Below are 53,797 nucleotides of genomic sequence, written 5' to 3' on the forward strand. Positions count from 1 at the left end.
TGATTTGCGGTGGCGAGATTAAAGCGAGTTGTGTAAGCGCTTCAGTGACGAGGGAGCAATAGGATTCCCTTTAAGCGCTGACGTTCTTCCAGAAATTTAACACTGACGTCATGGCACGGGAAGATGGTTCCATGAGGCTCGCTGTAAGACTGACTTTCAGGCATTCTGGCCACGGTGTGTCCTTACCAACCCGCTGGCAGTATCGGTTCTCCGGCTGTGCCTCGGTCGGTCCCGCCCCTCCTCCCGGGCGGGTTTTGTTGTTCCCAGAACTGGGATGTGTTGTGAGGTCACTGAGCTTAAGAGTTGATTTCTCAGGGTTTATCTTAGTTTAAAAACTTCCACTTACAGCTTGAACACTAATAGCAAGCAATTACAAGATTGGGCAAAGGTTAAAGGAAAGTATTTATTTGCCTACGCAAACTATGCAAATTGGACTGCCTCTTCCCCCTCCCGTCCCCTTCCCTTCTCCCCGTGAAAAAAATGCGCTATGATGTCCTCGGTTTTCTCGTAAGATTCTTTAGCAATCGGGACAGCAGCAGTGGGAGACCTCTCTACAGTGTGAATCAAGAGAGCAGGGAGAGAGCCCTTCTGCAGTTTATGGTTTCCAGTCCACCTTTTCCTACGTGCTTCAGATAAACTTTGTTCTTTCATTGGCTTGTGAGAAATGACTCAGAAGGTCATCTGTCTCCTGAAGAGGCTTATTCCATCCATCCTTTATCTCTGATCAGTCTGTGGGTTCACGGACCATTCTGTGAAAACCTGGGACTGTCAATAGGAGAAGGGTTCATAAAACCAACCACAGCCTTTCTTTTTTGCACAGAAAGCTTTGTAAAGTTGTGTTTGTGTTTTTAAAGGAGATGTACAAGCTCCTGTCCCTTGAATAAAAAACTGCATCAATACTTCCCCTTCCTAGAATTTAAGTGTTTTTCATGCTGTTTTTCAGCCACCTTTACAGATTTGTCAGCTCGCTCTTTGTTCCGTATATGCTGCTTCATCCTGTTCTTCCCAGAATGGGTGCTGTGAGTTTTACCTTATGCTACCAGCAGGAAGAACTTCTCAGCTTTGAACACTTTGGGTCCATTCAGCTACCTCTCTTTTCACTGACCACATGGCACTGCTGAGGGGTACAAGGATCTGTAGCCCGGGTTAGATCAGCAAGTGTGGGGAGATAGCGCTGGCCAATCTCTCATCATTGGCACTTGTGGACATAGAGGGGGAAGTGAACTGGTAATGCAGGCTGGGCTGGCTTTCACTTGTTCTCTGTTTGCTTAATTCCTTTGTCTTTCCTATCAATTCAGGGATGGTTCCCCCCCTCCCCCCCCTTTAGATTTTCCATCATCCTTACATCCCTTCCCTTTGATGGGAGCTGTTCGTGTTGATCGATGCCTTTGGAGAACTTTGGAAAGAATATCATTCTGACATAAAACTGGAGAATTACAGGAAGTGTATCCAACCCTGCATGCAACCAAATTTGAGTTTGTGCACTGACATATACAACTTTGAGATGTCCCCAGCATTTAAAAGGAATCATAAACAGAGACCCAGAATAATCAGATCTGATAATGATATTTCTGCAGTGGTTCCCAATCTAGGAAGTTCAATTGCAAATCCTTGAAAAATTATACAAATATGGCTTATTCTACACCTTATTAGTTGAAAACTGAAGTTGTTCCATTGACCAAAATGCATTTAATATAAATATACAGAATTTAAACTGTGGTCGTCTTTGGAAGGAATGGAGGCGAATTGTATTCAAACAGTTGAGAACACGAATACTTTTACTAATGGTGAAATAAAGTAAACTAAAATAGGCATGTTTAAATGAACAAGTTGATAAACAGGTTTTGTAATGTTATTGTATTTTTACTTATATATTCACTTAGTATACCATAAAAATACAGACTCGAATTTTACTGAGTTGTAATAGAAATTGGAAGTACAACTAAAAAGGAATAAAAATGAAAATGAAAATATAGTCTGTACTTTATTGTTTGAAAGTTTATCACAAGAAAACAAGAACAAAAATAAAAGGTTTCTAGAATGCAGAAGATAGATATTCTGAGTGAACTGCCAACCCCACTGCTCTGACTTGTGTAACTTGAGCAGGTGTTTTGCCCCTGGCAGAAAGGCAGAGTTTATCCTTGTTCCCATGGAATTAAACTGTTGAAGTGTTACAGGGAGTGATTGCATTTTGAAAGTTACATTATTCAGAATTAAAGATTTCCACTTCAAAATCGTTCAGGAGGTAGTACAGGTACTGATACACGTTTTACCACGTCTTGGTTTTACTTACCATCAGATATTAAGCTAAGGTAGTGGCCAAAGCAAAATGCCATGCAGTAATCCAGTCAGTGCCCAGTAACCACGCACTGTTACAGAGCAGTGTAACTATCAGAGTTTTAGGAGTCACACCTGGGGTGTGTGTTAAGGGGAGGACATGAGTGGACCTCAAAAGTATCAAAGAATGTTAGAAAATGATAAACATCAATCATCATGCAAGAGTATATAAGTCCATGCAAAAAGTTTAGACAGAAGAAAAATGCTCTCATAAACATAATACTACTGAATAAATATAATTTATCAACTGAATACCAAACAGAATCTGTTAATACATTAAGATATTAATTCAGTTAGAGATTTAATATCATAGGCATCTTTTTTAGACAAATATGTTTATCTTAAGATTAATTATCAATGTGTCTGATATTTAATCTCTTCAACTTTGATCTATTATTAAAGTAGATATGTGAGTATTCAGACATTACCATAGCATACACATTGCAAAATAAAAGTAAAACTAGTCTTAACAACATTTTCAAAACCTCTGATGTTAGAGGACTTTGCAGGGCTTCAGGGAAATTGTACAGAATTGCAGTTTATCACAATCTCAGACCTAAAATCAGCTAAGATGTTGATTTTGTTGAGGAAAGGTTGTAAATTTTGCCAGTTCAAAGACACTACAATCAGAACATGACTTGATTGAATAAGTGTTTAAGCCTTGGGGAAACCAAATGGCTTTTCAGATATGTTCTGAGTAGTCTTCATCACTAGATTGCTGGGCACAGAGATGAGCTAAGCAGAGGAAAGGAGGGATGGAATAAAATGTGATTCTGCAAATGTTTATGTGCCAGTGTAACTTAAAACGAAGGGGTGCTCTAATGGAATATGTGAATATTTATAGAATGAGCCTTCAAGCCTAGCTGAGGATTTAAGTAGGATGCATGAAAGAAGAAATTGATGGGTAAAGATGAAATGGATGGTCCATTAAGCACTTCTGCAGGTTAGGAGATTGCTTCTGGAGGGAATAAAAAGATCAGAGTAAAGAAGAAATCGAGAAACAAGGGGAGACGTACAGAGACTGGCATACTACAGAGGTGTATATAGCATTGGTTGTAAAGGTCTGAAGGACAAATATGTTTTCATTACCTTACTAATATTGTATAAAAAAATCCCAGCATAGGGGACCAATTCAGATACTGGGAATTATGGAGACATATGTGTGTCATTTAAAATGAACCCAAACAAGAAAATTAAAAAAAACCACCTTTCATCCTTACTGTGCCTAAAAAAGAAAAGAGCAGAATGTTACACAGTTTTATTGTTTTTGGGTTTTTTATGTTCCAATTACAGTACAAAAGAGTCTTGCTTTATTTAAACAGAAATGAGGTCAAAATATTCTGCGAAGGTTCAGAGTTTGTTTGCAGTATTTAACCTCGTTACCAAAAATACTTGCTGGAAAGATGGGATTTTGATTCTTAAAACAAATTAAATTTGTTCTTAAGTCACTGTTCATTGAAAATTTAAAGAAAAAGCACGTGTTCATAGAAACATGCCTTTACTACATGCCTTTACTACATTATTCTGCAACAAATAGTAGTTGTATGTGCTTTTTCACCAATTGTTTCACAGTGTTGACCTATTACAAAACAAATTACAGGTTTTTCTTAATTGCTACCAATTTGCAGCATTTACCCATCTGTCATAATTCTGGTAGGCCCATCATGATTGGAATTACACCTAAAAGAATGGCCTCTGAAGCTGTTGCACTCCAAGGAGAACTGAGTGTCAAACTTTAAAGAAAAGCAAAGGAAATGGAGAAACTTGACAGAGATGTGTCTTGAATACTAATTCTAGAATACAGTTCCATAAGAATATTAGTTTCAGGTTTCACCCATTTTAGATGATAGTCTTGCTTGCTTATCTGTTGGGCTTGAGGAAAAACATGGAATATCTACTCCCAAACAGCTATTCAACATTATTTCCTATGTTGGGATCACTTTATAACTTTAAAAGTCTGTCCATGAAAAAGAGTTCACCTAAACTCCAGTTAAAAAAGGGATCAATCTGTGAAGGAGAAGAGCACACAAGGAAAGCTAATGCTGCACAATTTTGCTGGTTTGTTGTGTTTGGGGTTTTTTTTTAATTTAAATTACCTGTGAAGTCCCTCTGTATATGATATCTTATTTTACAGCAGAATGCAAAAATACAGAATAGTTTAAGTCTAACAGAAATTGTTTTATGCTTACTATAACCTGAAGTAAATGCACATGATAGCACTAGACCTGTCAAGTTTAAACCCCAAAACTTGTAAGGCAGCCTTGAACGCTAGGGAAAGAAGTGCACTTAACCTGAGTAAGTCAAAGTGAGATGACAGTTTGGAGGGGACAAAGTAGTCTGTAGCTCATTATTTAATGGCTGTTAAAGCCCAAAGCATTTCCATTCACAGAATCATAGAATGGGTTGGATTGGAAGGAACATTAAAGATCATCTAGTTCCTGCCCCCATGGGCAGGGACACCTTTCACTAGACCAGGATGCTCAGGGCCCCTTCCAACCTGGATTGCCTATGCATATTTGGTATTTGGCTCTTCTGAGCAATTGGAATGTCTTGCACAGGATGAACTATTGAGGATGTCACTGTAACTGTCTGCCTGGACTGTACAGATGGCTGAAGCAGCTCTTGAATTGCTCCTGAATTGCTTCATCATGCAGCATAGCAGTCAGTTAAGCCAGCACTGGTTTTGTTCTGCCTCAAGGACAAGGGAGAGCAGCTTCATGATTGCATAGCCCCTCCATGCAGTAGATAAACTAATTTTAACTGGTGTCCCAGTACTACAAATCTCCTCTGCCCCTTGTCAGCCAGTGCACCTGTGAACTATCCATGACAAAACAGCAGTTCTGCCTTACATAGATCACTTTATGTTAGGAGCCTGAACTAAGAACATTTCCTTTCTTTCTAATAAAAATAAATAATCAGTTTATACTTGTCAGAGTATGAAGATAATGGCCAGCACCTCACTGATGGTGGGCACAGGAAACGCAGCACAGCCTGCAGTTCTCAAAAGTCATTTCCAAGACAGATGATTTTCAAGCACCACTTTTAGCTCCAGATCTCAAGAACTGAACTACACTTCAAAGGGACTGTGATGCACAGCCAGAGGAGACAGAGTGAAACAGCTTAATATAGTTTCTTTTTCCAGACTTGTTATTATTCCCGTATAGAAGATATTGCCTGTCCACAACTGTAATTCATATGGGTGTAAGCTGTGAAGATTTTAAAAACTACTTTGTATAATTTCTGAAGATAAACTGTTTATATACTTTTTGATCCTTAAGGTTTGATACTGTATCAGAAAACATCATTTCCCGATGGAACAGCTGGAGGATTTTACTGGTCTTTCTGTGACAACACTGAATTCTTTTGGCAATTTCTCTCTGAACATCTACAATATTTGTATGGCAGGAGACCACAGATGATTGAAAAATGTTCCTGTAGCAGATATGATTCAATAAAAATAAGGTTTGACATGGATCATGTTTGACTACTGGATAGATAAATATGACTAGTAGATTTATTCATATCTTCACCGTGGAAAGCATTCATTCTTAATTGCCTTGTTTTTCACAGCATTGGAGGTATGAGAAGATAAATATTTTTTTCCTTATGACTCATGGGAACTAAGATAAGTGTCCTGATATTGATTCAAATTTTAAAAATCTTTGCACCAATGGTTTAACAATCTTCATCTTTTATTTTCTGTACAGCAGATACAAACCAAAGATAGCAACTGATTGATCTCACATGATTCAGCAGATTGGTGCAGCTGTCCTTGAGTTTGGTCATTTTTTCTCTTAAGGCGTTCATTTCTTTATAAAGTCCTTGAAATTCTGCTTCCTCCATTGCCTCATCTCCCTTGTTCTGGATGCAGCTTTCTACCACAGATGCTTCATGTCTCAACCATGTCTTTCTTTCCTGTTAATATGCCATTTAGATGAGGAATCAGCTGAATTTAGTCATTGTTCTCTTAGTTACAGATCAGATGATTGTGCTCACAGCAGGACCATAGCTGCATGTGAGCTGACTACCTGCACAACTGCAGTTTTGTTTCAAGCTTTATTACAAGAGAGAAATAAATTACTTTCTGTGGTGCTGAGTCCCCAAGTCCTCTGGTATGTCTGTACTTAGTTCTCGTGCATCTTTGGGTCAGATTGATACAACAGCAAAATTCCTCACTGCATACCAGGTAAGGTCTTAATCTGAAGTCAAGAGCTAATAGTGTGCAGCTGATGTGATCAATCGATAGGGATGGCCACCATCAAAATAAGAGTGTGGTGGAATTGAAAAAGATTGTAGACACTTGTTTGAACTATCCTGATTTGTGAAAACAATGAGTAGCCTTTCTGCTCAAAATTTTACCAATGATTTAGTCAGTTCCTATTTTGTTGAACTTGTTTGCCAAGAACAATATCAGATGATACAGTGTCATGTTTTTTGTATCTTTTCCAAACAATGCTGAATCATTATAGCAGATAGGATGTTTACAGAATTCAACATGTCATTTAAATTTCACATTCTCTTATAAATCTGCTGCTGCCCTTGCTCTTTCTTATAGTGTCACCTCTGCCAGGTATACTGGTCAAAATTTACCAGGAAAAAAATTTGTTGCTTGTACAACATCATCACATTTCAGTTTCCAAGAACATTTTGGTAACTAAGAATTTTACACAATAGAAAGCAACAGGGAATATGGCTTTTGGGTAATAGTGGTCAAAGCTATGATGTTCTAGCATTTATATGGATTACATTCATAATGCAGGTTTCAGAACTTCATACAAAATCTTAGATGATGCTAACAACACTATTAATGTTGCTGTAACTCTGAAATTTAGAACAAGGTCACTGGCAGCCTCTAATGAGACCATCTCCTTAATACAAGGCTAATTATTTCTCTATGGAACAGTCTGTGATAATAATCATGATGCTTTTCCATGGAAAGGAAAGGGAGCATGCAGGAGTTGAATTAATATTTAGAAGCCCAGAAATGTCACAAAAACAAAATCAGCTAATTCAGATATGTTTGTTTATTTCCTGTCCACTAGATAACAGCAAACATTTTTGCATGCTATTTTATGTCATTCATTATTTAAATGGCTTGATGTCACTGTTATTGGCATAACTGTACAAATAGAAACTCAAGAGAAAGTCCTTGTTTTTTTTCTTGATATTAAGAAATAAAGATTGGGCAAAATGTGGAGAAACAATTGAACACTAAATAATACTTCCTCAAAAAATTTTCCTTTGACAAAATTGCTGAGGTTTGATACTGTTTCTGCAATCCATGATTCAAAATTATTTTCAGTTTAAAGCAAGAATAAGAATGGACTATGATGACTGGTAAAATTGGTAGCTCCACTGTATTTTAAATTTCTGTAGTTCTGTCTAAACCTCATGTGACTGGGAACCATTGCTAAAAGTCTCTGCCTTTCATCAAGCTTATGTGCCAAGTAATTGTTACATGAAGTAGATACATCTTTACTAAGGGAAAACAGCCAAAAGTACAAATAAAACCTGAGTGAGTGAGAAAATGGATGGGGGGTTTGTTTGGGTTTTTTCAGGATTCTCTGTGTTAGTCCTCTGATATATCCATCTGATAGCAGGTTTCTTGTTTTTAAATCTTAGTCAATAATTTAGGTCTGTTGAATGAAGAGAATAGTTACACTAGTTGCCTGCAAATTAAGTTTTCATATTCTTCATTAAAAATACAAATGAAGATAGAGATAGGAAGAAATTAATAAAATACTTAATTTTGTGGACCCATTATTCTTAACTGTAATTTACAGAGCTAAAATTAAGACAGCAAAATAGCATACTCGATAATTTAAAGCAAAACTCCAGAAATTTATTTTTTAACTTTTTACTTCAAAAAAATCTTATTTCAAGTGAGCTGAGGTTGTGACTGCTCCTGTGTTAACTTGCATTTTCAATTGTTTGCATTAAACAAAAAAAATTTTGACTATAATATAAAAAATATTTTTCTTTTGGGATACTCAGGGAATTTTTATCTGCACTCATGAGGCTTCTCCAAAAGCAAAACATTTAATAAACATATTAAGTAGTGACAGCTTTAGAAAAACAATTCTGACATTATGCAGTGAAATATCTCAGTCAAGAAGTAAGATACATACACATTTCTGTTAACCATCAACTTCACTTTCAAAACTAATAAGCTGTTCCAGGAAGTGTGTTAATTAGACAAGCCTCTAGGAATGAAACAAAAGTCTGTTTTTAACTATATTGGGATATCATACTTCAAATAAATATATTGGATTTCTGTACACAAGACATAATAATTCTATGCTATGTGTGACAATGTACATGGCCCTAACTTGCCAGATGAATCCATCCTCTGAAATGCACATATGCCTCATTATTTACTTACTAAATCAACTGCTGTATGTATTAACTGATGAATCTGCAAGTCATTGGGCTGTGCATCCCAGAGGTTATTCAAAGGTAATGGTATGCTGCAAAATAATGCTGAGTGGCTTTTTTTCCCTTCAAAATCTACTCAGATCTATATTTTCTAATATTATTGATAAAATTTGAGTTTTCTCCTTTTATCCCCACAGTTTAATACAGTTCAGGTGTGATAGTTTATGGGTGTTAGATATGTGACAGAGGTAGATTCTCTTCCTGTGTACACATCACTAAGACTGTCTATTAAATTACTTGTCACTGCTATGAAAATTTACTGAGGGAAACAGCATTGAGCTGGTATTTCTTAGGCATATTTGCAAAATTATTTTCAAATCTAAACAATGGCCTACCTTTGCTAAATTAATGACATGTGGAAGAAAGAACTGTGTATTCCAGAGCTAGTTTGTAATATAATTGTTGTAATATAAATTAAAATAAGTTCATGTACAAGACCACGTTACGAGTCATCAGCTTTATTGGCTTCCAGATGACAATATTTTTGGAAAAGAAGGGAACAGAGAGTGAGTCACAGGCTTAATGAAGCAGTCTGATTGGTCATATTCGTCTTTGAGATACTTGAAATGAAAAGACTCTTTGGTCAAATAAGTTAAATTCAAGGGAGATCCTCTCTGAAATCACTATCCCAACCACTAGTTGTTATGAGTAGTTGCCATCCTGAGGGACCTTGACAGGCCTGAAAGATGAGCCTGTGAGAACCTACTGAAGTTCAACAAGGCCAAGTGCAAAGTAGTGACCCTGGTTCAGGGCAACCCCAAGCACAAGTACAGGCTGGATTGAGAGCAGCCCAGAGGGGAAGGACTTGGGGGTGTTTGTGAACAAAATGCTCAATACGATGTGACAATGTGCACTTGCAGCCCAGAAGGAAACTGCATCATGAGCTACATAAAAAGAGGTGTGACCAGCAGATCAAGGGGGGTGATTCTCCCGCTCTACTCCACTCTTGTGAGACCCCACCTGAAGAACTGTGTTTAACTCTGAGGTCCCCAGCACAAGACAGATGTGGACCTGTCGGAACAAGTCTAGAGGAGAGCCACTAAGTTGGTCAGAGGGCTGGATCACGTCTTCTTTGAAGACAGTTTGCGAGAGTTGGGGTTGCTCAGCCTGGAGAAGAAAAGACTCCAGAGAGACCTTATAACACCTTCCAGTACCTAAAGGGGGCTACAGAAAAGCTGGAGAGGGACTTTTCACAAGGGCATGTAGTGATGGGACAGGGAGGAATGGCTTTAAACTGAAGGATGATAGGTTTAGATTAGATATTATGCAGAAATTCTTTGCTGTGAGGGTGATGAAGCACTGGAACGGGTTGCCCAGAGAGTTTGTGGACTCCCTGTCCCTGGAGATGTTCAAGACCAGGCTGGATGGGGCTCTGAGTAATCTGGTATAGTGGAAGGTTCCCTGTCCATGGCCAGGGAGTTGGTCCCTCCCAGCACAAACCATTCTATGATTCTGTGATTCTATGATAAATGTCTTTGGCACTAATTTTGAAAGTTTTTGATCTTCTCCTAAAAGTGGCAAAGAGTAACAGCAAGTGGCCAGTACACCATTAGTGTTGTGGGTCCGGTGGAAAACAAGTACGTCAGAGGAGTGATGGAGAGGGAAGTTCACTCTTGTGAAGATACAATGAACAGGAGTCTGCACTTCTGCGATTGGAAACATGAGGATATGCCCCACGCACAACTTGCTGTGACAGATCTCCATCAGTAGCCTTCACTGAAGACAGCCCTCCAGCCACATGAGCATGACTGTAATAATGTTTCAGTTCCCTCATGAGCTATAGCAACTCACTCACACACACACACACATGCTCTTCCTTTACCTTTTCTTCATCCCCATGCCCAAAAGCTCAGCAGCTGGCCACTATGGCCTTGTACACTCAGAAGCCTTCCTCCCCCCCATGACTGTCCTGCGCAGAGGAAGGCTGTGCTGAGACCCCAGGGCAGCTGCTGTGCGAGTTTACTCCCAAGGTGGCAGCAATACAGTCACGTTGGTGTGTCATTCACCTCCCCTAGACAGTTCCTCTGAGTTGAGTTCTTCATAATTACGTCTCCATAATTATTTCCTTCCCCGGTGTGGCAGCATGGAGGCACATGCTGCCCCAAATGCCCTGGGAGGAGTTATGTGTTACCTACTGCCACTGTATGCCTGGCACTTGGGAAAAGCCCAGAATGACAGGGAGAGGGAGGGCAGGAAAAGGACCCAAAGGTGTGCTCCTTCAACACCTCCTGCTTGACAGTTGAGCCCTGGTTTTACCATGGTCAAGTGTCACAGGGGACCAAGTTACAGAGTGAATCAAACTCTATATTTAGGAAGAACAACTGGAAGCTATGACAGGAATTCCCTTTTACACTTTGCTTCTCTGCTGAGTCCCACTCCAGGCTGGAGCAGCTCTGAGTGCCGTCCAGGCTGAAAGCATCGAAGCTATTTCAGACACATTAAAAGGGTCACAGTCAATACCTCAGCTGGTGGAAGAAGGTACCTCTTTCAGCATCAAAAGAAGGTGTGCATACTCACTTGACGGTTTGGAACTTTTCTTATATAAGTAAATAAGTAAGCTAATATTGAAGGGGTCAATTAAAAACTTGGAAGACCCTTATGAAAACTCTTTTGTAACTGCTGTGAGTTGACTACAATAATTGTATGTTTCTGCTTATTTTAATGTCTCGTGCAGCGTATCAGCATATTCAGAGCAGATTACTATTGCTTCTTAGTCTGTGGGGATCTTTAAAGATTTAAAATAGAAAGTCACTTAAATACCTAGTGACTCATAAGAAGTGTAACTGTGTATAAGATTGAATACTGTATTACATAGGTAGATGGTTATTGTTTTCTCTGTGTTTGTTAGTGAAATATTACATGGGGGTTTGGATGGTAAGAGTAGTTTCTTTCACTGTAAGCTTAACAGGTAACTATAGCAGAGATTATTAGGTATGTATTACAGAAAATGTGACCACATCTGCCTAGAGCATGTAGTAAGTTTTTGTGTAACAGGCTGAAAGCTGTGAAGTGGGGGTTTCTCTTATTTCACTGTACTCACTGGATCTCACAGTAGTGTAGTTCCTGTCAAAGCCTTTTAATAAGATAATACACTGCAGTTCTGTGTCCAAAATACTCGTAGTGCTTGATGCCATGCGTGCGATGGGGGGAGAGGACAGCTTCCAGCTGGGGCAGGGGGAGGGCTCTTTCTGTTGTCTGTGTGTTACTGTACATCTCTTGTGTGGATTACAAAAGATGGCATTATGATATCTCATCGTATTTAAAGCAAATTGAACAAGTCAGCTTATTATCTTGCTGCAGCCCTGTCAGAAATTATTTTTAGCAGAGAGACAGAAGATAGGTCCTTTGTTTTACAAAGTCTCGCTTCAAAACACTGATTTATTTCACTGTAATAGTCCTGTATTTCACAAGTAGTTCTGCTCAAGTACTTTCACTGTGAAGCAAGGGAATTTGCAAGGGAAGCCTAGCGTTACCCAGCTCCAGACTGAACCAATGTTGCCATTGCTTTCTAAGTTTGGCTCAGCATGCAGCCCATAAAAGGTAAAAGGTAAGGTGTGGGGAGGCCAAAAAGACACCAGGGAATAGAGGCTCCATGTGTCTGCATTTCTCTGCCTGCTTACATGTGAAATCCGGCCTTGGAACTGAGGGTGAAGTGGGATTTTTTTTCAAGTTTGCAGAGCTGATCAGAATGCCAGGAATAACTTAATACAATCAGTGCAGCACTCTTGACTCTCTCTCTGAGACATATGGCAAAAGAACAAAGGAATTTATAAAAATTAAATAATCATTTCTGTAACAGCTGCTGTTAAAAAACATAAGGTTTATTTTCCTGTGACTGATGGTCAGTATCACTCTGTAAGGAAACTCAGGGAAGGTAGAGAAGGGGAAAGAGCCAGAGAAGTTGATCTATTTTTACTCAGTAGTTTGCTGTTGTCCTGATTTCTCTGGTGGTAATGAGGACAGCAGGATCTGGTAGGAAAATCACCTCCTCCAAAAGCAGTCCTACACAATTGTATCATGCATCCCTCTTTAGGAACCGGTGTCTGATTGCAGTAATTTTGAACACTGACTGCTTGTGAACCCAGAGCACCTTGTTGAGGAACACTGACACTGTGCTTGTTTTAAAGCTGAGATTCAGTGTAAATCCTTCCTGTTGATCTCTAGGTGGCCCAAGAGCTGTGTATCAATGTTTTTTGCAATGCACAGACATTCAAGATGAAGAAATATATCTTAACTTGAATTCCTTTGTGACAGTGGTTGGGAATTAGATCCACTTTGGTTTAAAATGTTTTATGTCATTTTTCTGTGCTTTTGTTTCCATTTGCTGTTTTGATTAGAAAGAGGAGAGGATGATAAGAAAAATTAATTAAGCTTTCCGTGTTATGAGTCCTATCTTCCCAATAAACTGGGGGATTGCTCAGTGTTTCTTTTGGAAGACAGTCGCTGGTTAACAGAACAGTTATTTCTATGCATAGTAAAGATTTTTAAAAAGGAAGGAGAGAGAGTGTAGTAAATTCTTTTGTGTTTTTGAAATCTACTCGAATTTTGTCATGAACTTTAGTGGCCAAGATTGCATCCATAAAGTGAATTCTGAAGTTTTAAAAACTATCTCTGATTTTAAGATTGTGTACGTAAAACCACAATCTAAAACTCACTGGAAGAGTGTCTAAAATAAAAACAGTGCTGTTTTTATTTTGCACAATGGGATTTTTTCTGATTTATTAGTTCAGTCGAAGCAACTTCAACCCAAAGCCATTTATGAAGATGACATCCTCTAACTGAACACCCTATTGGCTTGGACGGCACCTTTTGCATCTGAGAATGTGACCAGAGGGAGACCTCTAATGGCAGGTCGTTTTTACATTTAATTCTGCTCGGCATCATAAACAGATTTAAAGCTGATGTGAGAATATGCAAGAGCAAGTCTTCCATGCTACCCCAGTGATACAATTAAAGGCTAAGATTCCAAGTTGAAGCCAACCTATCTATAATTTTTTTTGATACTGTCTCACATGACATTTATACTCTTTGGAGTAGCCAAGTCTTTGACACTTTTAATTTCTCAGTATGTTTCTACTATCTCTCCTACATCATTTATCACTATTCTCATTACTTCTCTTCCTGTCTCAGGTTAAATATAGTATGAAAAAATGATGTAATTTGGTTGTGATCAATGAGTTTTCTGATTAATTTCTCAGCTTTTAGTATTACTATCTTACTTTGTATTATAATGCTTAAATAACCAGACTTTGATGAAGGTCTAGTCCAGTTAAAATCTTAGTTCTCAGTGAAAGAATAAAAGGCTGAGATGATGTTTCAAATATTCTGCTAATAAAAGTTATTGTTTTTTACTTCAGTGTATCTCCTTTTGTTATTGTATAGTAATAGTGTAACAGTCCATATTTCTCCACCTGCATAAAAGTGTATGGAAAAATCTGTTATTTTTTATCTTATTGCTAAAGACAATTTGTGAATCTGTAGGATCTAAAACTTTGAAGACAGGCCACTTTGTGCAATAGCAATTGTCAAAGAAAACTTTTCAGTTTGACCATCTTGATAATTTTCAGTCTACAGGCATTAAAGGATTTGAGAGTCAGAAAATGGTTATGTCTGCATTTGTAAATGTTTTCTAGCAAGTTATGCTTTATTTGAAAGAAGGCTTAAGCTGAAAGTTTTAGTAATTCCCACATACATACTGTGACAGAGATGATCATACATTGTTTATCCTCAAATGCTTCCTGTAGTTCTTACTCATTTTACAATGCTGTTAAGGTTTGAGAGATTCCTTATCTCTACTCATTATTGTTTTTAATGTGAAAGAGATACCTTCATTTGTGGCTATGAAAGATTAATTGGAGAAGCTCGGGTGTTCTGTCTCCTTCTGATATTCAGAAGGAATAACTAAGCAACTTGGAAAGTGAGATGGAAACAGGAGATGGGCAGATGAAATGGATGCCTGTCAAGAGGCAGCATGGGTTAAGTTCTAGCTTATCTCCCTTAGCTATCAGAATGTCAGAGCCTGTAACACTTTCCCATTTTGCTTGCAGGGATAAGCCTCTGTCTTAAAAATGTCAAAACAGCCAGCGTCACATGTCAAAGCCATTCAGGTAAGAGACAGTATTTATGTTTCTAATATAATAAAATAATAACTCAACCTCCATTGCTTTGCAAACTGCATTTTTACTCAGACAAAGCACCATAGATGTGCTAACTGGGGATTATTCTGTTAAAGTAAAAAGCTTAGTAGATATGAATACAGTGGAAAAGTGTGACCTGAAGAGTATCTTTTGATCTGAGTTCATAAAAAACTGGATCAGGTAGGTTCATTGATCACTTATGTGCATAGTCTTTCCAATGTTAGGTTATGCCTGTTGGGGGATCAGCTAAGCAAAACACAGTGATACATGTGTGTAATTGATCAGCACTATAAGTAAAAATAATTCTTGCAGCTATTAGATTTTCCACAAAGTTAATACAATGCTGGAAAAATTATAGGCTAAAAAGATGGCATAGGTACTGTACAGTTTTTCATGTCTGCATTCCTTTAGGAAAAAAACCCCACAACTTCCAATATTTGTTTAAGAAGCATTTTTTTTAAAAGCTAGAGTAAAATGAGAGAAAAGTTTATCTTTTAATTTAAAAGATTCTTGTCTACCACATGCCGTTTCAAATGGTATATGCTTATAAGGATGGAATGCTTATAAGGTTGTTCCATACTTGTAAAAGAAACAGCTGGAGAATTATCCCATCATCACAAAGTAGCATCGTGAAAAATGTATTTAGCTCAAACTGTCAATGATTCTTGTCAAAAGGCCAAAATATTTCCTGAACTGAAGAACCTTACAGAATTTTCATGTATTTTGTAAAATGCATTTCCAATGAAATTTTACAAGTTCAGGTTCCCTTACATAAGAAACACAAAATGGAATTTCTAAAGTCTGATCTGTCCTCTATTTCCTTGAGATAATATTAATTCAATGGATTGGAGTATCAATATTAATTATCCAGTGGCTAAGCTGCATGCTGAAGTTGCAAGATACCGTAAAAATGCAGATTCTCTTTATCATCATCAACTGTACTGAAACAGACATGCAAATTACTGTACTCTAATTCAGTTGAAGTTAGCAGAATTTTGCCATTTTGTCAGAATTTTGATTTCACTCAGTTCAAATTTTCATCCCTCTTTTACCCTGACTATAGAAATGTTTGTATGATTAATGAAAAAATACAGATATTTTATAGCTCAAAAGTATTTACATTTTATGTTTAAATTCCATGGGCACATACAAACATTTTTAAGGAATGAATTTGGTTTACTTTTTTCTTAAAGAAGTAGTGATAGATTGCTTTTTCTTTTTATGATGACTTGTAAACAATGCTTCTAACTTGTTAATTTAAAAACTGCATTAAGTTTAAATACTAAGTTTAATGTTTTAAGAAACTTTCATTTTGGCAAAGGTAATTTAAATCATGAGGAAAACTACAGCACAAACTTTAAAATATAGCTATTAAACATTGTGTCAAAGGTGGCTCCAGTAGAGACACTTGCACTTGAATCGATGCCTATTACATTTTGAGCACTGTAAGAACCATGACTCAAAATGTCACATTACTTTTATACATTGTGATTCATATATTATGATCCTTTGTTATTGTGTGCTATTATAATAGGAATGACATGCTCTGGAGAATATAAATCATGCTTCAGTGATGGAAATATAATGGCACCTTACTAACTGAAGTATTTCATGGTACTCTGGCTTCTGTCTGACTGTACGAGATTTACACAAAAATCGTCACTTGCCAAAAGCCACTAAATAGACGTGTGAGAGCTAAAGGCAGCAACTGGTTCCCAAGTTTGGGGCAATAATGGACCAAAGTACTATTAATTCCTGGTTACATTAATTGCTGGTCTCCCCCTCTCAGTGTGTAAAAGGCTGTGTACAGCTCTGGCTGAAAATTATTCTATATTCAAATACCACTCTCTGTTTTCCCCAGAAGTAAGGCTGGGGGGGTTTCCTGGTTTTTCTGGTGGGTTTGGGTTTTTTTCTTGAATTCCATTAAATTTTATCTGCAGTTCCTCTCCTCCTTTCTTATTTTTTTAATTAAAAGTATTTATACTGAAGTGTCTTTCCAGCTTATTTAATCATCCACCTGGACACTAGGAGTGGCTGTGATGCTGTGAAGAACTTATCCATTACAATCCTCAACTCATGCATGGCTGCATGAGTTGTATCCTAATCTGAATACCCTGTCTCTCTTAAACAGAAAGAAGAACAACAAAAAAAAATCTCTAAATATCAGTTCAATTGATTCAAAGCAGCAATATATGTTGTATTTCATGCTTGCAGATATTTTTCCTTTGGTCTGTTCAGAAAGGCCTCAGTAGAGGACACAAGTACACATACCTACTCATTACAAAAACTGCAATGACATCCAGAATATGGTAGGCACTTTCCAAAAAAAAGGAAGAGGCAAACCCAATAGTTTTCCTAATTAGTATGGTTAAAAATAAGAATCACACCTAGAAAGTCTATCTAAAGCAATTATAATTCAGGATTTCAGGAGTTTGGAACAGAAAATTTCCTGTTTAGCTCTTTACTGGATGAGAAGCAGGCAAAGAAGAGATTCCTGAGGTTCATATCTCCATCCCAGATGGCAGGTGACAAAAGCCTTGAAATGTATTTTGAAAACAAAACTGCAGACTTGTGCTGATTGCAGCACAACACAGTCCTTGCAGAGCTACACTGGTGTACTGAATTTGGCCCACCCATTACACCGCTGTGGGACAGGACTGGCATTGGATTAACAGGGAAATTTACAGCTTAGGACCTTGGTACCTCTGATCAGGAAGGGCTTGGAAATAAGTCATGCTTTCATTTCATACTAGAAATATTTCAATTTATAGTATGTGTTATCAGACCCAGACAGTGTTTAACTATGTCTTAAAGGATGCTCATTTTTCCAAGTTAATACGTCATAACTGCGTACGTCTTGCCCAAACTCCTATTTGAGTGCTCTTATTGCAGATAAAATAGTACAAACTGCTTTTGTGTGACACAGATTACTGTGAAAGTGCTGAAGCAGACCAAAGAGTGGTTTATTTAATCTAATTAGCAGCCTGGGACTTAGTGGTTCATTTTTGTTTCCTGAACCATTTTTAGTCACAGTTGGTCTGTCAGTCACAGTAGGAAATGCAAGGGCTGTGGTGTGCAGGGGGAGTCTGGCTTCTGCTTTGATTGACTCCAAGGGGAAGGAATGTCCAAGTTGAGGATGAGCTCCAAAAGGAGACAGCTCTTAAAGTTTCAACTCTGCAAACTCGTATGACCATGCGAGCTGTAAAGTGCAGAGAAGTTTCACATTCCAAAAAAAGAAGTTGCCTGGAGGTACCAGAGCTTGGCGGAGGAGATGCTTGAAATTAAAAATAGCAAAGCTGTTTTTTTCTACCTGTAAATGAAATAATAGGTTGAGAACTGTGAGGCTGAAAATGCTCTGTCCCCTGGGAAGTTACAAAGTGCAGGTGAAAGGTTTCACAATATCTAAACTAATGCTCAGTGAGAAAGCTTTATGAAACAAATACCCAGTTGTCTATAAACTATATGATCCTGCAGAGTTGGCAGCCCCACTGAAATGACAGCATCACCTTGCCTAAATACGATAATGGGAAACAGGTAAGTAGAATACGGGGAAAGGTGCTTATTTCTTGGCAAGTGGATTCTTAATTCACTTGGTATTTGATTACAGCTGTCAGAACAGTTGTTGTTACTGGAAACAGTGGGCTGCTTTCCTGTGGTTGACCAACTGGGGCATGATCTGCAAGACCATGTTTTGGGCAGAAGGATGGGATTATTTATCTTCATTTAGTGCAAATCAGTCAGATGGTGAACTACAAGAACACAGCTCACTGTTAGAAGGTTCTCCATTTCTGCTCTGTAACATTACTGATTCACCCCCTGGTTTTACCAGTGGGAGTCATGATATTTTGATGACATTTCCTAGGAGCAGCTTCTCTTCTGAGATCATGAGAAGACTAGGTATAGATTGTGCATTTAGTTGATCATGCCATTTGACTTTTAAAATAATCTGGGCTGGGTCACACCAGGAAATGGATACGTTTCAGCTGCTCTTTCCTAAGCAGTGTTTCATGCCATTCTTTTCTCAAAAATCTTTACTTTTAAGGTATCTATTTGTCAGCACCAATTATGTTATAGCTACTGGCTTTCTGCTCCAGACAAAAAATCAGATTGATGCAGTTATGTGAGCATCATTCTGGAGGGAGTTTGCTAAAGCCAGGGGCTAGTGGTCTGCCCGGTGTTGGAGCTGGTTCAACCATTTGCAGTTTGTTGGTAAAATCACATTTTAAACACTCACAGCTTAAGCTGATTCAGGGCAGGCTTTACTTCCAAATTACCTATGATTAATTGTGGTGTAAACTGGTGTCACTGGGGAAGGGAGAATGGTCCAGTGATTTGGGTGGTATTAGGATTTGGGTGATTTGCACTTAAGTGTTGCTTTTAGCACTCGCTTTCTGTTTGACCTTGACCAAATAGAAACAGACCCAGGTGCCTAAAGACACTTTGGTGTCTACTACTCATTTAAAGTCCAATAAAATCAGGAAGCATTAGTCTAAAACGCAGAATTTCAAAAGCTTTCTAGGTAGATTTGTTTTTTTTATTTTCTGCCTTTAAAATGGAGATGAAAGCACTTGTCTTTCCCACAGGAGTGGTGTGATGATGCATGCATTGAAGACATAAGTGCTCAGAAACCACAAAAGTGTCTATACACTTGTCCCAATCTTTTTGAGTTTTATCATTTACCAGCTGTATATTTATTTATCAGTCACCATTATAGGCATCTCAATTTCCTTCTCACAGGCTAATATTAACATCCCAATGGGTGCATTTCAACCTGGTGCAGGCCACCCTCATAAAAGAAAAGAACTTACACCTGAAGAAGTGGACGAAGTAAGTACGAAAGGTTTTCTGACTTGGCTTTTTGGTTTGGTTTTGTTTTTTTTTTTTTTCCCAGGAGAATCCCTGCCATAAAATGAAAGAAAGCCTTTTAATCAATCTTATATCTCTGCATACCAATCTTAGATACCACAGCTGAACTTGGACTGATCATTCATGGAAAAAAATGGCCACTTGCTAAACACTTCATATATAATAGTTCTGCTTTTGGTGCCAAGGCCCCTATAGGAATTTAAACTGTTTCAAAGGTGTGTAGCTGTGCTTCAACAGCAGGATGACATCTGTTGTCAGGAAAGAGAGCTAGGATTTCACCGGAGGTATTTGTCTAGATGAGATTTGATGGGATACAGCAGGAAAAGTTATAGCAAGGCTTTGGAAGGATATGCTACTACCTGCTGCCCCACAGTGTGATTGATTGTTACAACTTAGCAATAATGGAACAGGTTTTCAAACATGATGCTTTTTGAAATGTTTATCAACAAGGAAAAATTGAATGTGAAGACACTTGCAAGTTAAAACAGAAATTGAGAACCCATTTATCTGCATAGTGGTGAAAATACTCCATTTTAGGCTGAATTCTGTGTTTGCATGCTTATATTTTACAGGGAGTATTTAACACCAAGTTTTGAATATAAAATCCAATTTATACATTAACTGGCATTGGTTATGATTAAACACAGATATCATATTTTTTGGATGCTATTAAAGCATCTTATTTACCATTAACTTTTTTTATAAATGCAAACTAAAACCAATAGAGGAAAAAAAGGTAATGGTAGATACTCCAAACAAGGAAAAAACCAGTTAAATGTGGGTACTTCTGCCTTCCTGGACAGTTGGCTTAATTTGGATTCATACCCCTCATCTGAGAACTGGTCCTGCTAGGCCAGAGCTGCCGATGCTCCTCAGAGGCAAGGGCAGGAAAGGCTCTGATCAGCTCCATACATCCAGGCTGTTTCTGGCAGGACTTGGGTGGGTGGACTTGCTGCCATGCAGGGAAAGCAAAGCTATTGTGGCAGGAGGGAGCCCTGCCCTCATGCAGAGCAGAGCTGGGATGGTCAGGAGGGAGGGGAAAGCCACTGCTCCCCAGGCATGCTGTGGCACTGCTGGTGATTCAGCCCCAGCCAAGAAGCAGCCAGATTAGTTTTGAACCAATCATCAGCCCCTTCTGACTTGGAGCAGGCACTTCAAATGGTCAGGTTTAGTTGTGTAAGAGCAAATTCTTCCTTTTCTGTCTCAAACAGACAGATTAGGGTTTTTTTCTGAATTTCACCATATTTTGATATAAATAGTACTCTGTTTACAGAGAACTTTCCTGAAGTAATCAAACCCAAGCTGACTTAGCTCTTAAGAAGATTTAAAAGAAACAAACATACAAAATGACCTTGAACATGTATTGTGGCTTTCTCCACTTGAAAGAAATGAAAGCATATTCTCTCTGAAGTAATTAAGCTGATGAAGGAGTGCATATTATCAAGCAGAAACTAATATAGCATGTATGAATTCTGGTAGTGTTTGGGAAATAAAATAAATGACTGGTGCTGATAATTAGATTTGGTTGGGTAATTGAATGTTACTTTGCTTCTCAGGTACATGAATACTATATATGAGACAGACCTTACAGAATGAAAGTTCTTGACACAGGTTTTATAGGCAATATTCAACCAAATCAATGGTAGTAAAGACTATAGAAACAGATCTTTTAATGGGAATAGAATAAAAATACTACTACTGGACTTGTCTTTTCAGTTTTCTCATCTTGTGAAGTTTTGCAATACAACTCATGATTTTTCAAAGCAGTTTTAGACAAATATGTCTTTTGCTAACAGTGCATAGGATTTTTCACTATTTTTTAAAGGCTTGGCAAAGGAGATGAGGGGATTATGAGTCTTACTCAAAGGGACAGTGGAGTCAGATGTGAACATGTACTTTTGAAGGTCAATGGAGCAGGCATGTTTAACATGGAAAGAAATGGAGGGTGGGAATTTTAGAAAATAACTTCTTCAGTCAGAGCATTCATTAACTCTCGTGTATCTGAGTCACTCTTTAAAATTCCTTCCATAAAACTGGAGACCAAAGTCTAATCTCAGCTATGCATTGCACATGGAGTGGGTGATACAGGGAGGGGTGCAGTCATAGGTAGCACACACCTGAGGTTAGAGAAGAAAGCTGACAGCAACTTATGGAGCGCAAAGTCTCCGAAACACGGTCAAAGCTCGTGCCATTTGTTCTACAGGAGGAAGGGAATTGAACGTGACTAGAAATGGTATTTTTAACATAGTATCTGCTATTTATAATAAGAACTAAGGGGTTGAGGGCATGGTAGTTTCCCCTGATTATTCAGATTAGCTAGTTGTGCAAGAAAACTGTGAAAGTAAACAATACAAGCTCTTGGCAACTTTGACTATTGATACAATTTTGTGCATCCTTCCAAACAGCTTCTGTATAAATTTACTTATTCTCCTGCTGTGCTTTGCTACTCTTTCAGAATGTTAGACCATTAAGCTAGATGTCAGACAGTACATGTCCTCGCTGGGGCTGAATTACTGGCTGGGATTTGAAATGAACAAGAAGAAACATGTATAATGATATTAGTTAGTATTATCTTGTATTAACTAATAGTGTATTGGCTAAAATGTGAGAAAAGACAATACAAGTTTACCAAGCCAAGCAATGTAATTGTTGCTTCACTTTTCTTATATATATAGTCATGTTAAGAAAGTTCTTGAAGATCAGATAGGAAGAAAATGTCAGTTTTCTAGAATACCTTGTTTATTTGCTATTTGACGTTGCAAAAAGCCTTCTTCCTAATTAGCCTGTAGTCTATTAGTCAACAGAAAAAAAGAGGCCAATAATATTTGACAGATAACTTTGGAATTTTAAAAATTAAATTAAATATTAAGAATTGACTGCTCACAGTCAATACACATTTTCAAAAAGTGTAGCTAATAAGTCTAAATAGTGATTTAACTTGAAAAGGCCAATCCCAGTAGGACATTCATAGAGTAATCAAAAAAGAAAAAAATAATTTCATCATGAAATTATTTGCAGTAAAATATAAATTAATTTCTAAGTCTACATGATTCTCCCCATATGCCAGCTTTACAAAATATGCAACAGGCTGCAACAACCTTAACTCCCTACTGGAAAGCTACTACTTCATTTTTCCATCTAGAATAGAAATTGTCTAAAATACTCGCTTTACTCACCTAGAAGCAAAAGTACAGCCAAGGAAGTACCGAGGGCTAAAATACTGTGGTTCATCAGGAAATTAGCTGAGTTGCTCACTATTTTGAAAGTGCTGTTATTTAACCTTTATTTTTACAGTGTCAGCAAAATAGCCATGAGGCTATTCAAACATAATTCAAACATAAAATAACAAAAACCCTCCTGGTTTTGCAACTGAGGTTAAGAAAAATTAAACTTCAACTCATGCTGAGCTTGCATGTAGCTTTTGATGTCCATAACCTATTATCTTAGATCTTTTCCAGAGCTGCAGAAGTGCATGATGGTTTTCCTCTCCAGCTATCTGGCCACTATGAAACTCCCAAAGAAATTAGATTATAAAAACGTTTCTTCTGCTTCCCCCCTCCCTAAAATATGAAGGACTTGGAATTGCCTTTAATGCTCCACTCAGTTGTTTTCCACTAATAGTCTGACACTGTAAATTCTTACCCATCTACCAAAAGATCCATGTTCCTCTACACTGAGCACCCTCTATCCTTTCTAGAATGATTTTAGACAACAACCAACTAAATAACCTATCTCTTCCTCCCCACTCCCCCTCCTTTCTCCCCTCACCAGTTTTCACTGGGATTTCCTTTAGTATAAAAATATCCTTTCCTGGTTTCTCAAATAACTGATCTATGTTCATGCTCAAGAGATTGCTATTGCAGCAGTGAAGTCACTGGTATCCTTTTGTGCAGAGTGTTCCTGCTTCGACAGAGGAGGAGAAAGACAAGAAACATCTCCCAGGAGCTAGGAAACTTCCAGGTCCTGCTGTCAACTTGTCAGAGATTCAGAACATAAAGAGTGAGCTGAAGTATGTTCCCAAAGCTGAGCAGTAGCTGGAAGAAGCAGGTGAGTGAAAGAGGGTTCTTTACATGGCTTTAGGAGAAGCAAGCTGATCCAGAAACCTCTTACGTAGAAAGATGGCTTTCCAATTACTTCGGTGGACCTGTAGTCACACCTCGTATTTCAAAGACAAAATAGAAGAAGCCATAATCCTTGATATTCTTTGTTATTTCAAACATAGATCATATTGGAGACTATATCCAATGATCTATGTCACCCATCAACTGGCCTAACAAATAGTTTATTTAGCATATTAGGAATATTGAAGACAGCTGAAAAAATAGCATCTTGCTTCAGAAGCACAAGTTCCAGTTTTGCAAAATATATGACTTATATTTGTACAGTCTAACTACAAATAGATCTTTTACAATGCAAATAAATTTATTGCAGTGATGGACAAGTAGGTCAGCATTTTCAACCTCCTTTGGAATATTAGTTATTTGATATTCATTTATTTATATTATTCAAAATTGACATGCTAATGGCTCCATGTATTTGATCATACAAACATACACTATTTGTGGCACCTGAGGACTCACTATATAGGTATATCAGGCTTGGAAATATGAGATTGGACCTTGGGGACATCTGTGCTCTTCTGAAGTAGCAGATGAACTCCAGGTAGGGACCCCCAGGCACTGCAGACAGCACCAGATACCTATGGATTGAGCCACTGATCTACAACTAGAACCACAACTCATACTTATTTTGCTCAATGTCTGGATGGAGTTCAGGGATGAGTGATCTCTCTCAGGTGTAAGTGCTGAGACCAGGACCCTTTAGTGTCTTCTTCAGTGGGCACAGACAGTGGGATAAAGTGCACCCTCAGCAAATTTGCAGGTGACACCAAGTGGAGCAGTGCAGTTGACACACGTGAAGGATAGAATGGCACAGGGGGGGGCTGGTCAAGCTCAAGAAGTGGGCCCATGACACCTCATGAAGTTCAACAAGGCCAAGTGCAAGGTCCTGTACGTGGGTCAAAGCAACTGCCTGGAATCAATGTAGGCTGAGCACGGAACGGATTAAGAGCAGCCCTGAGGAGAAGGACTTAGGGGTGTTGGATGAGAAGTTGGATATGACCTGGCAACGTGCGCTTGAAGCCCAGAAAACCAACCATGTCCTGGGCTGCATCCATAGCAGTGTGGCAAGCACCTCAAGGGAGGAGATTCTCTGCTCTGAAGAGACCCCACCTGGAGTATTGCATCCAGCTCTGGGGCCTCTGCCATAGGAAGGAGTTAGCCTCGTTGGATTGAGTCCAGAGGAGGGCTGCAAAGTCAATCAGAGGGATGAGTATCTCTCCAATGAAAACAGGCTGAGAGTTGGGTTGTTCAGCCTGGAGAACAGAAGGCTCTGGGGAGACCTCACTGTGACCTTTCAGTACTGAAAGGGGGCTTATAAAAAAGATGGGGACAGAGTTTTTAGTAGGCCCTATTGTGATAGGACAAAGGGTAATGGTTTTAAACTTAAGGACATTAGAGTCAGACTAGATATAAGGATAACTTAGATGTAAAAAACTAGATGTTTTTTACAATGAGAGTGGTGGAACACTGGACCAGGTTGCCCAGAGAGGTGGCAGATGCACCATCCCTGGAAACATTCAAGGTCAGGCTGGACAAGGCTCTGAGCAACCTGGTCTAGTGGAAGACATCCCTGCTCATTGCAGGGGGGTTGGACTAGATGATCTTCAGAGGTCTCTTCCAGCCCAAACCATTCTATAATTCTGTGATTATTTTATTTAAAAGGAAATATTCAGCACTTCAACACCGATTTCAGAATAATTTCCATTTGATTTCAAACAAGGCCCATAAGTGTCTGTTCTACATTCTGAGCCTGACAGAAATTAATAATTTCTGTCCATGAAATTATCTTTGATTTTCCTTGAAAAGCTTGAGTCAGTAAAGATGCATCAGTCAGTTACAAAGGATATTCAGATGTACAAAGAAGTTTCAATACAAAAAATCTCACCCTGGCTACAGTAAGAAAAAGAGAATTGTGTCACATAGTCGTCACCTGAATTACCAGTTTTGCACATTGACTAATAAATCCTTTCTATTGTGAAGAGAGGCAGAGGAGCTAAGCTGAGTAGAAGAACATCATCTCCAATTTGCTTCGTGGAAACATAAATGAAGAACAGAGGAAAACAGAAAGCGGTGCAAAAGGGTTCTGGGAATGCAGAAGTGCTAAGGATCAGGAATCTTAAAAGAAATGGCATATAATCTGAGTGAATTGCTCGAATGTGCAGTGCATCATTAACTTATATTTTATGCACAGCATAAATACGCCATTTGGAAACAAGAGTGCTTAGCTGTTTCTTGCTTTTACCCTGCTGTGTCATAATGTTCCTGTTATTTTAAAGAAACAATGGAGTCTTCCTCTTCAGAAAATTTGGTAAAAGAAAAATTAATATTTTGTAAAATATAACATTGTAGTCACTGCACTAAAGCACTGCCCAGAGAAATATGAATTTTTAATGTGAGACTTTAAAGAGGTTTTTTCTGTAACAGATATTTGAACATAAATTTAACCCCATGTTTATTCTCAGATGATTGCTATTTTCAACATTTAAAACAGTTTTTTAGCAATTAGCTTACTGAGAATCCAGCAAACATTTGGGGCATGCACAGAGGTTCACTCTAAGGAGAAGATTTCTACAGGAAGGTCAGCAAACCAAAGAGCATCTTGAAAGAGGAGAGGTTATTATGAAGTCATTTCTGTCTCCATCCTTCTTTTGATGTACTGTGTATCAGGTTTGGACAGTGATACAGATTTCTAGATTTTGGGTAGTGCAGTCACAGATCACATGTGAAAACTTATTTTCTTAAAGAGTTGCAGACACAGTAGTCACTGGAGCCTGGAAGTTTGGATTTGGATGCTGTGCAGAACTAAGCAGGTGAATGAGTTCTACATGAAACTGAAATGTAAATCAATCATGGGCTGCATCCAGCAGCCTTGAATGGTACTAAATCTAAGGATCATCCCCTACAAGGATATTCATCAGTTCAGGTGTTTTAGTCATGACCTTGCATAAAATGTGATAAAGTCAGTGCATTGTTTTATGACTGAACATGTCAATCCAGTGAAAATTATCTTTATTTGCAAGAAATCCACACTCACATCTGCCTGATGCTTTGCTCCAAGGAAAGGTTACAGATTATCCTTTGAATGTGATGCTCTCTAAAGAATAGTAAACAGACTGATCAATAGAATATGACTGTACAGAGTGTGTACTGATCAGTGAGAGTGTTCTTTGGTTTTCACAGTTTGGAAATTAAGTCTCTCTCACATCAGTAGTATAATCTCAGATATTCACTATTGAGGGATTTCCCTTTGGTATTATTTTTATATTTCTTATGGTACTCCATAGGTTATACCTACTTGAAATGGTTAGAATAACTCCAAATACTCTGGATAATTTCCGTTATTCTATTATCCTATAATGTGATACCATAAAAAAATACCAAAAGTATACATTAACATTCAAAAATGCCAAAGCTTTTACAATTACAGCAGTTATTTCCAACTTTACCTCCTAGTATTGTCATATATCATGGGATAGTTTCAGTAAATTGCAAGTCAAATTGCAAGATGATTAATTTTTTAAAATTTTGATCCATACATTCTTGCTCAGTTTAACAGAGTGCAAAACCAGCAGCAAAAATAAGAAACCTGCAAAGCAGTAGGTTGGTTCATTATTTACAAACCCATTCCTACATGATTCACACTTTAGAGTAACTTCTGTTAAGTATCTTTGGTATTGCTCTTCACCAAATTAGGGAGCATGAATAGACTTAAGTTGTAAGTCTAACAGTTTGTGGGAGGGATATAATTAGTGAGATGTCAGGAAATTGGATCCATTGAAGGTCATCAAGTGCTCCTCAGTTAAGATATTCCTGTAGTCATCCCCTGATGCTGGTCTGTCATCTATAATTAACTAATTAGCATACTCTGTTTTGTCATAAAGATTTTTTTCTTCCACAGACCTGTAGCTGATGTGTTAGATTGAGCTAGTTTTAATATACAACCTGAGTTGTGATTGACTTCCCTTTTCTCCAACTACAGGTTTTTTTTTGCTGCTCCCTTCACACCTGCTCATTTCTACATGCACAGGGGTGAAGCATATGCAAAATAAAATAGTAACAAAATGTCGCATGCTAAAAATATATGTCCTATTGAATAAGTAATGGTAGGAAGCATTTAATTTGTGAGAAATGGATCCTGCTATGGCTGAGATTTTTTACTGTTTATTGTGATATCTCATATGATAACTAGTATGGTAACTGTACTTGAAAATGGGCCTAAGCACAAACTGACATTTCACCTGAGAATATATATAAATTCAGCCAGTTACTTCTGCAACTCATGTTCATTCCTCATTCTGTAACCCTTCACATTTTGTGTCCTGAGGTGTGGGGGGCTGTGGAATAAGACTTTTTACTGTGCACCCTGAAGGGCCACAGAGTCCTTCAGAGAATGCTGGACTTTGGTCTCAGAGGACCTAAACCTTCAGCTAAAGTAGTCTGGTCTTTTCCTCCTGAGTGAGACTTTTGTACTTACTGGAGGACCTTCTTGAAAGGCAAAAAGGGAAATTTACTACCTTGAAGTTACAAAACAGTCTGTCATGGACATGTGGGCAGCACTGTGTTTTGGTTGTGTTTTGAGAAAGGGATTGTCAGGATCCCTATCACAACGTTGATGAGATGATTTCCCACATGCAGCTGGTACTTGTAGATAAACTGTTGTTTTTACCTGGAAGTCTACTGAGGAAGGGTGGTTTGATTGCAGAAGTAGTTCTATTGTCAGGTACAGAAGCAAGGGAGTTGTATTTTGAGGGCTGAAGACTATACATCCGGCAAAAGCTTCCCAGAACAGCTTAGGCTTTGTATTTCTTGCAGCATTACCTCCTCTATAACATATTGGGAATTCTGCCTGGCACAAAATGAGAAAACTTATCAGTAGAGCAGCCTCTGAGATTGGTGTCACTTGGTGAAGAAAATGAGTCCCTTAGGGAATAAAGCCCTTATATCCATACACACAAAGTGTTCCTTGGTGGTGTAGTTAATTACTTACAAAAAAATTTGTCAATAACCCTGGGCTAAAAATGTGCATTATAGCTTTGTCTCCTAAGTACTGAGGATTCTAATTACAGTTTCATGCTATATACTGCTCTGAAGCCACATCTCAGTTAACAGTTATTTACCTTTCCCAGTGTCACTCTCTGACACACAGTTTAGTGATTGCCTCTTATTCCTGTGCTCACATGGACCTGAGGGATACAGTTAAACTTCTGTACAGTTATGAGCAAGGGTATTGCCTTTTTCTCCAGAAACACAACAGTGCTTGGCTGGTAGAGGAACTCTGACATGCTGTGAGCTCTTGTAAGAGCCTCACAGTTTTAGGAAAATGTGTTCATTTGATTAATTCTAAGCCAGACATTGTGTGAAAGGAGGGAATCCTGCATCCAGAGGATGCCAAGGTAGGTCAGGAGCAAACATCTCCTTAGCTGGACTGGGAACTGTGGAGTAAAGAAAGAGGCTGTGTTGCAAGAACTTCTACAGGACCCTTCTGCCAAAGTCAAAGGTTCCTTGAGGAGATCTCATCAGTGTATAAAGTACCTAAAGGCAGAGTGCAAAGAGAGCAGAACCAGGCTCTGTTCAGTGGTGCCCAGTGACGGGACATCCCTGGACCTACTCACTGTGTGGTCTTTGTTAATTTATAAGTACCTCTTGTCTTTTTCTATCCATGGTTTCCTACTATCCTGCTGACTTTGGTTCAGAACTCCCAGATTAGCAGCACTTGGTGATTTCATGGCCAGCCATCAATTTTGTCAGATCACTTCTGTTTGTAAAAATCTCCTAAGAAACTAGGTTGTTGTGGTTATATAGGATTTTTTTAACAGCATGTTTAAGATTGTTTGGTTTTCCTTCCAGGTTTTTTGCATCTACTTATGACATGCTTTCAGACTTTAAAACAGAAGAGATAGAAATTTCTTTTCAAGGAGAAAATTGGAATCTCCAAGACGTAATTTAGGAATTTAATTCAGAGGATCCTTTGGAATTCTGTTATCTCCTTGAGCAAAAAAAGTTATTCATGTTCTGTTTCCCAGAGTTTCTGTGTTCAGAAGAAAAAATTTACTTGTGATGGTTTAACCCCAGCCAGCCACCAAGTACCACATAGGTACTTGTTCATTCCCCCACCAGTGTGGGGGGAAGAGAATCAAAAGTGAGAAAACTTGTGGGTTGAGATAAGGACAGAATAATAGGGAAAGCAAAAGTCATGCACATAAGCAAAAAACCCCATAGAATGAAATAACAGTGACTGGGAAAGACAAATACCATCACTCCAAATATCCCCCCACTTCCTTCTTCTTCCCCTCACTTTATATACTGAGCTGATGTCACATGGTCTGGAATATCCCTTTGGTCAGTTGGGGTCAGCAGTCCTGGCTGTGTCACCTCCCAATTTCCCATTCATCTCCAACTTCCTTGCCAGAGTGGCAGTAAGAAAAGCAAAAAAGGCCTTGGCTCTGTTTAAGCACTGCTCAGCAATAGCAAAACCATCTCTATCTTATCAACACAGTTTTCAGCAGAAATCCAAAATTTAGTCCCATACCAGCCACTGTGAAGAAAATTAACTCCACACCAGCCAAAACCAGCACAATTGTCTCTAACATGGCCTGCATCTGTCCATTGTGAGCTGGGAGTCTCTACCATTGACACAATACTATGTTAGCCCCCAGCACATCATTCCTCAGGCCTTTGCAAGTCAAGGAGAGATTTCCTTTTCATTCTCTTGTTGAATGGTGGAAATGACAAAGAAAACAGACCAGAGAGAGACTGCTTTTTAGATGCCTAAGAAAGTTTAAGTGTATGTGTTTGGAGATGGATTTTGCTAAGGAAAGAAGAGGATGTACTCTTAAGAACAACAAATGCTTCTACATAAACTAGTTAGGAAAAGTTTTTGCTTTGTGGTTTTGAAAACTGACTAATAACTTCAAAACAAACACTGAAAAATCAAAGCAAATTACAAGAACAGATGCTTGTATTTTTTCAAAATATTTCTAAACTGTATCTTCAAGTAGAAGTTTTTAATTACTGGAAGAGACAAGCACAAAGTATTAACTCGAAGAAGTCTCTACTAATTTTTAGGACATGTTACTTACTGCTCTACCCTCACCATATGCAAGAGAGTTTCCAGATATGTGGAGATGAACAGGCCTCTACACACAGACAGGAGAAATATCTTCACTGAGCCTCTCCCTTTGAAACATTAACACGCTTACAGTAACAAAATGCTTCCCATGTTTGCAATGTGGTCCCACAAACCTCTGCTCCCTTCTCAAGTGAGAACCGTTTCTGGAAGAAACTTCCAAGATTCTTATTTGAAAGCTGGGAATTATCATTAAAAAAAAAAATCACTACTATTTAGTAACTGCTTCCCTGTGATCATTCTGTTGATTACATGTTCCTGAACTTTTGTTGTCAGGCCCTTTTATACAATAACCCCTATGTTCCCATCAGTGCTGTTCATCACAGATTTTTGTAAAAACTAAACTTTTCAGTCAATTCCCTCAGTTTCTGGGGTTACATCCCTCAAAAGAAACTCAGAAAGGCAAGTGGCCTCCTGAAGATACCAGGTGTTGAGGGATCAGTGAAGTGTGAAGATGGAATACAGTCAGCAGGCCTATTCTTGCTTGTCTCTGCTTGATGTGTTAGGAGTTAGTGTGAATGAACTTCAGCATCAAACTACAAGTACCACTGGAATGTGCTCCTCTTGGAATTCTCAGAACAGGATATCAGGAATCCCTAAAATTTCAGTTATTTGCTGTGTGAACAGCAAATAACAGCAGGTCCAGGTATTTAGAGAAGATCCTGTGGCTTAAGGGACATTTACCCTGAAGCACATGCATTTAAACCCATGCAGAACTAATTGTAACCAGGGAACTGTCAGCATTAGGAAATGTTTGGAGAGCAGGAACGAGATCATACTCACTGTAAAGAGTTATGACTGAGATGAGAGTGATGCTGTTTCTGTGTTCCTGGGAATTCTCCCGCCAGTGTTAGGTATGCCTGGAACATTGTAATGACAGGCATCATCAGAAACCCAAAATAATAAGCAATTGCAATCATTCTAACCTTACACAGTTCAAAATGTGTTCAGCACAAAGGTTTTCAAGTGCCTACATCAGAGTGAAAAGGCTAACTGCTTTTGCATACATAAAGTGTGACTTCCCACGTTAGTAACAGCTCAGATAGTTTTATCAAATCTACATAAATTGTAGCCAATTAAGCTGACAGTATGATCCGAAATATCACAGCTCTGATGTGATAATCAAACAAATTTTCTTCTAAATTTAGTGCCTCATCATTTTGTTTTATACTTTTTATTCATTTCATTTGATAGAAGACTACCTAATTATGTTTTCACAGCCTTGTGCTCAAGAACCACATAAATTTCTGTACCTCTGTACTATGCCATCTCTTGCAGAGCTGGCTAATGTGGCACAAGCCTTGTGACTCCTGTCTGGGAGCAGGCCATCTACAAGTGTCATGAGCCCTGCTTTGTACTTAGGATTACACCTGCTTCAGCCATCAAATTGCTCCCTGTGTGCCTTGTTTTGAAAAAGTCACTCTTTTAGTGCCAAAGCTACCTCTATTTCCCACTTTTTTGCAAATTTCTTCTGAGAATAGTATAATATAATGGTAGATCTCACCATATGTAGGTAGAACTTTGTATGTAGGTGAGCTCACCATGATAGTGATCCTGATGTCAATCACCCCATTGACAACACTACTGAGGAAATATTATGCTGCAGATGTTATTGGTTTTTGCTGTCCCTATCTGCTGCTGTTTTAACATCCTAATCCCCCTTTGATTTGCCACAGCAGTCTCAAATACACTGTATTTCCATGTACTAAGAGAACAAAGGATACAGCATAAACAAGCATTTCCTGCAGGAATATGTATTAGTTTTACTCTCAGTGTTGCTCATAATTTGTTTTTCAAATTTTATTTGCTGCAAGTTGGAGCTACTTGAAAGGAAACTCAGCTGAACTAACCTTTATTTGAACTTGGGAACAAGCACAGTGCCTGGTTTTCTCTCCTGCAATTTAGTGGTATGGCTGTATTTGTTTCTGACCACAAATGACTGAGATCCATGTACAGACATGGATTCAATAAAAGCAGAATAAAACCCTCAGTACTGGTGTTCAAAACTTACTCCCCCACTTTGGTAAAATTGATGTAATATTGCTTTTAATTTAATAATTCGGTTATTCAACTGATAAAAAAAATAAATCGAGTCCTTCAGCTTTTACCTCTCCTGGGTCTTTGTTCGTGTTTGTTGCCTTGGAGCGAACCTTGTCTTAAAATTGCTGTTACTCCCACACGGCCTTACAGAGCCTTTCAGGGCACAGAAATGTAATCTCAGAGCAAATAATAGCTGTGGCTGTCAATGCACTTAGGGGAAAAGAGGGCGATGGCTGTACTTGCCCTGCTTCCAAGCAAATGAACCCCGGGAGAAGCAGCCTGACCGGTCAGTGCCCGCTGCCCTGGCAGTGCATTTTAACAGCAGTGGTAGCAGAAACATTGCTGTGTGCAAAGGGAGAGAGCAGGGACTGGCAAAATTGCTTTTACTGAGGAAACATCAAAGAACAAAAAGCTTCCCCCAAAGCCAAACTACTCCTTTACTGAGGGAGGGATGATGACAATAACTAGATGGTGCTATTTCAAAGCTTTCGAAGGTTCTGCCTTTATAGATGAAACCAACACAAAGTATGTACTGAAATGGAAGAAAATGCATATCCAAAGACTTGAAACCAAATATTTGAGCTGAAATAGGCAGAATACAGAGAAAAGCAAACCTCCAGTTTTTATGTGTTTGCAAATCATACTCTTCTTGAGTGTAGTATCCTTCCCAAAGATTGTTAAAGGCAAGGATAGAGTATGTTCTCTGTTAATGAAGGATCTCAAACATTTTACTTTTTCATTTCACGATTTCTTTGGTTTTGTGGGTTTGTCTGAAAATAGTTGAATTGATCTGTCTCTTTAGGCTTTGAATGGAGGCATTTCTTTTGGGAAAAAAATGTAATCTTTCTCCCTTTTAGTTCTCAAAACAAGAAGAGGTCTCTCTGTGAAAACAAGAGGCATATTTTCAGTTTTTCAGTACATTTTGCTAAAGGGCAAGTGAGCTCAGATGGGTATATCATGCATGTACCTTTTTTTTGGTTTAAGCCCTTCACTAAAAAAAATAACAAATCAGGCAATGATGTAGTATTGCATCCCTTTCTGCTTTTTATATGCTTTTAAAGTTTTTATTCTGGCACAGCATAGATTTGCTATCATATATTTGAACAATTACTTCTGGGGCAGGTCAGTTCTACAGCTAAGCATTTTCTGTCCAGTTACTACAATTTAACACATAAGTAGACAATACCTGAGCCACTGCTGAGCATGTGCATGCTTCAAAGTCTATGACCAATCATGGAAACCTCAGTGAAGATGTTCATATTCTGCTTCACAGGTGTAGAGAACAAGAGACCAAACCTGGCTGAACATCACAGCTCAGTTGACAAGCAGTAGCTTGCTGGGTCGTGTCCAAGTGTGAAGTTATTTGCAGTTTGGTTGAAATTAAAGAAAACTGTTTCTCTAAGGCAGGATGACAAATAGAGCAATCAGCTCCAACTTCTTCAATGCCTTACTTTAATAGACACCTTAGAGGTGAGTGGAGACTGGCTGTCAGAGATGCTTGTGCTGACCTGAGGCTAAAAGCCTCATTTTTAGGGCTAGAGGCTGACCATCCTTCAGCAAAGTAAACGCTTTGGTACCCCACCTGCAGTGAATTTTGGCATCTAACCGTTTTCATCAAGGCAAGCCCATGGTATGAAGGTCATGTGCAATAGCATTAGAGTACCTTGACCCAACAGAGCATTCCTTCACATCCCTCAGCAGTGTCTGGAATTTTATTAACAGCACAGGGATTAGATACATGTTGGAGGGAATAATGCAGGCAGCTCCAGGTAGCTGTTATGGCACTGCTGTGTTCTCACCTGCATCAGAGAAGCACTGCATCCCTGTGTCTCCCAGTGCCTCTCTTTACCATGGAGGTGTCCTCTTGCATGATGTACCAGTGGGTACAACTGCCTGGGCTCTACCTTCTGCCAAACACCTACTGGCTGTTTGGCTTCACCATTAAAGAGGGGAGTTGAAGTGCCTCAAACCTTGAGGGCAGGCAGACAGGAGTGGAGAATAGATGGCCCACAGCCTATGGCATTGCCTTCTGCTTTGATTGCTGTGTCCCAAGGGCTGGATGAAGGCCAGCATGGTCTTCCCCTTCCAGGGTGCTCTAGCATTGCTCAAGGACAAGTCTTGGTTTCTCCCAAGAGAAAATTGGTTGTAAAGAGACATACAAAGTTACAGAGAGAGGAAAATGGAGATAGGGAGAGCCCTGTCTCACCTATAGTCCTCTGAGTCTCTGATCACACGAGTCCCTTCAGAAACCTTCTGCCTTGCAGAAACTCACACTTCTGCCATCTTAGGAAGATGGTGCTGCATATGCTGTTAAGAACCTTTGAGCCACTTCTGCAGGCAGCATGGTGAAACTTGTGTGGAGAGCTGTTTAGATACAGCTAACAAAAACAAATTGAAAACAATTAGATTTTCTTCCCTGGGGCTTTGTCAATGTCCTAAGTAAAGCCAGGAGACATTTCCCCTCATACTGGATTTACAGTGTGAACTGTCTCCTCCAGATTCACTCCTAGTTTTTTTAAAAAACAAGTAAAAAAATTTGCAAACATGCAAGAGAAGGAATGTGCTGGTGGCCCCTCCCTTCTGCCTTGGCTCTGTGATTATCACACATACCCAGCCAGGAAGCATGAATAAAGCTGGTCAGGTCCTTCTTTGCCTGAAAAGGATTAAAACCCACAATTCTTGCTTCCCTGGAGACTGCAGACTACCTTGGCAGGGGGGCCCTTTGTAGACTTTGAGCTAAAGCTCGGCTGCTGTGCAGAAATGAATTAAAATTATTCTGTAGACAAGTGAGCCTGATGGCAATTTAGCACTGTGGAGCTCAGCTGGCAATAAGGAAACTTGCTTCCGTGTGCTTTATACTGTGGATTGTGGTGTACCATGTCTAAAGGCTAATTTGTGTAGCAACAGTTTCCTCAAGCTGTGCTTTGAAAGAAACCAGGATGGCTTTTGCTGTGTTCTTGTACAAAGTCTGATGCAATTAGGTAGGTGCTGCGGAGAAAGGTCTCTGCAGAAACCTACCAAGTTTCTGGGTGCTGCTCAGGGTTACATGCCTTCCTGGTACTCAGGTGAGCAGGGTTATCTAAACTCAGGTATTTGTAGATGGGCATGGGCACAGTTTGAGGTTATGGTGAAACTGGGGCACAGTTTGAGGTTATGGTGAAACTGGACCATGGTTTTGAGGATCACAGTTTTGGACTTAAGCACTTGCATCCCATTTGCACCTTAGGCATCTAAATTGTTGGGACTCTGTCCCTGGTACTGAGCATAACCCCAATGCCACTCGGTGCCAACTATGCTCCTAAATCACTTAAGTGCATCTCAAAATCCCACCCCAAATTTGAATATTCAAATTGCACATTGTTCTTTGTTAAGATTGCATGGGCCTCTGTGTCCTTCTGCAGTCAGATCCAGGATTTATGCTAATAGAACTGTGCAAGTTCTCCAAAAGGAGTTGCTACATGCATGTTCTGAGACGAGCCTTTCTGCAGAACTGAGCAAAAGAAATCTTTTTCACAGAATCTGTAGATCATGTTGGTGCAAATTCAACACCAAAATATAATTGGTCTTGGGTGCCTAGTTTTTAACAGCTGGTGATTTCTCTCACCTTTTCCTTCTATTTCTTAGTGAAAACATATTTATTTCTTTTCAGTTTGTTTGGTGAAAACACAATTTTGTGTTTTGAAACAGGGTGCCATGGGAATATTTAGTTCTCCCATATGTCTTCTACTCAATTCTAATAACTCGTTTAAAATACTTGCTTGTCACAGATTGCAAATCAAGTATTAACAGTACAATCTTGTACAGGCAATATGCTGTAACACCTTCATTTATGGTTTTGAAGAAGTCTATCTATTCCATGGGAAAAGAAGGGCTTATGTTTGAAACTCTAATAAATGACAAAATCCTATAAACACAACATATGTACATATATATGAACATATATATGTATGTATATACACATAATGTATATGGTATGTGTATATATACACACATACATATATACATATATGAACATATATATGTATGTATATACACGTAATGTGTATATATATATATATATATATATATTCTGGTTGCTGATGTGAAAGAACCTCATGTGCACTGTAGCTGTATGTATCAAGTCTTAAACTACTCAACAACAGGCAGAGACAAACTACCACACTACCTGAGTAGCTTTGAAGAAGCAAGATAATGCAAGGAATTAAGCATATCCTGCATGGACCAGATGTCAGAATATACAGTTTTCTAGTACAGTCAGTTACATGTCAAGTTAAATTAGCAGCCTGCATACGATGTCTTGCCTTCATGCTTTTCCATCTCTGAAGAGATCCCTGGGTTATGTACAAGATGGCTGTCAAATTTCCCAAGCTGATTAAGACCTCTTACTTTTCCATGGCAAAGAGGCCACAAAATCAAGGACGAGAGTGTTAAATATGCAGAAGAGAGCGCAGAGAATGTGAGCTATGGAAAGACAATACTGGGTTTTGAGCTGGCAATCACTTTATTACCACCCTTCCTTTTCCTCCATTTGCTGTATTTTTTCAAGGTATTTTGCTTCATATGAAGTGCTAAGTATTTCAGGAAAAGTATTTGCAAAGTGCACAGAGACCTCTCAGTCTTGATTTGAATAGACTGAAAATAAAACTATAGCCAACTTCCACCTCATCTGTAACTATATTTGCAGGGATGTGAGCATTGTCGCAGGACCTCTCTTTTTATTGCACATGCCAGAGTTATATTGAAAGAAAACAGGTGGGTGAATAGTACCAAGATTAATCACGGTTCAATTGTGCTGTGATATTATCTGTAGGCATATCAGATGTACACTATATTTACATAGAACAACACTCACTCATACATTATGAATTCTGTTGAGAAGAAGCCATATGACCAGGAGAAAGTAGCATTTTTAGAAACCATAACTAGCACAGAGAGTCAAATGTGGGCTATTTGCAGTACAGACTGGGTAAGGTGGCAGAAGAGGCAGAATTCATGATGAATAAATTGGATATTGCTGCCCAAATAGAAACAGCTGAGATTTCTGTTTTCTTGCTCGGAGAGGAGCCCTTTCTCAGTGTCTCCAAGATCACAGAGCTTTCTGCTAATGCATGAAGAGCAAAGAAATGCATCTGAGAGAGCTTAGGGAAAGGTTCAGGTTCAGCAGCATTTGGCTTGTCCCAACCCCAACACCCCCATACTGCCCACTCTTGTCCCTGTAGTGGAGCCACATGGCTCCACACCAGCCTCACAGTTGAGGAAAAATAACCTCCCCTGCGTTTGCAGCCCCATGAGGACCATTAAATGTCACTTCAGCTGACTGGGGTCTCTGGACACCTCTTTACTTTTAGTTGTAGAGCAGCACAGAGCAGTGCTGGCTGCTCAGAGAGCTTCAAGCTACCTGAGTGCCCGAGAAATCCCTGACAAAACCTGAAAGTGCAAAAATTACAGCAGAGCTACATCCCTTTGCTGAGGCTTCCAAACAAACCCAGATCCTGACAAAGTCCTCATTAGTAGCAAAGTGGGATGATTCTCTTTGTAACTCTAATTGCAGTTCAGTTGTAAAGTGAGGACCACATGAGGCAGCAGCAGGGGAGTGTCTGCAGGACAATCCCCCTTCCCTGACTACTGTGGCAGTGGGTCGAGGGGCAGGAGATCCTCTGTACAAAAAGGATTTGTAGAAATTACACTGCCACATTTTTTCCTTTTCACTCTAACAGCAGAAACAGTTAGGCCATGCTGCTGCCCTTCTGGGTTTCCCGGGCTACTGCAGAAATGTTCTTTTTCACTTTCCCCAGCCTCTTCTCAATAGTAACATATGTCATGCAGCTTCTTCAGCTATCTGAAGTGCTAAAAATGCAAAAGACTCTTTTCTGGCAGTCATTTGTCTTGTTTTGACCACGGAGTTTGCCATTAATGCAGACTATTTTTTTTCCAAAGCAGTAGTTTTCAAATTAAATCAAGGGGTTTTTGTCAACCCTACTTATATTATGGTTCTAGTACAGAACATTGTCCAAAGGGTTAATGATGAACCTAGTTTATTTACACTGTGAATTGTTGCTAGAGTCTTGGGGGATTGGTTTTGAGATTTTATTTTGTCTTTTTTATTTCGTGGAAAAAAAGGGGGAAATAACTGTTACAAAGAGAGAAATCCCAGTCAAAACATATCAGTAAATACTGCATCGTGGCAGTAACTCTTAGGGGAAACTAGAGGGCAGGCTTCTAAAATACTTCAAGCTCTGCAAAGCTGCAGTTTGGTATCTCATCGGCTTCCCAAAGAAACATTAAGTACCTAACTCCTAGGGGGGTTGCATGTTTAATCAGCTAAACGCTTTCAAAATACTGCCCTGAGAGGGCTCAGGAAGCCTACTGCATAAAAATAATAGCCGTTGTCTTGTGTCAGCAGCCAAGCAGCTCCTATTGCAAGTCCATTGATTATTTTACCCAATATAACTGAGTTGTCATTTCCCTATTCCTCCCTTTGTCTCAAATTTTTGTGTCATGAATTGTGTCTTCTTGTGTACTAGGAATCACTGTGGGTTTAATAGGGTTTTTATTATTATTATTATTATTTTTGTTATGTGTGCGAGTAGTGCATAACATCTGCATGAGGCTTACTTCCTCACCCCTTCATTGTGAGATATTTAAAAATACATTTGCAGGGGCAGACAAACAGTGGAAAGCAGTGAACCCTCGTGGTCAAATCACCAAGAAGAACATAAAATGAATAGAAAATTTATTTGAATTTTTTTAAAAATAACTTTTAACTTCTTATGGACCAGTCTTTGAGTCTGGGGGAGATCAAGTTTACAGCATAATTTTTAGAGCTTGTAGTTTTCAAAGTCAATCTTGAAGGGCAGTGCTGAAGTGTTTGGCATCACACACCTGAATGAAGGTGCAGACCAATGCAGCAGGAGGCTGAGACGAGGCAGAGGTTGTGAAACCAGTTTGGACACACCAATTTTATGTCACACTGCAGAGATGGGCCCTGCCTTCAGCTGAACCACAAAGGAGCAGGAATGGCTGGGGTTAAACCACACTATTTATGGTTTAAAAAATAGAATATTTCTCCACTGACTTGAGAAACTATCTCCAGCAAGTTCTGGTAGGAGTGTTGGGCAGGGATTAGGGTTTCCAAGTCAAGCAGACCTGAAGCTGTTGACCCTTGGAAGCCCCCAGAGTCAAAGAGCTGTCCCAGCCTCCTGGCCAGCTGCTGCAGAGCCAGTGCAGGGGCTGATAAGAAACTGGCCAGATCACCGTGTTCAATGTTCCATTTTGCATCACTGAAAGCAAAATGTTTCCATAAAATGTTATTCTTTCAAAGCACAAAACTTTCCCAGTGGAGAAATGTTCCATCAGAAAAATGTTGGACCAGTTTGACTCTTGGCATACTCTAAGGTACAAAAGCTCATTGCATTTTAAATAAATTTCAGCAGCCTCAGCCCATGCCAGCTTTCAAGCAACATATCAAGCAAACTCGGCTTTTTCTCCCGCAATTATCCAACCTGATAATTCTCTTGTCATTTCACCCTTTTGCTTCACTGAAGGAAGAAAGGTCATGTTTGCAGCACACTAAGATGCTGTTTGCTTATGATTTCATTGCCCTGGAATTTGAAATTCATAAGCAGTCATGATATAAATACATATAGTTTTAATCCTATATTGTGTATGTACAAACAACCCCAAAAATCAATTATCTTCAGGATACACATAATCAGACTTTGTTTTATAAAACATTTTTTTTAACATAGTCCTTTCTAAAGCCAGCATGAAATGTGCCTTTTTTTGTTTTTTTTCTGGGACAAATGAAAGGCAACAGTCTGCCTTTCCAGGGTTTGAACTCATGGCTTTTGAAAGGCTAACCAGTCAACACCTAAGGCATCAACTTTTCTCCTCAGCCATTAAAGTTACATGAGAAACAGGAAATATTTACAATAAAAAATGAATGGCAGAACTGGCATCCTGAATACTATGTGAATTCTTAAGGATAATGAAATAAAAATCTTCAGACAATATGAGTCTGATAGGAAGTAAAAAATCAGGCAGCATGGAAGCTAAGAGTGAGTGTTTATGTGTTTGTCATTGCATATGAATTAACATACTGCACAATCTGCTTTATATTGTGTTCCCTGAATGTTATGATTTATAACAATTTATAAATAATTAATAAACAATTTATACCATCTCATATTTGCAAAATTATGTGTGGTTACAAAACTAACACAGCAATGCTGAATCATCTTTTCTACAAATCAGTAAGTTTCTGAAATAGCCTATCTCACTTTAAGTATAGGGAAAGGAAAACTTTGTACCAATATCTTAATTTTTGAATATGAGTAACCACTATTAGACTTCATGCTTGGTCTTGACTGATTAATTGATGCTTATGTGGGTCATTATCAACTCAATATTATTTTAATATGTGCTTTTTATCAGTTCCTCAACTTTCTTGAAAAGAAGAAAGCCATTGACTCCACAAATGTCAGCTGGCAATAAAGACCAATGGCACTTTAGAAATGCCATTAGTGAGGGCACATATTTGAGGACTTCATAGGAATCAGCAGCATGCCAGATATTTCACTTTCCTCAGCTTTTGTCCTTGAAGGTCTATCATCAGCTACAAAATAAAAATTCTTAATCTTTTGCTGACCATTTTTAATTTAAAAAATACAAATAATTTTTAAACCCTTCTCTGTATGTGAAAGTCAGGCAGATACCAAGCAGTGTTGCTTAGTGTTGGGTGTGTGTCTCTGGAGAAAATGGCAGCTTGTCAGGAGTTTTAAGTGGCAGCAGCATGACAATAGCAAAAGACATGAGCATTCAGGTGTGAAATCATAGAGCCTTTCCAGCAGCAGCATTTTGCTGTGTGCTGTGTTGCATTCAGATTTGTGAGAAAGTTTTGTACATAATTTAGAGTAAAGCTTTAATATTTGATTAGAGAGCTAACTCAAATTAAGTGCCAGCGTAAAAGAAGTCCAAGGTCAGTGCCTTCCTCCAGGATCTTTTTTGTATACTAAAACAACTTGAAAATCATTGTTTGTAATTTAATTATGTAGCATGCTTATGCAATTTAGAGTTTATAAGGCATGAGGCAGCACAATCTTAAGGGTGATAGCCCACTCCTACACTGGCTTTTATTGCACTGTTTGAAGGACTACAATAAGACTGCTGAAAGATTTCAACTGGAAGAATCTTTACCCTACCATAAAAATGTCAATAAAGATAACATCATCTTTCTCCAAACTTCAGTCTCCCCGAATCAAATATTTTTATAGAAAAATAAAACCGAGGGGCCTGAATTTTCACAGAAAAGCACAAGACATCTGGGGATTTTCAATCTCCTGAGAATGTATGAAAATTTTTAAACTAAACTAGGTACTTTTGTCAAGAAGCTTTGTTTTGTTGTATTTCCAGCTTCTTGTCCACCCCAAATAATTTTCTAAGTAATTCCAAGACCCGTCGTTCAGCAGCTTCAAACCCTTGATGCTATGGGTCTGGTGCAGAATCTGGCCATTAAGATCATTACAAAATTTTATAGTCCAAGCTGTTGACTGAGGATTTGCAAGGCTGTGAGATGGCTCACGAGATGTCCTCCTTCACTGCCGGGCACAGCTCCTGGTGTTGGCTGGCCCATGCAGCTGTTTGTGGCTCTCTCTCAGCTGGGTGCCCTTCCAAGGCACATGTAAGGCTGGTGGGCTGAAGTTTCTGCTGGAGTGAATGGAGCTGCCACGAGAGCAGCAAGGTTTTGAGAAGTGCAAAATGCCTTTGGTCCCCCTGCTTTTACTGCCCTATGTGGGACACAAAAGGGTTTGACTTTTTGGAGCTACAATGTTAGTGGTGGGTTACCTCATGATCAAATGCAAAGGCTGTGACCCCCACACTCATAAGTTACTTTTGAAACAGTCCAGGAATTCTGTATTTTAGCTTTATAATAATTTGACCATGTTTAATCCAAGTTACACAGTGCAGTACCAGTCATTGTGTTCTTGTCTCTTGTACTTTAGCTGCAGACACAAATGAATTTTCTCCAAGTCATCTCTGTGGTGGGCTACCAAGTGCTGACTACAGGGAGTCTCTGCAGCAAGAGCACTCACCACCATATACATTTTCTCCTAGCTGGAAGCTTTGTTTTCGGAGACACATCCTGGCTGAGAAACCCCAGTCATGCAATTAACTCTCAGCAGGTGCATTTCATATTGCATCAATGAATGCCTCCTTACAGAGCCTTCACCACTCTCAGTACAACAAAGATGTCCCATTGTGTTAAATGTCACAGCTTTTTTTGACTTTCTTGTTTAGTAATAGATTTTTATTGCTTTTTTTTTATTTTACCAATCACTTTTCTTTTATTTCTAATAGTGCCTAGCCTGGTCCCTTCTGTATATACCTTTGTCCTGTAGACATCACAATTACCAGTCCATAAGGGGACTTTTCATTTTCACAGTGCACCTCCACCCCGGTGCATTTCTACTGGCTATTTTTCATCCTGTGCCTGCAAGCTGCTAAGTGGTTTTGGTTATCATTGGAGAAATCAATGGGATTTATAGCACCTCAAAAGAGGTAATAGGCACTTTGCAGGATCAGCGATTAGGCCTTGGCTTCCTTACTGATGAATTTGCTACAACCATAATTCCTGAAGTTTTACTGTCTGCTGTTATAGGGAATGAAAATGAAATACAACTAAACTGTCCAAGAAATTCTTTTCAAATCTCAGTGCCATAAATTTTTTGCTAATTAAGCTCTTTAAGTCTTCTGGCTTCATTAACAGATGTTAATGAAGTGTTATTTGGGTGTTCTTGTTAATATGGTCAGGACAATACCTTAAAAAGGGGACCAAGTCCTTGACTAATGCATACCGTGGAAATCAGATGCTTTTTAAGCAGAGGTGCTGTAGGTGAATGAGAATGGCTTGACATAAACTCCGAAAGCAATTTTCCACCTATATTGATAAATTATTGCAAAGAATAATAATTACAGACACACACATAAACTTAGCAGGGCTTAGTAAAATGCTACAAAGGAAAAGCCTTTTTTTCCTTCAGAAGGCACTAATTTAAAAAGTGCTGCAGCACAGTTCTCATTAGTAGAGGTAAAAAAAGCCTCTGCAGCTCCTCATCAACAACTTTAATTACAGCATAGGTATATATTGCTTAATCTTTGTTTCCTATTATGAATCACAAGTGGCCTCATACAGTCCCAAAACAACTGAAGATGGGTCTGCAAAACCTTTTTATAGGGATGACACTTTAATTTATGAGAATTTGTAAGGAAAATGTTAATGAAAAGCAGAACATTGAAATGAAAACTTGAATTTAATGTGAGGTAAGCATATGTTACAGCCACTGTGCTTCAAGACATGTAAACTGTGGAGAGAAAAGTTAAGGGTAGCTCCAGAAAGCATCACTGCAGCAGTAGTAATACCATTAACAGAAAGTATATCAGAATTTATATAGGTTTTCTTTGTAATACATTTTGAAGTGTTATGCATAATCAGTACTTAAAAATTCAGTCTCTTTATGAACTGTTTGGATAGGATAAACTTCTTCTGATGCTTTCCCACCTTTAAGAAATTGTTGATTTTTATCAGTGTCTACAGTGAATCCATAAGCTAAAAAATCCATGCTCATCAAGGTGCTACTTCATCTAAATGACAACTAGCAGCTCACCACATGATGTTTTAGGCAGCTTTCTCATCTCAGGCAAGAGATGCCCAAACAAAAGTAAAACTATGACTGGTAAAGCTAAAGAGATAAAAGTTCAGAACACATTTCCATGCTCTAGAGATTGTAGTGTTTGTAACACATGATAAATCTCAAACCTTTGAAGTAGTACTAGTCAAGAAGTAAGGATATTTGTTTACGGGAAGAAGTTCTTTATTTTTCACTGAAAATGCTGAAGTGGGAAGGGTTTTTTCACATTTGAAACTGCTACTAATTGCAACATTTTAGACTGTTAGGAGCCACATACATTAGCATTGGGGTCATCAACATCTAGGTTCCACTTACCAAAAAAAAAAAAGGCAGTGTAACCTATGACAAGTATCATGACTTTCCTGACATTAGGTCTTTCAGAGAAAAAAATTTAGAATTCATATTGTTCTGAAAGATTTCAGTTCGACAGCTGTCATTTCAGAGCTACTGGGCTAAATTTTCTCTCTTTTGCAAGTTCCTTTGCTGACAAAGCTTTGTGTCAGTGCAGGTAACAAGACATTTTGACAACAGTATAACACAAGGAACGTATTCACTTGACTGTTTTTCTGTCTTAAATGAAAGGGTCTATTGTGGTTGACTAGACATGCTGTTACACAGTACTTGGCTCGTGTGTGCATTACTGAGCTGCAAACAGTTCAAAGGGTCAAAACTGTCCTTAACTCCCCATGTCATACTGTCTGAACCCAGATGTAAATTAGAGGAACAACATATGTATGAGAAAGGGAGTATAGGGCTTTCAATAATTTCTTCATTGTGAAGATAAGCAAAATTCGTTGTCAAAAGTATTATTTTTGCATTTTGGTGGAAAATATAAATATATTTTCTCTATTATTCTTTGTCAGACAATTTGAAAGAATAGAATTATGTCCTGTTTTGTTTTGAAACTCTGTGTGTATGTGTATGTGTAACCTACATCTCCATTTTCATTGCTTCCCCACATATTTCAATGGATTGTAGGTAAAGAGCAAAAAAAAAAAAAGGCATAGATTATTTAATCATTCCAGCATTTCACAGGGACACAGAACAGTTGAGATTGGAAGGGACCTCTGGAAGTCATCTGGTCCAGCCTCACTGCTCAATAGGGCCACCTTGTGCTGCCTGCCCAGGACCCTGCCCAGAAAATATACAGGAGAGAAAATATATTTTAAAAGACATATGATAGATGCTCAGATATATGAGAATTGTTCTTATTATCCTGACAGAAACATAACAAATGTGTTGAAATAGTTTACAGAAAACATACAAGAAAGCACAGTTTAATTTAAAGTGGGCTCTTCCATTTGGTTGACCAGTTACCGTTGCAAAGGAGTCAAGGGATGAACTCCCCTTTGCAAATTAAACCTCTCTCTGGCATCCCCTCACAGTATTAATGTGTTAACCTGGAGCACATTTGACTTCCTACTCTTCTTCTGCCATCTGTGTGCATGGTGATCCCATATAAATATCAAAGTAGTTTCATGGGAGATGATCATAACAAGTGGTGCCCAATGAAGGGAAGTGAGGGCAGAGGAATTAAAGCAGATCCCTTGGCACTTCAGGTTACTGTCTCAGAAAGGTCAAGGCTTTTACCAGATGTGTAGGAGAATTAGAGTCTAAGGAGATAGTCTGGCTTTATTTCACATTGACAATTCACTGGAGCAATCAAAGAAGACATGTCCCTGGATTTACCTTTTGCCCAGGTTTTTCCTTCTGAAGATCAGTGTGTTTGTAATTCTAGGCTAATTCTGCTCCAGACTAACAGAAGTTCATGACCTCTATCCCCTTCTTACCTTACTGTAACCGATACCCTTTTCATTCCCAGTGTGCTATTTGCTAGGAATGGCCAGATGTCTTTTAAATGACATCATGGGAACAAAACTCTTTCCTGGGTCTACAAACTCCATAAGAAGTCATTACCTTCATTTCTCACTTGTGCTTTTGAAGGGGCTTTCTTTAACCCTTTTTATAAATTTTTCCAAACGGTGCAAAATTTTATTCAAGCAGCCATACCTGTCATCTGTGTGCAACTCACATGATATGTAAAGAACACTTTCAGGTGATTGGAATCTTTGGAGTTTGGATGATTTAAACCATATTTCACAACCTGGTTAATTGGTATTGTAAAGACAAGAAAAAGTTCTCCAACTGTAACCTCCCTATCTGCTCCCAGAGTGCTTCTTGCTGCCTCTTTTTAAGTGTTGCATGTATGACTGTGAGAGTGGTGAGTAAGAGATCTATAAATGGGTTCTAATGAGGAGTAAACATCATGTGGTCGTTCAGTTTGGAAGCTTGTTGAGTGGGAGGCATTTACTGAACCTTGGTGCACTTGCTACAATCACTGATCTTCTATGAAGTGCTGATGTCTGTTTTCTCCTTTGTAAAGTTATTTCTTATAAAAGAGGATGCCTTAACAGAATCTTAGCGTTAAATATATAAGGCTGGAAACTGTTGAAATAAATAAAGAAAAAATGTATTTATTGCCCAGGTGATTCGTGCCTTGTCTATTAGCACCAAATGTGGTCATTTTACTGCATTTATGAAAGGCAAAATATGGATTCATTTCATATTTCTTCTTTCAGCTAGTATGCTCTATAAGAACAGAAAACACTGACAGTTGGAATCATTGTTGCTTTTTTAAGAATAAATCTTTTATCTGCTTGCTGTTAACAAGTTGGGTATATTTTCAGAGAATAAAAGTGAGATGCAGCATTAAAAACTGTGATTTTGAAAAAGAAAAAAGTGAGATTTTGCAATTCATTTATTTATTTACATTTATTTTTGAAGTTGAATAGCACATAAATTAAATAATTTCTTACATAAATGTAGCCATTGCTTTTTCCTCTGGCTAGAAACCTCAGGCATCCAGTCTTTTTTGTTCCTGAAGGTAACACTGGCATCCTACCAACTGCAATCATAGCACTTCAGATTCTCACTCAAGGAATGGAAAAGGTCTTAAGGGCTGAAAACCCCTCTAATTCCATGATTCAAAAGTGCTTCTAAGCATGTGCTTATATCCATCCTTAATCAGGACAACATTTAAGCAGTTACTCTCAAGTATATTCTTTTCTGCTTTCTTTAAAATGGCCGAGGGTTGTTTGGTATAAGATGACTGGAGTGGCAAGGGAGGCTGGTAGGTAAGAACTGCAGCAGCTGAAAGAACCAGCAGAGAACATAACTGTGAGGATTATTAATGTACCATAAGCAACCTATTTTTGAGTTTATGGACTCCCATTGATCTCTGGAGGAGCTTGCACTCTAAAAATAACCTGCTTTTGGGAGCTGGGACAGAAAGAATTGGAGCCGGCCAGTGGGAGGTCTGAGTGGGTTGGAGCATCACAGGGAGATAATAGAGGGTCCGGTGACTGCAAAGGGAGTTCAGGTAGCAATTATAAGCAACCAGAGAGTATACCTGAGAGAAAGATAATATTATTACCAGGTGTTAAAATAGCACTGCTTGCAAGCAGCATGCTTTAGACAAAATTTGAAACAGTGGGCTTGATTTTCCTCAGCCCCTGAGCACTGGGGCAACGTTTATCATCATGGCAATTTGATTTCTTCTGCATTTGGATGGCAAGTAGCAGAGTTCTAGGGAGCTATAGGTATTTTGGGTTTTTTTTTTTTTACTCCCTCTGCTAACTAACTAGTCCTGTAGGCACATGGCCTCCTGGAAGACCAAAAGTCCTTTGGCTAGAGCTGCTATGACTGAGTTGAGGCTGGAAGAACTGGACACACATCACACAGCAGATCTTTTGAGGGGTTCAATGCCTAGTGAGAGACCTGTGTCATGGGATGGGGAAACAAGAGAGGTGCTTGCTCCACTGGCTGGGATGTGATGCCAGTTGAGACCTTTCAGCTCTGAGGTCATAAAGGTATTCAGTGATATTAATATTAATTTCACTGGGATTTGGGTGCGAAAAGTTTGGGAACTATGAGGCAACAAAGGAGGGACAAAGGAATATTTGAAGAAAGGGAGCATGTAGCTGAAAGTAATTCCAGCAGCCAGATTACTTGGATTGTTAGCAACACGGTAAGACATTGTATAACACCTTGTTGTTTTAGTTTGTAAACTCTCTGGCAGTTCCACAGCTAAGCAGGGGCAAGCAGGGACCTTGTACCTGGCCCACGAATCTTCCATGGCCCTTGTGAGTGGAGGATAGCTTCCCCTGGAACAGACAAAGGCTCTTCCCAGACTTACAGACTGCCTGAGCCTTGAGAGAACCTCTGGAGACCATTCCGTCCAACTCCCTGCTCAGGACAGAGTCTTTACTCAGAGCCATGTCCAGTTGGGTTTTTAATATCTCTAAGGGTGCAGTCTCCACAACATTTCTGGGCAACCTGTGCCAGTGTTTGACCACTCTGATGGTAAAAAAAGTTTTGTTTACTATTTAGATGAAATTCCCTGTATTTCACTTTGTGCCTGTTGTCTCCTGCCCTGTCACTGGGCACCAGTGAGCAAAGTCTGTCTCTATCTTCTTTCTACCCAAGGGCTTTGTACTCTTCTTTGCATTACTGAGATCCTTGGGGGCTTGATGTGCACAGCACAGGACAGTTGGCATTAGGAACTCAGGAAATAAGGAAAGGCTAAACTGCTTGGAGAAGATAAGCATGGAGCTCCCCTGCAGGGCAGATGCCTTATCCAGGAGGACGCCAGCAGAAAACACAGCCTTACCATCTAAAATGCTGAATCTTTTAGAAAGGTATCAAAAAAAAAAAATCATGTAATCCTAAAAACCAGAATGCGAAATTACAGCTGCCCATCATGACACAAAACTGCCCACAATGTATTTGGAGGCAGAAACTACCAGTGGCCTATTTCAGCAGAAGGATCAGAAAACACTTGTGACAACAAGGACCCCACTGTGCTCAGATGAGCCTGCTGTGCCCTGAACACTCTTTCTCCCAATCCCAGGCTTGAGCACTTGAGTTCAATTATAGCCAACAATGTTTTATCCACACACCACTTGAAAACAGCCGCCCTGTTTTATTCAGGAACAGGCACAGAACAGTTTGAAAGAGAAAGGAGAATAATCCTGAATGCTGAAGCACTTGGAGGATGTGTGTAGGCAGGCAGTAATTACATAGGACAGGATTACACGTGCATGCATATCCCAGGGAGCCATCAAACACAGCCTTAAAGTTGGATTTTGTTACCTAGGATTACCTGATTGGAAGGAAATTTCAGCTGAAACAGAAGAGTGCACTGCCTTACTGAATCTGGCTATGAGACAACCACATTGTTTGATTGCCAATGCCCACAGAGCGTGCTAGTAGCTCTACATGGGGTTTTATGACTTCTTCACTGCAGACAATGACACCCCTTCACTTTTTTTCAGGACAAGTTAATTAACTTTTGACTTCTTTATTCAAAAGTTGACAACGCATTCAAGCAGTCAGTGTAAGTAATGCAAGGTTTCTGTTAATAGCACCTCTCTTCTCCAAGGAAGTGTTTCTTCTGAAAACTAAGAAATCTCAGCCTTCTGAATGTCCCTCCAGCATTTGTTCAGATGTGCAGAGCCTACACATATTCAGGAGCACAACAAAAGCTCACTTTATGTAACACATCACGAGATATAGAATTTTGTCATTTTTTTCTCTGTCCTGTGACTTTTCCCTCTATTTTCTAAGCATATGTTAAAAGTTCATGAGTTCAATAAAATTTACCAAAAATAGAGATATTCCTCCACCTCAAATACTTACATCTTAGCTGATTAAACATATATGCTGACCTTTTGAAAGTTAATTGCAAAACCTATTTTACTCAATATTGCACTGTCTGGAACCACCAATATCGACAGCAACCACTGGTATCTCTTAACTTCAAAGAGAACAGATATAGGCCCTATTCTTGGCTTCAGATTAGCTGTGACTATGCAGGAAAGAGTCACTGTAGATAGGTCAAAGGAGATTGCTGATCATTCCCCAGACAGCAGCTAAGCAGTCCCCCCACCCTGCCCTCAACCTTGCTTTAAATAAATAAATACAGTAACTCTAGTGGTATTTATGCAAACGACACATAAAATACTTTGCTACTATGTCTAGAATACTGTCCTCAGTGCAGTTCGGTCATGAGAATTAAAGTAGAAATAGGGGAGGAATGGAGCTGGGACAAAAGTAGTTACAGGAACATATAAACTACCAAAAGAAGAGAGACTGAAAACCCCCAAGACTGTTCAGTTTGGACAGTAGACAAAGACTGAGCCTTACCAATAAGGACTCAAATGGGCAGAAAGAGAAGGCAAGAGAAGAGGATAACCAAAGCAGTTAAAAAACCTCCCATATACATATATGCTTATCAGTGAAGAGAATTTACAGGTAAAATTTTGATTTTTATAAATTGATGCTTTAAAGGCCTGAGCTCTTAACAGAGTGATGAAGTTTTGTCAGATTTGGAGAGTAGGTGGAAAAATCTATTGGATCACAAAGATTTGTATTCCCTGAGCTTGGCTGTAAACAAGTACAGTCAGCGAGAGCAAAATTGCAGGTATGGGGAGTGTACTCCCCTTCACAACTTACAGGTGCTTTTCTGCATGGTCTGAAAATACACGTGAATGCTTGGATAATGATTAATTTCTGGTTTTGTGTTTGTCACACAGGTCTGACAAGTGAAATCGAATGGATTCCAAGGAACGGAAATAATTTGAAATTTTTTATATATTTGTATGAAGACTATGAACTTCCTAACTGTTCAGTATCCCATAGGAAGCATCCTCTTTGTACATTTATATCAACACTTTCTTGTTGTCCATTTTGTTTAACATAGGAAAGTACTGCTGAAATAAAACAGACCACAGCAACTAGCAATGAATGTGTATATGTACAGGAATGATTTTGACCTGAGAACAGGGAATAGTGTAACTTGAAGTAACAAAAGTAGAATAAATACTTTCTAGAAATATAATACTATTTGCAATTAATTTGGTTTCTTTCTTTTTGAAAAATGTCAATGTGGACAGAGTTTTAAAATTATTTGACAAAATGCAGAATGACTGAGGAGTGTAACATCTCATTTCCTGTTGTGTACTCCTGGTTATAGAAGAGGAATCATGTATCATGTGTAATAAAGGAAATGAAAATATTAAAAGGGATGGTCTTTCTGGTGAGTTTAGCAAAATTCTTTTTTTTGTTGTAGAGCCAAAGTGTTTCTTTTTCTTGAGAATCTAAAATGCACTGATGTTCTGATACTTACTCATCACCTTTACTTTATACAATGAAAATACAAGATGGAGTTAGCTGAGACAAAACCTGCAACATTTATTCAAATAAACAAGTCATCTAGCTTTGATGGAATATGCTCATGAATATAGGTTGAAGGATCATTATCTTGAAAAGCCCAAATACAAAGAGGACACTGGAATATTCATGTGTTATCACAGCAATTCTTACATAAAATAATTAATCCTTGACTCTTGTTTTATATGGACTGTAAATAAAAAAAGACTGTTCAATGCATATTCTATTTTTGGAAATAAGATCTTATTGTTAGAGAAATTTAATACACTGTGTCTCCTTGGTCTCTCATGTTATTTGCTGCAAAGGGATATAAGGAGCTGGTTTTTAATAATATTCTTCTAATGTTGATTGAAACTATTCTACATGCTCTGAAACTCTCTGCCTGGCTCTTGTTTATTCAAATAAAATAAAGATAATCATTCTGGTTAGAAAACAGATTTCAAGGTGAATATTACTTACGGCATCAATTTAAGTTTTGTTGCCTCATCAGTAACACAAAAACAAACAGATAATATTTTTGAATTTTAAGTTTTCACATATTTTCAATCTTTTGTACAGGAAATTAGAGAGGAGCTCTACTCATTGCAGCTCAATTAAAAGGACATTCTTGTATTTTTTTTTACTTTGAATATGCAATACCAACATTGGTTACTCTCCTACTTCATCGTTATGTGCTCATGGTTGATTTCCCTTAATGCATTCCTTGGAGGTGAACATCCCTGAAAGACAGGTTGAAATGGAAGTGTGAAGAGATGGAATGCATCAGGAGCATCTTTCATTTATATACCAATAAGATTAACATTCAATTATTTATTCAATTAATTATTCAATCAAAAACTAACAACTTCCCCCAACACTGCATTATCAGTCACTGATATTGAACCACATTGGTCCTGCCAGCATGGAAATGATAAAAAGGAGAAAACACACAATCCCTTTATACAAAAGCATGAGTCAAGGCCTCAGCTTTTATTATTCTTTAGTCATTTTAAAAATTATCATTTCAGAGAACAGCTGAAAGGTAAAGCCTCATTTCCCCCCTCCTTTCATAGATAGGAAACTTCATGATGTAAATCCCAGGAGATGGGGAGAGCTGGGACCACATCCCAGTCATCACATCTGAATGTGTAGGTGAAAGAAAAAAAAAACATCCCTGACAGAGAAGTGTTGATCTTTTGCCAGGTTTCAACTTCTTGTTCCCAAATGGAGAGGTACCACCAGGGGCCACTGAAACATTTTAATACTGGGGAGGGACCAGGCAGAGACAAAGAATATTTTTTCTGAACTTCGTCTTTGTTTTAAATGAAAATTCAAAATATAAAATAATTTTAGACTCTCTTGAAGCTGACAGCTAATGGGGAGTGGAAATCAGTGAGAACCCTGAGTTAGATATTAGGACTACAAGAAATCCTTAATAAAACAAGAAATTAGCAATTAAGTACTAGAGAAAATGGAGGCTATGAGGGCTCTTTGTGTCTCAGCTAGCAAATTGTTTACAACTGGTCTGAACCATCATGTGATAGTGATGTTATTTTTTATTTAAGCGTTATTAAAGGGTCTGACTGTAGGGCATACACAGACCAACAAAAGATGGCCCAAGCAACTCTGCATGTTACTTCTAGCATGGGAAATTCTGTCTCCCAGATGTTAGATTTTGGAACACATTTAGGGAAGGATTGAGGTCTTACAATGAAGCATGAGCACAGAAACATATAACATCAGATTATGCTAAAATCATGCATATTTCATGTGGTTACATGGCAACTTTTATCAGTTTGAGCCAAACTCACTGACAGGTGTGTACTAACACCTCAATAA

At 38.7% G+C, this 53,797-nt stretch overlaps 1 protein-coding gene across 2 annotated transcripts; it reads left to right on the forward strand.

Moving 5' to 3' along the window:
- The first annotated feature begins 11,155 nt into the window (after window positions 1-11,155).
- SMPX (small muscle protein X-linked) lies at window positions 11,156-52,412 on the forward strand. 2 transcript variants are annotated; one of them, XM_008922347.2, is made up of 5 exons: window positions 11,156-11,275; window positions 14,820-14,879; window positions 19,647-19,736; window positions 23,669-23,822; window positions 51,343-52,412. In XM_008922347.2, exons 2-4 carry the CDS (start codon window positions 14,841-14,843, stop codon window positions 23,807-23,809), a joined length of 270 nt encoding a protein of 89 aa, XP_008920595.1. In that variant the 5' UTR covers window positions 11,156-11,275; window positions 14,820-14,840; the 3' UTR covers window positions 23,810-23,822; window positions 51,343-52,412. The 2 variants fall into 2 exon arrangements, with proteins under 2 accessions (XP_008920595.1, XP_017939483.1); XM_018083994.1 differs by lacking the exon at window positions 11,156-11,275 and adding an exon at window positions 13,525-13,623.
- Window positions 52,413-53,797: the final 1,385 nt, after the last annotated feature.

Source organism: Manacus vitellinus, unplaced genomic scaffold (genome assembly GCF_001715985.3).
Source record: "Manacus vitellinus isolate BGI_N305 unplaced genomic scaffold, ASM171598v3 scaffold_7_pilon, whole genome shotgun sequence".
NCBI classification, from domain to species: domain Eukaryota; kingdom Metazoa; phylum Chordata; class Aves; order Passeriformes; family Pipridae; genus Manacus; species Manacus vitellinus.

Excerpts from the sequence above, each read along its gene's own strand:
- SMPX (XM_008922347.2), top strand. The coding sequence starts at position 14,841 with ATGTCAAAACAGCCAGCGTCACATGTCAAAGCCATTCAG. Across the intron at positions 14,880-19,646 it reads CACATGTCAAAGCCATTCAG|GCTAATATTAACATCCCAAT; the intron begins GTAAGAGACAGT and ends TCCTTCTCACAG. Across the intron at positions 19,737-23,668 it reads CACCTGAAGAAGTGGACGAA|AGTGTTCCTGCTTCGACAGA; the intron begins GTAAGTACGAAA and ends CCTTTTGTGCAG.